Source organism: Microtus pennsylvanicus, chromosome X, assembly GCF_037038515.1.
Source record: "Microtus pennsylvanicus isolate mMicPen1 chromosome X, mMicPen1.hap1, whole genome shotgun sequence".
Lineage (NCBI taxonomy): Eukaryota > Metazoa > Chordata > Mammalia > Rodentia > Cricetidae > Microtus > Microtus pennsylvanicus.
In genome coordinates, this window is record NC_134601.1 from 134,189,185 (window position 1) to 134,261,273 (window position 72,089).

The following is a 72,089-nucleotide window of genomic DNA, read 5'->3' on the forward strand; positions in this document are numbered from 1 at the left end:
TCTTCTGGCCAGCCTCATTTCTTGGCATCGCCTGCCTTTCTCTCCTGACTTTACAACTGAGTTGTTTGCTTGCTCTGGTTGAGCCATTCTCACTTTTATTCTCATTGCACAACTTTAAACATGTTGTTTTCCTTAACAGAGAGGCAACGTACTTTCTTCTGACCCTTTTAACCAAGTATCAAAATCTTGGTGATTTTAAATCACAGAAATTATTGGTTCAGATTTCTAGAGGATAGAGGTCTAGACTCAAGGTGTAAGCAGGGCCGTGTTTGCTCTGAAACAAGCACTTATCCTTCCTTCTTTCTACTTCCTAGAAATTGCTAGCAACCTTGGGTTTGCAGCAGCAGCACTTCAACTGTGCCCATTAGATGCAGTTCTTTTCTTGGGCTTTCCCAGCTATGTCTCGTAAGGACTTCAGGTGTGTTGGATGAAGGTGACTTCTACGTCCAGTATGACCTAAACTTAGCTAATTACATCTATAACTCCATTAAGTTCATGTTTCTGAGGTATTCATGTTTAGGACATCAACCTATCTTGCGGGGAGACACAATTCAATTCAGAGCAACATTTACTTTTAATGGCCTGTTTCTGGCTGCTAATCCTAGTCACTTATCAGATGTCATTATTGCTACCAATTCTACTAGGAAGTCTTTCCTTATCTGTTGACCTGTTTAAAGACCACTCTATTGTATAAACAAGACATTACAGAAGAATTGCTTGATAAACTTTGGTTCTGTAGCTATCAAATGAATAGGATTTTCCTTTGTTGTAAATGTAATTGTGATAAACCCACCAAAGAGCAATTTGATGGTAAGGCCAGTCCTAAAAACATGCTAGACTGAAAGTTAAAACAATTCATGACTTCCTTTCAGTTTCTCATATCTATTTCTCTTTGAACATCAGTAATAATTGTTTTTTCAAGTGCAATAGGAATTTTTTTGTTCCTTATCACTTACAAACTTGGGGCCATGTCATTAAGTCCAAGTTTAGATATCACAGGTCCAGCCAATCTACAGGAATAAGATATTTTTTCTAGATATCTAGTTGGCACAATTGTGGTTGGTGTTAAAATACTGACCAATTGGCCTACCATAGGGTTTTTGTGTTTCAGGCATACATTTAAGGGCATGCTGTCTCCTGAAAGATGGGGTTTAATAAGCTATGATTTGAACCACACCTCAAATGAAATGTTACTCCTTACAAACTGATTATGTAATAGAGTAGCTTTTCCTACTCAATACTAAAAGTATTAATGAGACAAAAGCCTTCAGTCTTATCCACATACTAAGGGAATATGCCTGATGATTTGCCAGGTGCCATACTGAGCTTGGAATCACTGTCCCAATAATGCTTTAAGTAAGAGTTTCTCTCCATTCCTTCTTGATGTATCGTCATAAACTATATAGAAGGAATGCATATGAGTACCATAGAGTCCAAGAAAATAAAGACTAAAATCCCATGATAGACCTTGCATCCACTAGGGACAGGAAATATATCTTGTTTATCTTATTCTTCTTTTGCCTTCTGAAAAAAATAAAACATTCAGGCATCATATGAAAATTTCAATGCATTGCATGAAAATCATTTCCAATAGACCTTATTTTTATTGTAAACAAAGACTTGAGTTATTTGAAAGCAATGGGTAACAAAATGCTTTAAGTTGTTGAATATGAAACAAGTACATTGCAATTACACCAATTATGACACGGTGTATTAGCAGTATAATTTTTATGGTGCTACAGACCGAACTTAGGACATGCAAGAGCACTACCACTAAGCTGTATCACCAGTCTTTAGCATACTGCATATTAAAACAATTATGCATTATCCACTTATAGTATAAATTCTATGAAGAATAGGAGGATCACACTTGCCATATTCCTTTAATTTCCAAAATACCTAGTTTGGTCACACAATTGCATTTGTTGTACCCATTAATACATCCTTCTATCTACACCTTTTGCCTGTAACTTCATAACACTCATTCTAAGTCACTGTCAAGGTGATTTGCTTTGGCTGATGAAATGTTAATGAATATGAAGTGAATTGAAAAGTTCTTGTGTGTTTTAAAAAACCCTTTAAAATAAATTCTCTCGACTAAAACGATGACTTAATTACTTTTTCTGTTTATTTTCATAATAGTCCCTTCCCTCACTTATTTTATGCTACATTTGTTTTGGTTTTGAGCCAGAGTCTTCCACATAGTCTAAGATAGCCTAGAATTTTCTTTGTAGCTCAGGTTGGTCTTGAACTCACAATACACCTGCTTCAGAATCTTGAGTACTGATTTAACAAGCATATAATTCCCAAGATCTTTGGACTGCATTCTTTCTCAGAATTCCCTAGAACTTTTAAGAGTACAGGTCTTAACACTCTGGCTGCTGTCTAAACTTCTTCTTTCATTCTTGCTAATTTCTTAAGTATCTCTTTTTTGCCTTTTTAAGGCTATATGAGTTCCAGACAATAAAGTGCAAAAATAAATAAATAAAGGGCCAGGAATGGTGGCAAATGTCTTTAATTCCAGCACTTGAGAGACAGAGACAGGTGGATCTTGACTCTGTATGAGTTCAAGGCCAGTCAGGGCTAAATGATAGCGCCTCTCTCAAAAAAAATAAATCATCAACATCAACAAAACCTCAAAAATAAAGAAGGAAAAAATTGATAGTGCTACAAATCAAGAATGCATTGCATGCAGAGAAAGAGAGAGCTGTTAAATATATATTATCACCAACTTGTCTTAGTCACTGTTCTATTGCTATGAAGAGACAACATGAACAAAGCAACATTCATAAATGAAAACCTTTAATTGCGAACTTGCTTATAGTTGTGGATGGTTAGTTCACGATCATCTTGACAAGAATAAGACAGGCATGGTGCTGGAGCAGTAGCTGAGAGCTCTATATCCTGATCCACAGGCTGCTAGCAGGAAGAATGGGGGGATGGCTAGGCCTAACATGGGCTTTTGAAACCTCAAACCCACACACAGGGACACGTCTCCTTTAAAAGGCCTTATCTCTCCAACAGCAACATACTTCCTAATACTTCCCACACAGTTTCACTAACTGGGGACCAAGCATTCAAGTCTATGAGTCTATTGGAGCCATTCCCATATAAACCACCACATCCTACTCCCTGGCCCCCATAACTTTATAGCCATATAATAACGCAAAAAGCATTATGGACTAAAAGTCCAACTTCAAAAGTCTCCGTAGTCTTTCAGTTTATGCTTGAAAGGCCAAAGTCTCTTCAGAAGACTCGACAATCTCTTAACTGTGAGGGCACAGCTTCCTTTAGTCCATTTAGCATCAGGCTTTTCTTTAAACTTCTAATCTCCTTGAGCATGAAACTTGGCTTCTGTTGTGGGAGGTCCTTCCGCTCCTCCAGCCTATAGCCACTGAGATACCAGCTCATTGGGGTGTTATCTCTCTCCTTTTAAAAAAGCGGCCACTTCCCTCTCCTTGCTCTCTTCACTTCCTGTTCCCCCGGCGACTAGACTCCCTTCCTGGTTGCACAGAGGGCTGTTGTCTGGGACGGTGATCTGTAAGTTTTTTCCTTTTTAAATAAATACCACCCTATTAATCATAATTCCAAACTGGTGTGGCATTGTTTGTGACTTACGCCTTCAGGCTTCAACTTTATATTTCCTGGTGCTACTTTCCTCCTCAGACTGTAAATTTTGTGTTCCTTTTTGCTGGCTTATGCCTTTTCACTGTAGAGCTACATAAGAGTGAACACCAACAACCAGGTGACATAGTCAATTCTGGATTATTTTGAAAACTCCCCTGCCAATGGCAGACATTAATACAAACCTCTTCAATTTAGCCTCAAGAAAATTTGCGGGGGGGATTGAGAAGGAAAGAGAGCAGCAATTCTTTGCCAAAATATCACAGAAATGGCCTGTAGGCCACTTACTAATATTCTTCCCCTCGGAAACCTCTTAAACCAGGCTTTCATGGTCCAAATTGCACTCAGCACTACTGTCTTCTATGCTCCTATCAGGATGGCCATTAAGCCCTGATTAAAGCATTCAACCACATTTCTAGTACAAAGTCCCTAAGTCTTCCATCCGTATTCTTCCAAAAAACAGTGTGGTCATCAATACCCTGGTCCTAGTCTTATCTGTCGTTCTGTTGCTGGGAGGAGATGTCATGACTAAAGATTATAAATGAAAGCATTTAACTGGGGACTTGCCTACAGTTTTAGAGGGTTAGTCCGTGATCACCACAGCAGGAAGCAGACAGGCATGACATTGGAGCAGTAGGCAGAGAGGCACTGGGCCTTGTGTGGGCTTTTGAAACCTCAAAGCCCATCCCTAATGACACACCTCCTCCAACAAGGCCATACTTATTTCAAATAGACCATAGCTCCTAATCCTTACCAAACAGTTTGGGGGGGGGGCACTTGTTGGTTCCTGAGCACTTAGCCCTGAAATAATCATACAAAACTATATTAATTAAATCACTGCTTGGCCCATTATCCCTAGCTTCTTATTGACTAACTCTTACATATTAATTTAACCCATTCTATTAATCTGTGTATCGCTATGTGGCTGTTGCTTAGCGGCTAAAGTTTCCAGTATTTGTCTCTGGTAGCTCCATGGTGTCTCCCTGACTCCATCCTTCTTTCTCCCAGTATACAGCCTAGCTTTTACTGCCTAGTTCTGTTCTGCCTTTGCCATAGGTTCAAAGCAGTTCTTTATTCATTAACTAATAGAAGGAATACATAGACAGAAGGACCTCCTACACCAACAGTTCTCACTGGGGACCAAGCATTCAAACACATGAACATTGGGAGCCATTCTCATTCAGACCACCACATTATTATCTATATTTGTTATTTTTTATTACTTATGTCTCTCATTTTCTATTAGAAGAGTCAATAGTGAGGAGCTGAAGGGAGGGAGAGTGAGTAGAGCACTAAAGAAAGTCAGGAAAGCAATGAGATCTCTGTAAATAGGAACTTTGATTTTCTATTTATTTGTATCCTGTGGATATACACATTTCTAATTATTATTACTACATGCATATGCATGTATATGTATATGTTTATAATAGATAAATGTGGCTCTAACCCCTCATCAAAAAGGTTCTTTTGTAATAGATGGAGAATATTACAGATATATAATTTGTCAACATGCAAAGAATAAGTTACTGAGGTGTGCTCAACCCCAGCTGATATATCTTGCAACACAACCTCTGTATCTAAAGCTCAGAAGACATCAAGGAAGAGATGTTGCAAAAATTCTTAAGAGCCGATGAACCAGTACATATGCTCCTAGATAGTGCCCTGTACATATAACAGGGAAAATGCAACCATTAAATCACAACAATATGGTTGTCTGATTATGGTTAGCATGATGGCAACCTCAGTTGGTATGCCAGTGTTTATGGGGGAAATTCCACAAGGTTGGACAGTGGCTAATGACAGAGGGAGACTCAGTCTCCACAAGGAATGAGATTTATGTTTCCTACCTACTCTTCTGAGTGGTTTTCTTTGGTTTCTAAACTTTTAAACAACTTCATATAAAAAGAGTCATTGCAATTATCCTTTGATCTAACAAGAAAGAGTGTGATAATGACTATATTTTCTTAATGCCTGGACTTCTAGAAGAAGACTGCCCTGATTTAGTTTCCTTGTGTGTGTGTGTGTTTTTTAAGAAAATAGGTCTGTTTTCTTTTCTTGTAACAAAATCAAAAGAAACTATTTTTGGTGACAGGGTCTTTTTGAAAAACAAATAAGGTCTTTTTGTTTGCTAATCAAAGGAAAGTTCCATTATATAGACTCATTAATTTCACTTTGACTTTTAGAGATTGTCATTCAACTATAAATTTGTGTTGTTAGGCAATTATATAAAAACTTCATACTTTGCAAGTCAAATCCATAAAACAAGGCTTAATTAGAAAAATCAAAATTGATTCAAGTCCTTAGATATTGTGGATTGTTAATAGCTATATGATATGGGGATATATAAATGTGTGTGCATGTTTCTCCATTTAACTCATAATTTTCAAAGTAGTAATTAAAATTAAACTTATTTATTAATTAAAAACACAACTTTAAACAATGACAATATAGAGCAAAACCTACAAAAATTAAGTAGTCAATAATCACTTTTATTGATACTTTTTCTTCGTGTACCTTCAAAGTATATTTAGCAATCTTTCATTTCATCTTAAAGGTATCATCCTAGCATTTCTTATAAGGTAGGTCTACTAGAACTTCGTTCTTTCACGTTGTCCTATCTTTTAATGATTTTATTTCTCCATTTTAGATTTTGGGATTTTTGAGACATGTTTTTATGGGACCCAGGCTGGCCTCAAACTCACTATGGGTGTACTATGAACATTTTTTTTCTTTCATCACCCTGCTTGGGGATTGTTGAGCTGAACAACTGCATGCTTTTTACCAAATTTGGAGAGTCCTTTTTACTATTTACACTATTTCTTCATATATTTTTCTTCTGTGTTCATTACTTTTTATTTTTTAACTTTATTTTATCAGTATAAATCTGTATCACATGTGTGTCTAGTGCCCTAGGAGCCCAGAAGAGGGTATTAGGTCCCCTGCAACTAGAGTGGTAGATGGTTTTGAGTCATCATGTGAGTATTGGAAATCAAATCTGAGTCTTGTGAAAGAGGAACAAGTGTTCTGAACCTCTGAGGAATATCTCCAGCCCCCATCAGTTGCTTTTCTTGGTGTGATAAAAATATTTGACAGAACTGGCTTAAGGAAGAAACAGTTTAGGCGGACTCACACTTGAAACTGAAAGTCATCATGGCAGGAAAGTCATAGCAGAAGGACCTTGTGACAGCAGATCACATTGCAACTACAGTCAGGAAGCAGGGAACAATGCATGCTGATACTCACCTCCCTTTGCCCTTTCTATGCAGTTTACAGTCTCAGCCCATGGAATGATACCACCCACAGTCAGACTTCAACCTCATCCAGAAACTCCCTCCCAGGCATGTTCAGAGGTTCATTTCCTAGGTAATTCTAGATTCTAGCAAATTAACAATGGTCCTCTCCTCATTGCTTCTGTATTTCTCACTTTGTGTGCATTATGGTTTATGGTGTACTACAAACTCTTCATTTTCTTTCTTTTTTCTCACTGTCCCTCAAAGTAAATACTTTGATTAAACATGTATTTTAGTTCACTGGTTGTGTTTTCTGCTTTCCTCAAATCTTCTAGTACATCTTTACTTCAATTAATAGATTTATTGAACCCAAAATTTCTATTTTGTAATAATTTCTGTTTCTTAATTGATACTCTATATTTGTTGAAACATCAGTTTTATGATTGTTATATTTTCCTTTAATTTTTGGTTTATGCTTTCCTTTAATTCTATGAGAATGTTTTAATACTGTTAAGTCAAATATCTGTGATTTCTTGGGGACTTTTTTGTTAATTTGTTTTTTTTCCTGTGAATGGGCAATAGTTTATCTTATCTTTTATGTTTTGTAATTGTCTGTATTAAACTAGATTTTTTAAATTATTTTATTTTATTTTTTTATTAAAAATTTCCACCTCCTCCCCACCTCCCTTTTCCCTCCCCCTCCCCCCACTCCCCATGCTCCCCTCCACTCCCCTCTCCAGTCCAAAGAGCAGTCAGGGTTCCCTGCCCTGTGGGCAGTCCAAGGTCCTCCCCCCTCCATCCAAAACTAGATATTTTTAATACTGTCATGCAGTTACTCAGTTTCTCTCCCCTCTGCAAAAAATTGTGTTTTCCTACTTACTGTCAATAATATTTTTACTAACTTACAAAGCTATTTTGTAAAAGCCATATTCCTTTTTATTATTAAATTCATTTATTTTTCATCTTGACCAATGATTCCCCTCCCTCTTCTCCTCCCAATCCCTCCACTCCCCTCTTCCCCCAGTCCACTCCTCTGTTTCTGTTCAGAAAGGGGCAGGCCTCCCATAGATGTCAACAAAGCATGTCATATCAAGTTGAAATAGGACTAAGTTCCCCCTCACACACCTCCTTGTATTACGGCTGGGCAAGGTGACCAAGTATGAGCAATAGGTCTTGTCCATTGATGCTGTGTGTGCTCTATTTTCATAAAGCTGAGAAGTTATCTGGTCATTTCACAGAAATATGCTTAAATGCCTGGTGTCATTTTTTTTTAAAAAAAGAAGAATGTAAAAGAGAAAAAATAAATAAGAGACAGGACAGAAAGGGAAGAATGGGATGGGAAGGAAAGTGAAGGGAAAGGCAAAGAAAGGAAAACATTTTCTAGGTCCTTGAAGATTGGCTCTGGATCCAGCCAGGGCACTCCTTCAACCCTCAGCTAGGTGATTCCAAATTTGACGCTACCTTTGTTATGGTTAAGGCGATAGCTTCAGTTTCTTCTGTTCCTGACCCAGACGCAGTCTTGGTTCTTCTGCTTCAGATGAGATATGGTGGTAGAGGAAGCAGTAAAGTGTTAGTTAGAATAAGTAAAGAAGCAAGAATATATGTGTGTGTGTGTGTGTGTGTGTGTGTGTATACGCATACATACATACATACATACATATATATGAAATTAATAGGCTGAACCTAGCAGAAAAGCCTTGACCCTAACAGGCATGGGGCTTATATTTCTTTTCTTGTGTTATTCCCTCCTTTTTGCCCTCCTACAGGGTGACTACTTCCAGAAAAAGGGCATACATTTCTCAGAAGAATTTTTTTTTACCAAAAATTCAATCTAAATAGATATATAAGATTCAGTAATGTGCATAAGCATTTAAGTAAAATACAAAACCACTCAGGAAAAGGTTAGCAACATTCTTTTATGTTTTTCTGTTATGGAAGTTGCTGAAGCTAGTGTGAGTTGTTCACTGAGCAAAGAATGGCCCAACACCACCTATTATTGTTTTTATATCCTGTTCCTGGAGCCCTGGAATTACCACCATGACATATTGTTCTGTATGTCCTGTTTTAGGGGGTCCTTTGACTGATCCTTTCCGGAGCTTGCCTCCTACCTAACATCATTTTTCTGCTTGATCTCGGCCTAGAAATCAGTCTGAGGTGAGCTGTTGTGATCTTAGGTCTTTTCTGGACATGAATCCAGTCCCAGACTTATGTGGGGCTTTCTAGATGTTTCTCCTCCACCTAGCTATTAGCTTTGGCTGTCTTAATAAAGTTACATAGACTGGATGACTTCAAAACCTAAAGTTTAGAACTCACAGTGATGAGTTCTGTGAGTTCTAGATCAGAGGACTCCCAGCATTGGTGTCTTTCTTCTTGGTTAGGGATACTACACGGCCAGATGCTATGTACTCACTTAAGCTTTTGGCATGCAAGTGGACTTTTCTCGGGGTTTCTTCCTCTGTGTATCAGGGAACCAGAGGTTGAACTAGGATTCTACACCGTACAACCTTTCTAGTGCTTCAAAACTAAACACTAAAAAGCTTATCAAGAAGCATAATTCTGCCGGGTGGGCCAGATGACTGAGCAACAACTATTCAGGAAGAACAACACTGGTGTACTTAAAAAACAGTTCTAACAATATCTTTGCTGTGTAAATCTCCCATCTGCCCAAGCGCTCAGATTTCCAGTCCCCTGTCTCTGTTTAAGTTGTTCCAAGTGTAGCTGGGACCCAAAAGAGATTTAAGGAAGACAGTGTGTGTGTGTGTGTGTGTGTGTGTGTGTGTTAAATTCATAAGCCCAAGGAGTTTATAAGCTAGGGACATCTACTTAAGGTTGACTGTTATTTGAGAATTAGCTTCAGGAAATAGCTTTTCCTTCCGCTGTAAATGTGCAGAATGATTATTATTTCTATTACACTATAAACACCTACAGAGACTGTCTCAGATAAAACCATCTTTTCCAGGTATGGTATCCCATGCTGGGAATCTCAGCACTCTGAAGGCTGAAACAAAAGAAGCACTGTGAGTTTCAGCCTTGCTTGGCTATAGTCACAAGACTTGGCCTCAAACCAAACCAAACCAAACCAAACCAAACCAAACCAAACCAAACCAAACAACTAAAATCCCTCCGGTTACTGGGAGTCACTGCAGTTTCAGATCTCCCCGCAGGACTGCTGAGTGTTGCTGCATGATAATTCATTTTCTTCGGTGTCACACTCATATTTTCTCATCTTTTCTTTCCTTTTTTACACATTTACCTGCTAGAAATCTCCCTAATAATGTTACATACTAATCTCTACCTTAGCGACTGCTTCCTAGGAACTCTGCTCTCTAAGAATACCTGGGATACCTAAATGTGTAGGCAGAAAAGATCCAAGAATCCAAACATTGTCAGCATATCTCTTTTCAAATCTCCTCATCCCTTCTTTGTTACTAAGTCAGATTTTATTTTTGTTGATATAATTTTCTGTATATGCCTTCTAGGTTTCTAAGTTTAAAAAATTTAAATTCTTTTGAGAATTTCACACAAGTACTGTATTTACATCATTTCCACCTCTTTCCCCAACTCCTTCTATGCCCACTCCTTCTCAGATACATGGACCTCTCATTCTATAATTGTTATTGTTACATACATACATCTATTATAGAAAACCTGCTGAGTCCATTTAGAGTTGCTTGCAGGAATGTGTGTTTGAGGTTGACAACTTGGGATTGGATAATCTATCAAGGTGCTTAATCCCTGAAAAAAGTGATTTTTTCCCCTCCCTCTGCAGCCACCAATTGTTTACAGTGCTTCATCTAGGGGCAGGGCCTTGTGAGATTTCCCTCATTAACAATGGTACACCGATTGGTACTATCCTTATGAGAGTCTTATTTTGGCAACCATATTGTTGAGATTTTATGGGTACAACATCCTTGTCAAGGCACTGTCTAGCAGCAGCAGGCATCCCAGTCTTGTTTCTTGCAATCTTTGTGCCCCTTCTTCCTCTATGTTTCCTGAGTTTTAAGTGTAGAGGTTGCATGGGAGATATGATCTTTGGGACTCACCTTTGACAGTAAGGTTTTGTCAACTCAATAGAAACCGGAGTCATCTGAGTAGAGGGAACCTCAATTGAGGGATTGCTTCCATCAGACTGGCCTGTGACTTGTCTGTGAGACATTTTCTTGACGAATGGCTGATGAACCAGGGCTCAGACCACTCTGAGTAGTGACACCCCTGGGTAGGTGGTTCTGGTGGTTGTATAAGAAAGCAGGTTTAGTAAGCAATGAGGAGCAAGCCAGTAAGCAGCATTCCTTCATGGTCTCTATTTCAGTTCCTGCCTCCAGATTCTTTAAGTTCTGGTGCTGACTTTTTCAATGATGCCATGGGGCCTGGGAGTTGTAAGATACAATAAACCTATGTTACTTTTGGTCCTAGTGTTTCTCACAGGAACAGAAAGCAAACAAAACAGTATCCCACAGTCCCTTATTCTCTAAGCTTTGACCAGTTGTGGATCTCCATAGTAGCCATTGCTGCAAAAAGAAGTTTCTTTGGTGAGGAACAAGATAAACTTCTTTGGTGTGGGTATAAGGGTAAATGATTTGAATACAGTTATAAATTGTACTGGGTCAGGAAAATGGCAGTATTAGGTTCTCCTCTAAGGTCTGTGACTGCCCCAGTCACTAGCAGTTGCCTAGGTTCATTGTACCAGGCATGAATTCCCTCCTAGTGAGTGTGCCTTTAGTCCATTTAGACAGCTATTGGCTACCCCAAAGATTAAAGTGCCACAATTGCCTGGCCAGTCATTGTTGTGGTTTGTAGGTTTTACGTCTGGGTAGGACTCATGACTGCTTTTCTCCCTGGATAGCTTCACAGTACCTTCTGATCTGTGAGAGCTGGTCCTCAGGGAGGAGGCTTCCCGGTCACTTCTAACTCTATTTCTCCATGTCTGGGTAGAATTCTTGTCCAGACTTATGAGCACATGATAGTAGAGACAGACTGTGGTCACGCAAGGCATACATCACTGACAAACAGGAAGAGAAAAACGTTTTAATTTTGTTCCTCTAGAGGATGCAAAAACAATGGTTGGTCTTGTTTATATCAAGAGCCCACACCTAGAACAATCACTGGGTCCAAGGGGACTTCTTGGTAGTAAACCTTAGGCAAAGAATATGGGACCACACCATCCATACTTTCAGATTTAGCTAAACATGACAATTCTGGAAAGCCTAGCAAACCCAAGCTAGCTACAAAAGAAGGGAAGCACACTTTCATCAGGACTAAGAACAAAATTCGTCAGGACATTTGATGTAGGTACATATCTCCCTTTCTATAGCAATTTTCCTTCTTGAATTTGGGGAAAATATAATTTGAAGATTGAGCTATCAAGGCAGAAAACAGAATCACATTCAAGAAGTGAAATCGGGGAATATTCTGAAACTTGGGGCTGCCTCTCTCCTCTGTCTCAAGGGCTTGTGAGTTCGTGCTTAAGTTTTCCACAGTCTCACTGAATGTCAACAGCTCAAGAGACAGTGGCAGCTGAAGGGACTGCGACAAGATGTGCCCTTAGCTAATACTCATTAGGTAATACAGAGGTCTGAGTGTTTTCCCTCTCTGTGTGTAATCAGTACTACACAGCTAATCCCATTGCTCCTTTATCACCCTTTCCACCCGTATTTCCAACACTGCAGTTTTCTTAAAGTCTTCTCAAAAGGGACATTTGTTTCCATGGAAGAAAGGTTTTACTTTTCATTGCAAGTGATCTTCGCCAGCTGTGAAACTGATTGAGGCCCTTAAGACTCATGAAGATGCTACAGACTGTCGTGATTACTTTCATGAGGGGGAAAATCAACAGAAGGAAATGGTTGCTTATCTGTGGCAAAAATGCTTCCTTCTTTGAATATTCTTCTGAACTTGTAGGGGGAAGGAAAAGGAGGGGGAAATAGCCAAGTAGCATGTTTATAAGAAATAGAAAATATTGTTCCTTAGCATGTGAATGTTCACGGCACGCTCACTTTTTCTGCAGTAGGGCACAGGCATCAGAAAGCACATGATAAAACAGTAGGGGAAATGTAAAAATTTAGAACAGGAAAGATGAACCATTAGGCAGGGAAAGAGAAAAGAGGGGAAAGTAACAGAAGAGGAGACCTTGTTGAATTTTTAATAGCTTGAAGGACTGGGAGTCATTCTTATGAAGAAATCTGAGAGTGAAGAAGAGAAAGAGAATTCGTGTTTATGGTGTTTTATTGTTCTTTAGGCATATAAGATTAAATTCTTTAGTTACATGAATAACTACTCAAACTAAACTACTTTGTTTCAAAATCCAATTAAAAAACAGAAACCACAATATTTCAACAGAGGGAGTTTCACACCAGGAAAGTGTTGCATGGGTGATGGAAAAGTGGAGAATCCCAAAAGGGACAAGGGGCAACATAAAAAAGAACAACTACAGGAAGTGGTTACCTCTCAGTTAGAGGAACTGGGAGGAGGTTGTCTAATCTCCCACCCCCGCACAACAGCGGGGGCCATCTGGCAACACGGAGCCCTACAATACTACTGACTAGCAGGTGTTCATGACATTGAAGGGAGGGCAGACTAGGGGAAGCTGGAGGCCCAGTAACAATTCACCAACCCGGTGAATGTCTCTTGAAGCAAAATTCTGCGGTGAGAACCATTGTGGCTTCTCCTCTACTCCAGTTTAGCTAAACCAACCGGAAACCATCAATCTAAGGCTGACAAATGTAGCTCTCGGTGAAATCCAGCAGTTCTTGGAGAGGGTGGGCAAACAGATCATCATATAGCTTGTCAATGTTCTGATTTCCTAACCAGTCTTTGAATTTATCTATTTTGGGAATGAACCCAGGAGGTCATTTTGCCTTTGTTGTGTTATACATGTTCTGATTACCATGGAGAATGTCACAATACCTTTCTTTAAATATCATGCAGTGGGAAAAACATGCTGCTGTGCTAATTGCCACAATCCCAGAGGTTGTGTGTTCTGTAGACAGCAACTGAGAGAGTGTGTACCTCGGTTCTTGTGCTCTTTAGTCGCCTTCCAGTGCTTCAGTTTGTTTCTTGAACTTCTCTATTAGCCGTGCAGCCACCTTGTACTTTGATCACATGGTCAGGTTACCATGCTAATCTGCTTCATGTCTGGAAGGCAGAAGAGTGGCCGGATGTGGTTGTGCTACACCTAGCTTTAGCATCTACCATACACTGACACACCTTTGATCTATGTCTACCAACTTAGCAGAAAATGTCTGCCTGGAAACATGTTTGCCACCTAAATATTTTGGTACTTTTACTACAGTTTCCTTTCCTGTGTGGAGTGATTTAAGGTGGCACTGACAAATTTAAACTTTTTTTTCTGGTACCTTACTTTACAGGTAACATCAGTTGTATGGACTTCAAACGACCGCCTGCATTATTCCTTGGCACTGTAACTGGGTTTAAATAAGTTCACTGCTCTTGGTCTTGATTTTCTCATCTGTAAATGTAATCACAAATTAGAACCTACTTATAGGGATTGAATTATGAGAATCAACTGAGTCGATGTATATGTGGGCACAAGTATTTTTCTGTGTATGCATACATATGTATTAATATGTATGTTTCAAGTCACAAATATATGTACACAATATAGGCCTATATCTACTTTATGATAGAAAACTGAAACATGGTTAGCACTCTATAAACATCATCTATCACTCTTTTTACTTTACCCAGGGAGGATAAATACTGCTATAAGAGTTTGTCAGACAATGGCACTGAGTTTTGATTCTACTGCATGGACTGGTCTTGTGGGAGCCTAGTCTGTTTGGATGCTCACCTTCCTAGACCTGGATGGAGGGGGGAGGACCTTGGACTTCACACAGGGCAGGGAACCCTGACTGCTCCCTAAAGAGGGAGGGGGAGAGGGACTGCTGGGAGTGGGAGGGAAATGGGAGAAGAGGAGGTGGAAATTTTTAATATATAAATTTAAAAAAGGAGAAGAAAAAATAATGCTTAAAGAAAGTCATTTTTAAATTTATATATCTTTTTCGTTTACATGAAAAATATTCTAGTTCCAATAATTATATCTTTTGCAAATCAACTGAATAATTATAATGTTGTATAATCCATTTTTGTACAATCTCATTTCTGTTCAGTTTATTATTTAAACTGGAAAATATTGAAATTTTTATTCCCCTAAAATAAAACTACTCTTCTCAAAATAAAAAAAGAGTTTGTCAAAAGATCTCACATGTGTTCGGTATGTTTTACCCAGCACACACACGTTTTATCCACGGTTAGGCAGACACCTTGAAAATTACAAGTAGAAAACTAGTTAGTTTAAAAAAAACATAAGTCACTGTGTATAATATATTCGTAAACTGCACAAAATCTGATAAATGATAAAGCAAATTTTAAAACTTGACAAATATAGTCTCTCAGTTGTAGCAATTGGTTTCATTTTCCAATGTATTTACTTGTGATTGAATCACAAGATCTATTTTTCTTTCTGTAGTTTTTATGTGGTTTAAAGATTTAAATTTGTTATGGAAACAGGCTTTCAGTTGACCAATGATTAGCTAATTTCTGATAATAGCAAAGGAAACATATTGCCCCAATGCTGTTTTCATTTCCTCATGCAAAGAAGAAGCACAGTAGAGAAGAAAGGCAGACCCAGCACATTCACCCTTTGCTGCCATGGGGAACTGGGCTGTGAATGAGGGACTCTCCATCTTTGTCATTGTAAGTACCAACAAGAGGTAAATTATAATTCTTTAATGTGTTGGGGTTCTCTTGGGAGCTAACATAGAGCAATGGGTTTTCTTACTGTTGTTTGCTTAAGAAATTTACTTACACTGTGAACAAGCATCAATTTGTAAGTAGATTGAGTTAATTCTCCCATTTCAAACTTCTTAATTAAAACTATGCACCAACAGCTCTCATTTCTCCCAGTTTGTTTCTGAGTTACTAAGAATGTGGAATTAGCCAGCATTTAACAGAGAGAATAGAAGATCATACTAAAGATCTCTGAGATATTTTTCTTAGTTACTCGGAGGTAAATTTGTCTACTTTTTATGTTACCTACTTAAAATGCTCAATTAAAACCTTACTGTTTTCTGAATAATATTTATTCTTAAAGATTTCATGAATGGGAAAGGGATCTTTACTTCAGTAATAGAACCAAAACAACCAAAGTTCTCAAATTTCTTTTTAAAATAAGCACATTTTTCCCTAAGAGGTCTGAACTGTAGTCACTTGTGAATTTTGCAACAAATTGAGATGAAAGAATTGAAATAAATTATTTAGACTCATCTATATGTGGTATGTATGTTATATGTATTTATGTGCATATAAAGTATGTATATAATATTGAATTATATATGAACTATTAATCTTGAGAAATAATTTTGGAAATAAGGCTGTGGCTAATTTTCAATTACACATTGATTTCTGGTTTATACTTTTAAGTTAGTGTTCTCAGCAAAGCAATTATGGATGAATTGAATTGGAAGAAATGTAGTATCTATTCTTGCCAAATAGCTAATGAAGCACGATATCAAAATCACTTACGAAAGGAAGTTTTGTAAAAATTCACCACGTAATACATGGAGTGTTTGAGTTCTAGAGATGTAAATAAAATGAATAAAATTAAAACAACAAATATTTGATTGAAAGTCAGTTCATGCTAAACCAATATTCCAATGCAACATAGAAACATCAGGATTTAAAACTGGAGTCCTGACTCCTTACTGCCATTTTAAGAGCAGATTATTCACTTAAGAAACAAGTTGAAATAGAATTTTCATTCTAATTACAGTTTCCCCAGGAAGTAATCTTTTAAGTTGTGTATGCATATATTTGAAAATAAAGACATGGTTTAGAAATTTAGAGTTGGGGAGAGTGACAGGGCAAGAGAGGAAGTTTCTGTAGCGCCTTCTGTGTAAAGAGAGACTGTTATGAAACATTTATGGGTATTTAATAGCTAGTATTAATAATAGCTAGTAATTTCATATTGAAAGAAAATCACGTTGGAGCTGAAGGTAGAAGACTGGGTAGTATCAGCCCTTGATAAGGTTGTTGCTAGCATCAAATGCCAACTTAAAATCTAAAAAGTTTATTGTTTAAATTCCATGACCTTGACTCCTTTGCTCATGTTCAATATGCCCTCCTTTAAAAATGAAGGAAAACTTACCAAATAGAATGGTAAGCTGTATGTGCTGCAAGTAGGTGACGGGCATCTGGGAGAGGACAGTTCAATTTCCTACAGGTCGAGCAACAATACGTGTTCCATGTGTTCTCACTTTACTTTGTCAACCATTGTTACCTCTCTGATCTTAAGATGAAAAGAGACAAGGCAGGCTGATACTAACTTCGCATGCTGACCAAGTAGTGAAGCAATCATGCAAAACAACAAAGGCAGATCAAGCCAGTGACTGAAGAGTTGGGTGGCGCGGGGATAGGAAAGAGCTGCCTCGAAGCTGATTGTGCTCAGCTTTATGACCCCCTTTGTCAAAGTCTGAACGTGGGGGAAGTCCTGTCCTTCATTTGACTCCACTATTATAGGGAATCTACTTATTTAGGCTTATAAACCTCATCCGACTTTTTCTGTTTGTGCAGCTGGTGTGGTTGGGGTTGAATGTCTTCCTCTTTGTCAACTACTACAAGGTTTATGATGATGGACCTAAGTACTATTATACTCGAAAACTCCTCGGGGTAAGTGAACTTCCACCTCATGTAATATCAGCCAGCTCACACTTCTAGGCAGATGTGCTCGTATTTATTTATTCCTTTTAAGATTTAGAATGAATATTCTGACCAACCAAGACAACATCACCAGCTTTACTCCCCAGTTGCAAATTCTTTAGCAAGAATCACTTAAGACCTGACAGTGTAACAAAGTGAAGTGTGGTAGAGGGTCCTACCTGCATCCCTCTCTACCAATATGTGCCAAGCTTAACATAGGAATCTCTAGAATGGAAAGCCTACTGGTTTGACACTCATACAGGTTTGACACTGGTTTGACAATTGAAATTTTCTATATTTTTTCTAAGTTAAATGGTTCATATCATATTTTTGGCATGGAGAAGTCCTCCTCCTAATGACATGTGAAATGATCTTGAAAAAATCGACTTCAAGCTATTATCTGGAGACTTGCAGGAACTTGTTTGTGTACTACATCACTTCAGTAGGCCAGCCGAGCAGAGGTCCTTAAATTTCCTTGAGTCCCTAAGCAATCTGTTTCCTTGAACTGTCAGGTCTCTTCATCACAAATGAAAATAATTAGAACTACAGCCGCTCCCAGAGCACATCATTTGTTATATAATGCTTACATTAATAATGTTATAATCATATGTGTAAGTATTGCTAAACAATCATTTCACATTATTAAAATTGTCTCTACTGTATTCATGATGATCTGTTCTTGTATCATAGGCAACTTCTTTAGACATTGCTAAACCAGTTTCGCCCAAGTATTACACCATACCAGCTTAAGTTACTGTTAAGGTCTAAATGCTAAGGGGACTTTGTTTAAAATCAAAGATCTAGTTTTGATACTGACCTCTTGTTAATGGTATACATGCTCAAAGATTTAGGAGGAAGTAAACTGATGCATGCAACTTACTTTAAAATGTATCAACTGTATGGGAGGGGTGTCAAGGGATAGGAGTTCCTGCTGCACAAGCATGAGGCCAAGAGTTCAGTTCCCCAGTTCCCATGTAAAAAGCCAAGTGTGGTCACAGGCACCTATAATGCCACCACTGGAAGGGCAAGGGAGTAGTAGAGATAGTAGGATCCCTAGAGCTTGCTGAACACCAGACTAGACAAAAGACAGTGAGATCCTGGTTCAATCTGAGACCTTGTCTCACAGGAATAAAGCAGAGCACCATAGAAATACAGGAGGACACCTGATACTCTCCTCTGATGGAGGAAGGGGTGTAAAGCTAGGTAGGTGATAAAGCACACACACGAAAATTTAAAAAGTTTAGTCCGGCAGGTGGATAAAAAAAAAAAACTCAGTAAATTTCTTTCCACTTCTCTTCAGGTTTGAAAGTTTAAAATGTTCAGTTGGAGTAAACAGGCAGCTTCAGGTTAGAGTAAAGCATATCAGTGGACCCCAAGAAAACTCCTCCGCTGTGAAGGGAATTCCATTCCAGATGTCTTAAGGGAGCTTTTTGGGGTTCCATGATGGGACCCCAGGGAAGAGGAGAATGGGTATTCTGCTCACCAAAGTCTCTCTGCTCACAATCCTCTCTCTTCTAGTCAGCACTGGCTCTGGCCAGGGCACCTGCAGCCTGCCTGAATTTCAACTGCATGCTGATCCTGTTACCAGTGTGTCGAAATCTGCTCTCCTTCCTCAGGGGTTCCAGCGCGGTAAGAGCAAGCTTTCTACTGAGTGCCTCAAATTCTCAATCCGTCATGCCAAATGCTCTTTCTAAGGCAGAACAAAGTAATGCTTTGTGAAGCTTATCTTGTGTAGAATATTCATGAGCTGCACCATGTCCTATGCTGTAATATATATCATATATCTACACACACACACACACACACACACACACACACACACATATATATATATATATATATATCCCTGGAACAGTCATTTAATTTGAAAAATTTAAGAAGCAGCTAAACAAACTATACATCAACAACAGTACTGAAGTAAACATACATGTGTTAAGAGTATATGAGCCAGACATGTGATATTTAGGAACTAACTGTTCAAGACTATTTTTAAAATTTTATCATAGAAAACACATTTTCTGTGGAACATCTCAAGCAAATTAAATCAATGCGCAGAAAAACCCACTATATGAAAATAGGAGGAGAAATAGTTGATTCCTAGGGTGCCACATGTCTATAATCCCAGCAATGAGGAGCCCGAGACAGACAGTTCTTAAGTTTGAGCCTATTCCAGGCTACATAGGGAGCTCTAGGCCAGCCTTAGCTACACAGTGAAATTAAAAAAAAAACAAAAATAAAGAAAAGCAAAATAAACATTTATAGTCCCATGGGATTGGAAGTTTCGGGGCTTTCTACATGCCCAGAGCCCCCTTTGCCTTTACATTAATGTTTCAATGAGCACCTTGATATATATATATATATATATATATATATATATATATATATATATATATATATATATATAAACTGGTAACATTATATGAAGATAAAAATTAAATCATTGATATTTTTAAATTTAATACATGTTCAAATAACATTGTACAGAACAAAATATGGTAGATCCCATATAAAACATTAAAATAAAGAGCCATAGAGGATCAGATATGACAGATCAAATAAGACAGAAATGACATTAGATGGGGCAGGGAATGCCAGGAAGGTTGCAGAGGAAAAGTAGCCTGAATAGTGAGGATAAATCAACATTTAGAATTTGTTGATGAAACAGAAAAGTGTTCTATGTGGGCAAGAGATGGCATGGGCAAAAGCACAGAGCATGGTGAGACATCTTATTATCAAACAATGAGAAATACTATAATACTTTCTGTATCACCCTTTATTGTGTTCTATTTAAATGTGGTTTGTTGGGCAGATGGTGCAGCTCACTGGTACAGTGATTGCCAACCATGCATGAGGCTATGGCAACAATCATCAGTACCAAAAGAAACACAAAGGATAATATTTACCCAATGTATGAGTTGATGGCTAGATTGTTTTCCTTCTATGAACATTTGTGTACTTGGAGAATGAAGATGAATACAGTCAGGTTCTGTCTGGCTTGGGAGAAAGAGAGGTAGTGTATTCTTCCCATAAGAAGAAATATAGAACAGTGCACAGAATTGGGCAGGTTGAACATGTCAAGTCAAGGACAGGCAGCATCCTGAGCTTGATTTGATTTGGGTATATTTTCATGTAACTGCCTTTAAAATCTAATTATCAGCAAGACATTGCTTCACTTTGGATTTTTTTTCTATTCCTGGCCACACTGAAAAAAATTCCTGAGAAGTTTTAGGTGTTAGTGCCCTCCTGGGACCTTGAGTTTTGATGAACAGCCAGCCTTGCAGAATTGGTGCACTCCAGATTCAGTGAGAGATTTTGCCTCAAAACTAAGGTGGAAAGTAGAGGGAGACACTTGACATCGACCTCTGACTACCACACAGATGTCTACCCCTCCCCCATCTCTCTCCTAAAATCTTAAAATATTTAAGTTAAAATCAATTTTGAAGGACAATGGTAAGCAAACTCTGCTTCTGGGAGTACAGTAATTGTGGTGGGTAACTGTCTAGAGCAATGGTTCTGTTCTCAATCTTCCTGATGCTGCAACTAAAGTTCCTCATGTTGTGGGGAACATAAAATTATTTTTTTTGCTATTTCAGAGCTGTAATTTTGCTACTTCTGTCAATCACAATGTAAACATCCAAATTTTTCAGCCCCTTGTGAAAGAGATTTGCTCCATCCCCCAAAGGGTCATGCCCCACAGGTTGAGAACCACTGCTCTAAGATAAGACTGGGAAAGAAAGCAGGGATTTTACTGCGAAACTAGGAGCTTAAATATATAGCTAAAGAGTTAACGCTTGATCCAACAATTACTGAATATATGAACTAGATGGTGAGTTACAGGTACAGTTTGTGTTTCACTTTGCCTCCCTTTTCCTAGTCATACAACATTCCTATTAGTCTAAGAAGAGTTTCTATCTAGAAACATACAGCCCTCAATTTGCTAAAATGGCATGAGCAGACAATTAAACTTTGATACTCCCCACCTCTTTACAAAATACCATTTCATCTTAAACATACTCCCTAAATTCCACCCTCGGAGCTCTAGTTTTACACGAAGAGTCAGGAAACGGGGGTAACTCGGTAGTACAGCATTAACCTAGCACGCAGGACCCAAGTCGTGCCTCCAGTACTGCAAAGCCATATGTAGTTGAGCAAAATCTTAGACTCATTTTTGCTCATCAGCAAAACAACAAATTGGACAGGCAGAAATAAAAGAAGAATGTTGACAAATCATTTGAGGTTCTCTGAAAAGGGTCAGGTCCTTCATCTGGAAAATTCTGTGACAATGCTCCTTTATCCAAGTCATTATTTCAATGTATCACAATTTGATCTTGCAGACTGAGCAAAACCAGGGCAAAACCGAACAAGAGCACCTGCTGTTAGACATCAACCATGAGGCTTTCCAAATAATCTCCCAAGACTCCACGGAGATGCAATCTCACTGCATTGAAAGACAGATAGCCAAGCTACCCACCTATCTTGTACAGGAGCCACATGAAACCTTGCTAGATGAAACCATTGCACATTAACTTGTTTTGTTTTTATGGAGACATGATTCGGTTGCCTTTAAAAGAAATTCCCCCTGTCCCCATTTGAATACTTTCTATTTAGAGGAAGTAAAGCCTGAGAAACAGGCAGTGTTTTCACCAAGGTGGTCAGTTAAGAAATCCTGATTACCTCACAACCCGAAGTTGCATTGCCTTGAGGGCCCATGTCCCATGAGCAGCACATATAAAATGTCATCTTAGGGGCAACTTGTGGCCCACAGGTGAAGACCCTCATGAGAACCTTTAATAGCAGTGATTAAATTGGAGAAAAGCCCAATTCTATAACCAAATAGATTTTCACACAAAAGAACAATTTCCCCCACTTATTTATGTATTTATTTAAATTAGCAGACAAACTAAGGGTTCTCCTTCTGGTATTTTCATATATACTTGAATATTGTTGATCAGCTGCTCCACTACTTCCTTTTCCCATCTCTCTGCTCTCCATTTCTATGCTTCCTCCCCTAGAATTGTTCTTTGTGCTTTCATACCATCTATTCTGTTATCCCTGCCTACTTCCCCTCCCTCAAAGCAATGGTCTCTGACAGGTATGGCATGCCCTTCATTCTGGGCTTAACAAGCTGAAGTGTGAACTTTGAAAACTGCAGCTGCTCTCTGTTCGCGGTTTAAATGCACGAGTATGCTGTGGCTGATGTTGGAAGTGGGAGCGGCCACAGCTCACTGAAGCTCTGTAGAACTCATGTCGAGGGAGCGAGGTGGGAGCACGATTAACTGGGAGGAATCAGAGCCAGGAAATTGTGCTCCCAGAGCCTGTTCGCTTTTGTATGTGTCAACTAAACATCTTGAACTCTCCCTGTGGCTCTGTTTAATATGAGTATTTGAGCCTGCTAAATGACCTACTCTAGAAATGATAAGGATATAATAATTTCAAAAACTTGTTCCATTAACACCGTACTAACTAAACAGACACAGAATTTCTGTTCAGTTTTAGAGGTCCGAATCATTCAGACTTTGGTTTTGAATTCTTCTGGTTACCCAGAGGGGAAAAAGCCCTCTGGCTGTGTATCCTTAGGCCCCTCCCAAAAGGATAGAGGTAAAGGCTCTCAGCTAGCTTTGTGGAGAGAGATGGAAAAAGGATAGGCCTAAGCATACAGAAGTCTTTGATGAACTTCCATGTGTAGAAACAAATTTCTAACTTGTGACCATCCTAATCTTCAGGTCAGACTGAAACAGGAAGGTTAAAAGGTAAGGCTGTTTGCCTTATATAGTCTCAGAATCAGAAGGCCTCATCATGGCTCTGCCTCAAACCATGTGTCCTCCTAGAGGGAGCCCCTTTGTGCTTTTCATCTCAGGGATGATGTTAGCAGGGAAGCAGGTCAAATAATGCAAATTTAAACATAAATATGCCTTTCTAGGAAGGACTGTAGCTTAGTGGTAAAGAACACACCAAGTATAAAAGGCTCTATTTTCCATTTCCAGTGTTGAAAAAAAGAAGAAAAATGAACGAATATACTTTTAGTAAAAATATACTGATTATTTAAGTTTGTTGATTATTAAGTTGTCACCCTAGTAGAGGGCTTTCTATATATTAATAACTGGAGATACAAAGTGATTAAAGGCAGAAAGCCACAAGCTTTAGGAGCTTAGAGTCCTGTGGAAGAGATTTAGAATTAACATGGGATTTCAAAATTATAAAGAGGTCCATAAAAAAGTGTTATCCTTCATTTTTTCACATAGTTTTACTGCCACCATGTGTGGACATTACTGTCAGAGTCTTTACCTGAGTTCTGTCAGGAGATGTAAGGATAGCTCTTGACATTTTACCTAAAATGTTCATAAATATGTAATACAAATACAATCAGACCAAGTATACATAAAATAGAGCTTAAAAGCTTAAAATAACCCTATCAAATGAGTACTTCATTTTAGTTCCACTTTTCATTATTTTGAAATTCAGTTTCAATAGAGCATAGCAAATTGCCAGGATGTCCCAACAATTGCCCTTGCACTATAATGATAGTTTGTTGAAATTGGGCAAGGCTCTTTGTGACAGTAACAGAGAAACTTCCTTTTAGAAGTTAGTGGACAAAGGCAAAGAGGTAGTTCCATGAGGAAGCTGTAAGGCATGATGACAGCTTGGCTATTTGGGAGATGGCTGGTAATAATTTAGAGGTGAGCCGAAGCACAGAAATGGTATCTTTTATAGTAAGGAGGAACAGAAAGGACCCAAGCAATCAAAGATAAAGCCCGTCTTTCAAACTTTACAAACTGATCATCCCGCCTCATTTTCAGGAAGTGGTGAGGAGATCATTTTCTTGAAAGTTCAGCATCAGCATGACTTGTGGCTTCTCTTTAGGGTTGTTTACTATTGCTGACTACACTGAAGACAGTGGTTAGGAAAAATGAAGGCTTGCTGTCTTGGTAGGACCTGTTCCATTGACTCACTAGTTTTTTCTTTGAATCAAATGTTCTTTGCATTAATGCATGTTAAGATAAAATGGTTATCTCTGAATGGACTCTGTATTACCTAATCCTATCTCTCCATTGTTATGATACTGCATTTAGTTTTTCTATGGCTTCGTGTCAAAGTTAGCAAGGGCATCAACATCTATTATTTCACAAATTTTATCACTGCTAATGATAGCGATAAAGATGGGCCTATGCAGAGGATATAGGGGGCCCAACAAAGCCATACTATTTCTCTTCAAATTTGTTATAATTCAGAAGTTAGTAATTTTCCCCCTCAATCCCTCCTTCAAGAAACTGGAAAAGAAGCTGTAACAAATGTAGATAGGTTTAATGATCTTATTTTCAAGGCATGACCAAACAATTATTAAAGAACAATTTTACAAGTACATAGCATGTTGATCTCTGTACAGGATGCTTGCCCTCTAGCTGGAGACTCAAGGTACATTAGATGCGGAGTTAGTTACACAATGTCGCAAAATAACATCAGATTCTAATGAAACATCTCTCAATGACTACATGTCTCCTAGGGAAGAACTTTAATTATCATCAATTATCTATCATACAGGGGAGAAAATTAGTTTACAGCTAAGTAGTAGGTCTGTGACTCACAATAGATACATATGAAGACAAAATTTCCTTTCAAAAATAATTCATGGCTGCTCTCAACTATATTAATTCTCATCATGTGATTCTTTATCTGGTTTTGGTTTTTAGAGACAGGGTTTCTCTGTAGTTTTGGAGCCTGTCCTGGAACTCGCTCTGTTGAACAGGCTGGTCTCAAACTCACAGAGATCCACTTGTCTCTGCTTCCTGAGTGCTGAGATTATTGGTGTGCATCACCACCATCCAGACCATCCTGTGATTCTTAAGAGTCCAATCCAGTTTGCCACTCCAGGAAGGATGCTATTAGTTATCTACTCCTGTGCAACAGATTGTCCCAAATGCAATTGTTTTGAATAACCCTCATTTATAAGCTGGAAGTTGTATAAAGCAGAGGTTCAGCACCCTGTTTGACTTTTCTATTCAGCGTTCTGTGAAAGTAAGATTAAGAACATGTTTGCTGGGCTGAGAGCAAATGAGTGTACCTAGAAACTTGCTTAAAATATTCTTCTGAAAGTCTGGGCTTAGAGATAGAGTATGTTTCTAGCATGCACAGAGCCTTGGGTTCCACCTCAGCTCTCTAAAACAAAATAGAAAAACAACAAACCAAAAACCCCTTTCCAAGCTCCTTCCTAGCAAAATTCCATTCATTATAGTTTCAGGTCCCTGTCTCCTTGCTAGTAATCATCCCATGGTCACTTTTGGAGCCTACATGCCCCGCCACTTCAGCAACAGTACCTTAAATCCTTCTTGTATTTTTAATCTCTGACTTGACTTCCTCCACTTGGAACTTCTAGACCTAGATTTCAAGAGTTTATGTGATAGTGTTGGGTACCTGAGGGAAAAAAATCTCTCTCTTTAAGACAATTTTGGACTTTACATCTGCAGAATCCATTTTATCATTATCGTCTAACAAAATCACACACCCTAGTCACAGGTCTCATCCAAAGTCAAGGGAGAAGATTGCACAAGGTCATTACAAGTCTTCCAGAATTATGCCTATCAGAAGGACTCTTAAAAACTGAAGGACTGTGGCAGTTAAGAAACGGGAGGCTATTTTCTTAAAACTATAAAGGAGTTGCCTCATCTCAATGACCCCACTGTTAAAGCACAGTGGTAGCCCTTTAATATGCGCTTTGTGGGTTTCTTTCCATTCTAGTCTTTGTTCTCCTACCCTCACTTTCTTTGACCACTTTCCACTAAGGATCCCAAAACTTAAATTTAAGTCATATTTTTGAGGCACTTAGAATAATAATGATGGTGTCCTTGCATCTGATTTGATGGAAAGGGATGTGAACTTTAGAAAGCCAAAGTGAAATTTTAATTTCTTTGTCTGTAATGGAGATGAGAATACTTGCATTATTGCATTGAGTGATTAGTAAATAAGTAAATTACCTGGGTCCCACAAGATACTTGATTAAGCTTTTCTTCTTTATTTGGAAGCCTTATCATCTTCCTTACTAGTATTTTTGTGATTCAAAGAGTCACCTTTCATGTAACCTTCCTTCCTTTTAGGTGTGATGAACTGAGAAACAGTACAGCAGGTACAATTGTCCACCAATCATATCTTTCTACAAAGTCAGAATATTTTATTAAAAATAAGTAACCTCCTTATTTAAATTATATACAAAATTTACATCCATGTATTGACAATACCTAAGATTGTTTTAGAAGGTCACTGTCCTCTTTAAAGAACCTTAACTTTTTATGACAGTACTTTTAAACTGTGGTGCAAAGCAGCTAGAACAAGCCAATAGCCAGATTTTGTGAGGATAAGTGTCTATTTCAACCACCAACAAGATTTTGCTTTCTCTGCTTTGAGCACTGACTTGACTCCAGATTCAAATCCATGCATTCTAACATATGGATATGGGCCAAATGCCCTGGACAACTTTCTATTTTGAGTGTCAGGAGATGATATAAATTACTGCAATATTGATACAAAAATCTCTCTGATGATCTGGATTTAATCTCATCTCTGTCCGTTATGGACTATATCACATAAGGCAGGATAATCAATCACCTTTGTTTCCTCAGCTGTTAGGTAGGTAATGGTCTCTCCTTAATAAAACTGACATAAGAGTAAGAATTAAGTAAGCCAATACGTGTAAAAGGCTTAAAGAGTTCTTCCACAAGCTCTCAGTAACTGCTAGTTATCGTTGTCGCCATCAACATCATCATCATTATTTTTATTATTATTATGTGATGACAGTGATTTTCCTTGTAATGTCTGTGACCTAGATGACCTCCTTCTATAGTGTATATTAGCAATTGGGTTAAAGACCTACTCACTTGTTCTAGAACTGCTCACTCATTTTTGTCCCCACTGGACTCTTAGGAAACAAACAATAAGCCAACTCTTTATGAAATCGTAGGCCCCCTTTAAATAAATTTATCATAACTAGGAATATATTGTGTCAAAATTTAAAACTTTATACAATGAGAAAGGTATTTGAGAGAGGGCTTCATGTCACTATGAGAACAGGAACTATATTACTTAAGCTTGCTGTTTGAACAGGGAGAGATGACTTACTAACTCCATCAGTTTTCTTATCAACCAAGTGGATGGAAATATGTCCTCGTAGAGCAGTTATGAGAATTACATGAGCTGATGCATGTAAAGCAACTGGGACATAGAAGGCTTTGACATGAACAATTTTCACCATTCTCTTTTCTCTTCATCCAAAGTGTTGCTCAACAAGAATTCGAAGACAACTGGATCGGAACCTCACTTTCCATAAAATGGTGGCATGGATGATAGCGCTTCACACTGGTAAGATTGAAAAGACGTTTGAATTGCACACCAATTGTAACAGAGGAGCCCTCTATTCTTGGATACACACGTGTATCTGACTCTACAAGTCCATTATGTCCATCATATGGTGGTCAGATTAGTTCAGTTCAAATGCATTCAAACTCTATTTTCTGATGTTAGGATTTACACTTACAGTGTTTTTTTGAAAACCATACGATCTTCTTATATATATATAAAATAACAATATGCCATAAAGTCTGCCCTTGTATTCTCACCATTTTCCATGATCTTAGTATGAAAAATGTTTGTTAGTGGACACATAAAAATTTTTATTAATTCTACCGAATTACATTGCTACAAATGTAGGCTTTGTGGATTTTTGCAGTAAATCTACAGAAATATGAGCTATAAATTGAAAACATCTTAAGGAACCCCTTATTACCTACATACCTTAGTGATTATTACTATTATCACATATATGTATGCATACAATATGTTTTTATATGTAATGTATTGTATTATCACTGTTGTGGTAGGGGATGTGCCTAGAACTGTTAATATAGTCTCCATGAATTCACTTAAATATTTTATATGCCAGAAAATAGACACAAATAGTAATAAACAAAAAAGGCTTTAGTCTGCCTGTGAGGAATCTCTCTTACCTGATGAAAATGAGCTTACCTTAAAGGTGTTTAACTGGGTTTCTCTTCTATAAGATTGTGCAGGACGTTGAGTTGTGCTAAATGAAATGCTTCAAGAGAAATTAATGGTAATATTCTGTTAGAAAACAGTGTGCTATACCAGTAAGAATGCAGACACGGGTGCCACATAGCTTGGATTTGATCCTCAATTCAGCTGCTTTTTGGCTAGGTGACCTTGGGCAAGGTTTTAAAGCAGTCTATGCCCCGTTTCCCTCATCTTTTAGGTGACCTGATATTAAATGTACTTAGCTCATTGGTTTCATATAAGGATTGAGTAATTGTAAAGCCCTTCTAACAGTAGTAGTCCCTAGGAAGTTCTAGGCAAATGATAATGAGATAATGAATGCAGTTTTCTTTGTAACTTATTTTAAGACATTTATGCTGTTGACCATCAGCTCGTATTAATTCAATTATGTTTGTCACTGTACTCTGGAGGTGATTTATCAGACATCACATGATTTGTTTTCTCACTTGAGCACAGATACATTAGGGAAAAAGAGAAGATGTGACTATATCAAATGTCTATTTTAGAAATTGGTTGAATCTTCAGAACTGTTAGTTCAACATTCATTTTACAAATGAGGGAAGTAATACCAGAGAGACTGCACAATTTTCCCACAGTCACACAGGTGAAAAGAAGCTGGACTATTAGAACTGTCTTGCTTCAGTGGTTATTGGGACCCAGTTTTTGTTTACAGCATTCTGGACCGCATCCCTTTGTTTCACTTTGGAGTCAGAGGCTGTGGCCAGAAACCTTGACTCCAATAATGTTTGCATCCCTCTCCTTTTCTTTGTTTCTCTTCTCTGCCCTCTTCAGCGATCCATACCATTGCACATCTGTTCAATGTGGAGTGGTGTGTGAATGCCAGAGTCAACAATTCTGACCCATATTCAGTAGCACTCTCTCAAATTGGTGACAAGGACAATGAAGAGTATCTCAATTTTGCTAGAGAAAAAATCAAGGTAAGCCTCCTCTTTTCTGATTCAAATGTTTTCTGGGCTATTAAAACTGAGAACAATGAAAATCTATAATTTGTCTTTTAAAGTCAACAATGAAAGTTTGCCAATGGCTTAGAATGTAAGCCCTCTTGGTGGCATGTGCACAGACTACTCAGGTATTTCCTGAATCCCTGGACTCTCCTGGAGAAATTTTGTATGCAGATCCTGTAGGAACTCACACTCACCCATGACTGTGCACACAATAAAATAAAGAAGAGATTCATGTGCAATCAAAATTGGCTTTACTATTTGCCACAATGAAAGAGATTTCATGCCTTAAAGATGTCCAAGTGAATACCTGCAGAGGATGTTATAAGGGACTTGCTAGGCCACTTAGGCTTATATTAGATGATTTGAGGGAAGGCTTAAGAAAGCCAGTATTTGCTGGAAACAGAGGCAGAGACCCGCATCAGAGCACTGAACTGAGCTCCTAAAGTCCAGTTAGAGAGTGGGAGGAGTGAGAAAATGAACAAAGAGGTCAAGACCATGATGGATTCACCCACTGAAACAGTTTACCTGAGCTAATAGAAACTCACCAACTTCAGCCAGACTGGGAAGAAACAAGCATAGGATGAAACTAGTCCCTCTGAATGTGGTTGACAGTTGCTTGGCTAGGGCAGACTGAGGGGCCACTGGCAATGGCACCAGCATTTATCCCTACTGCGTGTACTGGCTTTTTGGTGCCTATTATCTTTGAATGAATACCTTGCTCAGCCTGGATATAGTAGGGAGGGCTTTGAACCTTCTCTAAAGCAGTGTGTCTTACTCTCTCCAAGGAGTGGATGGAGGTGGGGGGGTAAGTGGAGAGAATGGGAGGAGGGGAGAGAATGGGAACTTGGATTGATATGTATAATGAAGAAAAGATAGTTTCCTTTTTAGAAAATAAAAATAAAATAAAATAAAAATAAAGCCAGTATTTGTATGAATCATATATGATCCAAAATTGGGGGTATCTCTGGAACTACTTACTGTCTTACTTATTTTTCTGGGAGGCAGAAAGAAAAGAACAGGGCTATCTGAAATAAGTAAAGAACCCATGTTTTGTCTAAACTCAAGCATGATTTCAGAAAGGTATTGTCTTTTAAGATTTATTTAATTACTTTTGTTTTTGTGGGCACCTGTGAACGCCCATGGTATCTATGGATTCTCATCCCATGAGTTTCTGATGCTTCTTCCACTTAGAAAGGAGCTCCGGCCATTTTTATGAACCATGTGGTTTAGATAGTTAAGTTCCCCACTAAATTTTGAACACATTTTCTGAGGTTAGACAAACATCTACAAGACAAAAAAACTTTAATTTTTCCAAAATGTTTACATTCAAACTGACATAAGAAAAACTGGAATGATTCATAAATGCTTTTTTGTGATACCGTGGGTAATTTTTCTTTCCATTGTGCATTGTGATGTATAAGGATGACAATTTTTTAAAATTTTTATTCATTTTACATACCAACCACAGCCACAGTCCCCCTCCCCTGCCCTTCCTCCCACTCCCTCTTCCCCACCGAACCCACCCCCATCCACTCCTCAGAAAGGATTAAGGCCTCCCATGGGGAGTCAACAAAGCCTGGCACATGAAGTTGATGCAAGACCAAGCTCCTCTCCCCTGCTTCAAGACTGAACAAGGCAACCTATCATAGGGAATGGGCTCCAAAAAGTCAACCCATGTACCAGGGATAGATCCTAGTCCCACTGCCAGGGACCCCTCAAACAGACAAAGCTACACAACTGTCACTCACATGCAGAGGACTTAGTTCATGTCCCATGCAGGTCCCCAGCTGAGAGTCTAGAGTCCATGAACTCCCACTAGTTCGGGTAAGCTATCTCTGTAGATTTCCCCATCATGATCTTGTCTGTCTCCCACCTTTGCCCATATAATACTCCTCACTCTCTTTGATTGAACTCCCCAAGCTCAGCCTGGTACTTGGCTGTGGATCTCTGCATCTGCTTCCATTAATTACTGGATGAAGACTCTGGGATGTCAGAGTATTCGCCAATCTGATTGCAGGAAAAGGTCACTTAAGGCACACTCTCCACTATTGCTGGGAGTCTTAGCTAGGGTCATCCTTGTGGATTCCTGGGAATTTCCCTAGCGCCTGGTTTCTCCCTAACCCCATAAAAGTTCCCTCTATCAAGATGTCTCTTTCATTGCTCTCCCACTCCACCTCTCCCCGAACTCTACCGTCCTGTTCCCACATGTTCCTCCATCCTCTTCCCTCTACTGCCCCCCCAGTTTACCCAGGAGATCTTATCTATTTCCCCTTCCCAGGGTGATCTATGTGTCCCTCTTAGGGTTCTCCTTGTTACCTAGCTTCTCTGGAACTGTGGATTGTAATCTGGTTAAGGGATGACAATTTGACCATATTAGTTGAACTGACATTGTCATACTCTGTCCCAGTTTCCTTGGGTCACTTTTATTGGGTCTGAACTTCCCCCCATAGTATTTGCCTTCTCAATTCTTTCGCCTGTCTTCTCTTCTAAGGACTGCCTTGAGGCCCCCGTGTCTCTGCTTAAGGATGAGATCTGAAAGGATCTGCTTAGTTACTTCTCCCTGAGATGCCTTTGGCAAATAACTGATGAATGCAGGCCTTGAAGTATAGCTTCTTTCCCTTTAGTCAGTCCAAACTCTGAGGTATAGTTCACTCTCAGAGTGGTTTGTGCATGCCTGAGGGTACGACATTCTCTCAGCCTTATTAAATAGAATTCTCTGAGATGGGAGACAAAAACAACAACAACAAAGCAAAGCAAACAAACAAAATAGGGTCAGTCTCACAAGGGATAGCCTCAGCCTGACCCTGTGTATCTCTGTGTATCACGGCCTGCTTTTGCCAACTGCTAAGAGATCTGAGCATTTTACCATTTTATTTTCAGTTTCCTGAAATAGACAGAATGAGAGAACATCTCTAAGGTCAAGTTAAAGCTAGCCCTATGAGATGTTGTCCGTGAGTTGCCCCTTGCCTGGCTTTCTCCTTTTCTCTGAGCTGTGCCTTTGCTGAGCGGCTTCTCTTGGAACACCTTGTTTCTAAGTCACTTGCCCATGAACTGTCATCTCAGGATCCAGCATGGTGAAGCCCAGCCTCAGATGGCATCTATTCTAAATTCATTAGCCAACTAAGCACTGTGACCTTTTCAAATCAAAGAGATAGAGAACATAAGACACTTTGGGGACAACTTTTACTAGGCCAGTTCTTTATAGTTGAACTCCTTTAGAATCATAGAATGTAATTGTAATAGTTCTTATTTATCCATGACACCTCAACAATGTTAACAGTTTAAATTTGGAAGCCTCAACACCATATCTCTCTGAGCGCTATGATGAGGATAGCCAAAGGGACAGGAAATAAATTATACAACAGCTTTAATAGTGACACTCCTGCAATTATGAGCCTGCATGTTTCTATTTTCTAGAACCCTGAAGGAGGCCTCTACGTGGCCGTGACTCGGTTGGCTGGCATCACCGGCGTTGTTATCACACTGTGTCTCATATTAATTATCACATCCTCTACGAAAACCATCCGGAGGTCTTACTTTGAAGTATTCTGGTATACACACCATCTCTTTGTGATCTTCTTCATTGGCCTTGCCATCCATGGAGCTGAGTGAGTTTTCTACCTCCATTGCCAAAGGCTTTGGGTTCACTGTCTAGATGTATTATTGCCCAGTGACAGGCACAGTGACTTCCTTGCTTTTGTATGATCATCCTTTCTGCTGAGGGGATGTAATAGGACAGCAGAGGTCAGTCAAAAGAAACAACAACATCTTTGCTTTCTTGTTGTACCCATCTAATTTATAATGCAGCTACTTAAAATAAGCTTGAAACATATACCCAATATATAAAATAAACTGTCTATGTTTAGTTTCAAGGCTACTGTGTATGATTGTATAGATTGTCCACTACAAATTCCTACCTAAAGAGAAGCAAGGTAGTCTGTACTATGCTGGCCATACGTTATTGAAAGCATCGGTAGGTTCTTGACTGTCCACCACAGTGTTTCCTATGGGTAAATCACAAGTAGGTTAAGCAAAATCCCAAAGTAAAAGAGTTAGTGATTAATCAGTTGAAGAGGTTTTCTGTTGTCCAACTGGTTTTGATTTAAGCAAAAATCATTACTGGTTGCCTTCTGAGTATGAGGATCTATCTGCAGAACTGTGGAGGAATGCCTGCTAGAAAAACACGTGGGCATTGCCTTTCAACTTTTGAATATGACAAAAGTAATAACTTCTACCAAGCTCTATGTCAAGTGCTAAGAACTTGACATTCGATGTTTCTTTTAACTCCTCTAATGTATAGATTTGGAACCCCAAAGTAAAAATGGTAAAAATACATGTGCTGAACCACTCCCAAGTGGTGTGTAGCCTACAGAACAGGTGTTCTAGAGTGGGCTGTGGTGAGCACTCCCATAAAGATACACGGTGCTAGACTGTATGCTTGGGAAAATCTGCTTTAATATCAGGTTTCATTTTTCTACTCTTTTATACCACCTGCACAGAAGAGCCAAGCCCAGGGAAGTTCCATGATGGGTATAGAGTTCCAGGAACATAAGGGTGGGGGAAAGTCAATATGCAAAACTCAAGCCAAGTCAGCTAGGGGTGAGCAAGTCTTGAGAGTGAAAAGAGGAAGGATGAGAAGCAGCAACTGGGGCCACCTTCTATGTGCATTCTTAGCCTACTTCCCGATTTGAAACCCTCATAAACTCTTTCTAAGCACTGAGAAATCTGTGGGATGAACAATCTCCTGAGTCCCCTAAAGTAACAGGTGTTAAGGTGAAACTCACTCACAATCCAGCTATCTCAGAGAATCCTACAAAAGTGAGGCATTACTTCCTCTCCCTCCTTTACCAATCCCACCACTTCCTGTTTGGAGAGTGGCACAGAGAGCTGTCTTCCTTTGGATTAGACATAGATGTATTTGCTTAGTCTCTATCTAAGTCACAGTTGCTATTTACACTGGTTAAGTGGTTGCTCGGGATCTCATGGCTAGGTAACGATTGAACTGGATTTGAAATTCTGATTTGCAGACTTTTGCTCCTATTATTTAGAGCACAAGGAGAAAAATCGTATTTTTCTATTATTTATTCCCCATAGGAACTAGAGAATAAAGATCTTTTGTAATTACTATTCCTCAGACTCCTGCTTTTCCCATGCCATGTCCATTGGTCACTAAATCCAATCTTTAAGGAGGAAATGTAAGGGTATACAGCTCGTTGTTAGAGTGCTTGCCTAGCATATATGAGGCCCTGAATTCCAAGCGTCTAAAACACTCAAACAGCTTACTGTCTCATTAGTAAGTGATGAAGACTTACTTTTTTTTTAATTCATCAGACGAATTGTACGTGGACAGACCACAGATAGTTTGAATGAGCATGATATAAAATTCTGTGAAGACAAAATCTCAGAATGGGGAAGAATAAAGCAGTGCCCAGTACCCAAGTTCTCTGGAAACCCTCCTATGGTATGTATTTTTATTATTTCTTTTAAAGCGCTATTACTGGTAGGTTTAAGAAACAGGTACAAATATTGTTATAGATACTTTACTATGTGAATTGGCTAGAACTTTTTCTTGAAAAACAAACTTTACATTCATTGATCTGTTGTCAATGTCCTAGAATGAAGTTGAAAAGCAATGATTTTAAATTGCTCTTTGGGCTTAAGAGCCACCACTACCACCAACACCATCTCCTCCTCTTCTTCTGGCTATGAAGATCACAATAATATCAGTTAATGATTTTCAGAGGTGCACTTAGGGATTCTATCCTGATATGAATTGTATGGCTCAAATGATCCACCTATAAGGAGCTGTGGATCTCTTTGGATACCGGGAAGTCTATATGGCATTCTATATGGCTTCAGAACTGTTAAGAAAACGGATGAATTAGCACATTGGGCTGCCTTTATTCATCAGAGGATCCTATCTATCAGGATGACAAAGGTTCCACAGCCAAAATCATACAAACACCAAAGGCAGTCACCTTGTGAAAGAGGAGAGCCAAGGCAAGGGCAAACGGGGAAACAAGGTGAAACTCTTGCTTTCTCCCGTAGAGAGTTCTTCTGAACTCCACTCTGGGTGGTCTTCGATATCTCTGCCCCATAAAGCAAGCTTTATAATCTTCATGTTATCTTTCTTTCCATTGGTAGACATTATAATCTGTTGGTTGCTGTGATAGCCACTGTTGTAAAATGAAACAAAAGTCAACATTTGTCTCGGGCTTCTGACTAGTGCTCTAACTCTTTTGTATAACTAGTATTATAACTCTCCTGCATTGTATAACATAAAGACAAATCTATCCCATTTTCTCCTGTTGGCATGGGAATATTCTTTTACTATGCCCATCACTCTGAAGCAGCTTAATGTTTTTGAGTATCCTTGTTCATAAATGTAATCAAGCTGACTCAGCAGTGACTTGCCCCTACTATATTCATCCATTAATAGAAAGCGTACAAAACAAACCTTATTTTTAGTTAGTTTATGGGCTATGGAAGGCACAGTTCCTTGATGACAGCTAGAGTGAGTTCTACTATCTTTGCAGGCAGCAATCACAAAATTACTTCTAGGTTTCTGAGGCTATCAAAGGAAATGTCCAAGTATAGTGCCATTAAATGTAACTCTATGGTATCAACCAGGAAATAGATGGGAGACTTTTAAATATCCATCTTATAAAGATGAGGTAGACCAAAAGAATACTCCATATCTCTGTTACAGATATTCTTCACTTTTGAATAGTGGTGTGAAGAATCTGAGTACTTTTAATTTTTCCAACAATATAATGTCAAAAATATAGTTTATTTCAGCTTATAACTCTCAGGTCACACTCCATCACTGAAGGAAGTTAAGGCAAGAACACAAGGCAGGAACTAATTAATGCAGAGGCCATGGAAGGGTACTGCTTACTGGCTTGCTTTTACTGGCTTGCTTCTCCTGGCTTGCTCGGTCTGCTTTCTTACAGAGACCAGGACCACCAGCCCAAGTGTTACACTGCCCACAATGAGCTGGGCCCTCTCTCATCAATCAGCAATCAAGAAAATGCCCTACAGACTTGGAAATCTGGATGGAAGCATTTTCTCAATTGAGATTCCTCTCCCAAGATAACTCTAGCTTGTGTCAAGTTGACAAGAAAAACAATAACAAAACCAACCAGAATACATGAAGAACATGGCTCTTATTTTCTACTTCAGATTCCATTCTAGAAAATTAAATTTTAGATATTTCTAATTTTTTGGTACTTCAAATATTAGATTAGAAATCCAACTGGTAGAACTGTTGGGCCTAAATGTTGATTTGGAGCCTAAAAATCTATGAAGCAATTTCCATATTCTAATCAGAGACTTAGATAGAAGCTTTAGAATCTTCATGTGTGTCCCTTCAGCAAAAGCACTGCATAGCTCCTAGAGTTTACCATAATGCTGAGGAAGACAGCTGAAGTCTTGCGCAAAATTTGTCATCTTGAAAAGGATTAATTGGAGACTCAGTGGCTGGGAGAAAACAATTGCAACGTTGCATTAAAAAAATTCTTGTGTTGCTGAAAAGAGTCAGGTTCACTCTGGGACCATCTGTCCTCTGTTGTAGGCTAGTCCAACTTTGGTTGTAACACTGAGAGGAAATCTCATTCTTGTAGGAAATTCTTCTTTGGAAAGCCTCACACCACAGCTACAGATCATACAACATATAACCCCAAACGTCTGTTTTACTGACTTTACACTTTATCTTAACATTTGATAGTTTAATATATTATGTTTTATTTTTTTAAAAAAAACTGCTCATCAGTAGTAAATACTTAAACAAGCTTACAGAGGTTAGTCTGGCTTGTAAAATGATTTCTTCTTCTTAATATTTAACTAGCTGTCACCACTCCCCTTAACACATCTCATTTTGTATTTGATGCAATTACAGACTTGGAAATGGATAGTGGGTCCCATGTTCCTGTATCTCTGTGAGAGGCTGGTCCGGTTTTGGCGATCACAACAGAAGGTGGTCATCACCAAGGTATTCACTCATGTCGGAATTCTTAGTAGCTAAGTATCACATGGGCATGTCTCCTCATATTCTCTACATTGATGTTCAAAAAGATCTCTTTGCCATGTTATTTTTATTAAACTGAAAACAGAAACCCTACAGTTTATTTGAATGAATTTAACTTAATGATGAAATGAATTGGCCTTTAAGTGGGGACACTATAACGTATCACTTTTTATGATACCTGCCTCCACACACACATGTATTAGTGAGACAAAAACTTTCAGGTACTAAAAACAGCAAGAAGCATATAAAGGAGGTTGAAAGACCTTTCTAGTTCCTTTTTCTATTCTTTATAAGTAATTACAGTGTATGAATGCTGCAGTGTTCAATATATCAAGTGGATTAAGACATAATTTTTACCTTGCACTTGGTCTCCAGGCTCCAAGTCTGGAGTGCTTTTTCTCTGTTTTCCTATGTTTTGTTTTTCCTTATGAAATAAAGAGATAAACAATTAGATAGACTCTATCAGATAGATAGATGATAGATAGATAGAAGATAGATGATAGATAGATAGATAAATAGATAGATAGATAGAAGATAGATAGGAAAGTTCCTTGTTACGTAAATACCCAACAAGATTGTTTTGTCAAATAAAATTTAATTATGATCAATTCATTTCAAAAAGGATTTACAAAAAACCTATTATAGGTCATGTTTTGAAAGACACAAAAATTCCTTCTGTCTTCCTTCTAACTTATTTCAGTTGATACCTATGGAGAGTCATAGTAGAGCTAGTCCTGCTTGCATTGAGAGTTTTGCAATGTAGGAACATGCAACGGCTCTCCTTTTATGTTATGTATATTGTAATATTTTTAAAAGTCTAGCAATTGACAAAGATGCCTGCCACAATTTTTTCCATTCATAAATAAGAAATGACCAAACCAGACAAATATTTCTCCTTAATGTGTTTCTAGGGTAAATTTGTTATCTTGTGAAGAAAATAAACGTTCACTTTCTTCTCATGAAATACAAGAAACAGGGGTTATCTAAAAATACTCCAATGAGAATGCTGTCTACTAAAATGTCTTTTGTTAAAGTCTCCTTGTGCGTATAGTAATAAAACTGCAACATGAAAGAACTGTTTATACTACACAAAATTACAACATGGTAAACAATTTTCAACATAATTTTCTCTATTCAAAATGATGCTTTGCAATTCTGTATTTCAGAGCAGAGGAAGTTGTTTGCAGCCTTGTCGTATGAGATACTCTTAAATCCCAAGTTTTGAAAATGTTTTACAATGTTTTGGTGGTTCTACGGGTTAAACTCAGGCATCACATATGCTAAGCATGTACTTTGGCACTTGGCTGCAGCCTTAATAGTAACTTTTATTAGTAGCAGTCCCCACATTTCTGAAGTTTCTCATGGACAGAAAAGCTCAGCAATATCAGTGAGCTTGGAAAAGCTGTTTCCATTCTCTAGAACTTTCCCTCCTTTGATGTCCTTTGGATTGTCTGGACTTGTATCTCTGAAATTCTTCTAGGTATGGTAGGTGTCTTCGAGCAGTACATTACCTTTCCATTTGGTTTTAAGTTTGACTTCAATTTCAGTTAGCTCATAATTGTATATCTTTATAAGCTACAATGTAGTGTTCCCCTGTGCTATACCTGTGTAGCCAAGTAAAGCAGTAGCACAGCTTTCAAGTCAAACATACATGATTTCACTGTTTAAAAAAAATGCCCAGTCTCCCAGAAGTCTTGACATATGGAACCTACCATTCAGCACCAGAACACCACAACCTAGTCATTCTACCTGACTGCAAGTCAGTACCTATGAACTCCCATGCCTCCTGGCGCCCTGCTCCCCTTATCCTTTGCCGCCCACCCTCTTAGGCTCAGTTTCTATGCACTGAACTCTCTCGCATTCATCATATCAGTGAGTTTATGCTGCATTCGTGTCTGGCTTATTTCACTTACGTCATTCAGGTTCGTGTTGTACATGGCCAGATGCCACCCTTTTAAAGCTTTTAATAGCCATCTACTGTGAAAATGCGGCATATTTTCTTTATCCAGTCATTGTTGCCACAGTTAGGTTGATTCCAGAGCATTGCTGTAGTGCTGAAATAGACCTGGAAGTGACAATATCCTTTTGACAAGAAAGAGGATCTACTTTCTGTTTCCCTTATTCTGTTCTGTTTTAGAGTTAGCTATCTGTTGAATTAGGAGTGGCGGGCTGCATCCCCGGCACCTGGCTGCCCGCACGGCTAGCTTTACCCGAAATAATTACACGGAAACTGTATTCTTTTAAACATGGCTTGGCCCATTATATCTAGCCTTTTCTCGGCTAACTCTTGAACCTGGACTAGCCCATTTCTTATAATCTGTGTAGCCCATGAGCTGGCTTACCAGGAATGATCTTAACCTGCGTCTGCCTGGAGTGGGAGAATCATGGCGACTCCTGACTCAGCTTCTTTCTCCCAGCATTCTGTTCTGTTTACTCCTCCCACCTATGTTTTAACCTATGAGGGCCAAGCAGTTTCTTTATTGCTTAACCAGTGAAATCAACAGATTGATATATGATACTCCCACATCAGCTATCTATTTACTAGATTTGGATAATTCAGATAGACCTTAAATGGACTGTTGTGTATATGGAGAATAAATATAGTGCCTGACTTGGGGAGAGATGGATGGCGTTCTTTCTGGGAGGAGAAGTGCAGAAGCAGGATACGTTAAGATGTGATTCAGTACAAGAACAGACAGTATGGTTAACTTCATTTGGGAGCTGTTGTAATATATCTAGTTAGTGAAATCTCTACGTTCTGTCTATCTGCCAACACCCTCTCTCATGACCAGGGAAGACAGAAAGAATGAACTAGAAACTTTTCTTTCTATTTTTTTGTGTCTTTTTTAGCATCTGAGAGAGAGAGAAATCACAGCAGACAGATAGTTTTCATTTCCTGCTAGAGACTGTGAAACAGAAATGTACGTAAAAGACTTATTAGGAGTGTGTTCTCAGGGGCTATATTCATAATGAAAGTTAAACCAGATGTGGTAGCACGTTCACATGATCCCAGTAATCAGGAAGTTGAAGAATGAGAGCCTGAACTCAAGGGCAGTTTGGGCTACATCACGAGTTACAAGCTACCCTGGGCTACATACAGAAACCATATCTCAAAACAAACAAGAGAAAAACAGTTAAAACATTTAGAAAGGTAAAATGAGGAAGAGAGAGGAGCTGACCTGGTGCCCACTGTGGTTACAGCTGCAATGTCAGGTGATCCTACAAGGGAGAGCTGGAGCTGTCTCAGACTGAAGAGAGAAAACTAGGACTTTGTGCCCATCCTTCAGTCCATCCTTAGCCAAAGGCTATAATTGAGGACAAATCCCAAATGACAGATATAGCTGCTTCTGTGTTGGTCTTTTAAAAAGAAGCACAGGTAGGGCATCTTAATTATTTTATCCATGTGAATCCTAAAAGTGCAAATGTTTTGGTGACACGTAATTTTCGGGGTCATGTTTTATTCCATAGGTGGTCACTCACCCTTTCAAAACCATTGAGCTTCAGATGAAGAAGAAAGGATTCAAGATGGAGGTGGGACAGTACATTTTTGTCAAGTGTCCTAAGGTGTCCAAGCTGGAATGGCACCCATTCACCCTGACCTCTGCGCCTGAGGAAGACTTTTTTAGCATTCATATCCGTATTGTGGGAGACTGGACAGAAGGGCTGTTCAATGCTTGTGGCTGTGATAAGCAAGAGTTCCAAGATGCCTGGAAACTACCTAAGTGAGTACAGAACACGTATGGAAAACGTGCATGAGTTTAGGAGAAATGGTGCTAAATGGTTGTGATTCTCCATCTCACCACCTGATCTTCTGAGTGACAAAGCACATTGGTTCAAAGAATATAGTTTATGTCTGTTTACCATTGCATGTGGGATGTTTATGCGTATGTTTAGATATCTTAGGTAAACTAGAAAGCATTGATATCAAGTATTAGTAATAACCTCAACTTTCTTTAAATATGTAAGGGTCAAGGCCAAGTTATGTTAACTTTTTCTGACAAACAAAAATTATATCAGAGATACTCTTAAATTTTAAATGATGTCATTTGTTTGAAAGTATTATTTGTTTTGCATCCTTCTCTCCACTTGTCTCACACAGTACTAGGGACACTGTAGACACTAAAGAAAGGCTTTTCAAGTTATTTCGTGAATAAACAAATGGAAAGTGATCCTATCAACTCAACACTATGTTATTATGTAAAACATTCTTATCTTAATATGTAATGCAATTAGGAATTTCAAATGTGGATTGCCCTGCCAGGCATGGGGCCCATGCCTATAATTCCAGTACTTGGGAAGTGGAAGCAGGGGGATCAGGAGTTCAAGGTCCTCCCTGATAACACAGAAACTTTTGAGGCCAGCCTGGGCTGCTTGAGATTGGTTTTAAAAAACAAAACAAAACAAACAAACAAATGAACAAGCAAAAAACCCAAGGGGCTTCCCATATGGCTTGATGAGTAATAGAGCTTGCTGTGCAGACCAGATGTCCTGAGTCCATTCCCTGTCCTCCTGGATTACATGGTTGAAGAAGAGAAACTCCTGAAAGTTTCTCATGTGCACTTTGGCAAATGTGCACACACACACACACACACACACACACACACACACACACACACACACACACATCATCATCATCATCATCATCATCATCATCATAGCAAAAATCAGATATACTTCTCCATACCAAGAGACAAAGGTGAGCTGGAGAGATGGCTCAGCCATTAAGAGTACTGGCTGTGCTTCCAGAAGACCTGGGTTTGATTCTAAGCACTCACAACTATTTAACTTCAGTTACAGGGGACTCACTATCACTTTCCTTTTTCTAGCCTCTATGAGTACCAGTTATGCACCTGGTTCACAGACATACATGCAGGCAAACATCCATACACAATGAAAATAAATCTAAAGGTAGGGGTGTGTGTGTGTGTGTGTGTGTGTGTGTGTGTGTGTGTGTGTGTGTGTTGGGTGGAGAGAGAAAGAAGAGAAAAAGTGGGAAAAAGCTCATGGTAAGCTAGTAAAGGTTTTCAGTTAGATAATCATTTATAGTCTTCCTTTCAGCCCCAGTGGTGGCATTAAATGACTTACAGGAAAGCCATTTTATAGAGACTCCCCATAGATACACTATCTCAGCAGATTCAGCATAGCACACATGTCCAACAACAGCATGTATTCTACTTCCTGTGCAGATTAAGGAACACCTACAACTATCCCTTTCCCTTTCCGTTCAGGATAGCAGTTGATGGGCCCTTTGGCACAGCCAGTGAAGATGTGTTCAGCTATGAAGTGGTGATGCTAGTGGGAGCGGGGATCGGAGTCACGCCTTTTGCCTCCATTCTCAAGTCTGTCTGGTACAAATATTGCAATAATGCCACAAATCTGAGGCTCAAAAAGGTAAGTTCCTCTTATTCTCTGGAGGGCCTAGATTAGATCCCATGCTGAAATGCAAGGCTTTCAGAGATCAGGGCAAGTGGGGGAAGGTTTGAGTGACTGCAGAGAGGCAGACTTCTCCTCAGAGGATTGTCAGATAAATTCATGTGCTTGCATATAAACAGACCAGTTAACAAAAGTAACATGCTGTATTTGTTTAGCAGTATTACAAATTCAACAAACTTGAGAAAACATTTTTTTCTGTTTTCAATTTTTTCTATTTAATGACTGAGCCATATCTCTAGCCCCATCCTACCTTATATAATGATATTAGATTATATAATGATACTGACTCTATTTTCAGCTTTTCAATACTGCTGTTTAGCAGAATAAGGTGGGAGTCGTGGAACTTTTTACTTGCCTGTGGATGTCTCTTGGGGATAAATTCCTAGGGGATTGTTCCATGTCAATTACTTGATGAAAGACGTCTTGGTAAATCTCAGATTATTCTAGTAACTGTTAAGATTGGTTCTAGTAGGGACATTGAGGTTAGCTTCATATTTCATTCTTTTATCTTATTTTTTTTCTATGTGACAAAGGTATGAGTAAAACTAATTTTCCCCCTAGGAACTTGGTGGGGGGTTTGGCAGTCCCAGGCAGGGAAGTCCTATAGTAGCCACTGTGTTGATTTCTTTGGTCATTTTCAGAGCAGATACATAGGAAGCCAGGAACTCTGGGAGAGAAGTAGCATCTGACACAGGGAAGCTAGAGAACCACAAGATGGGGATTAGCTATGTATTAACTAAACCATCAATTTATTGATTTACTTTTAAATATTTTAATTTATGTGTGTGCTCATCTGTGTGTGTACATGCGTGCGCACACACACTCATGCGTGTGTGTGCCAGATATATAGAGGTGCTGCTAGAGGCTAGAAGAGTGCAGATGCCCTTGAGAAGCAGTACCAGGCAGTTGTGAGCCACTTGACATGGGTGCTGGGAACAGAATTCCATCCCCTGGAAGAGCAGAAAGCACTCTTACCCACTGAACCAACTCTCCAGTAGTTTCCAAATGCTACTTCCTGACCTTTGTGCTTGAAGGACAAAGAAGGTTTATGTAATAAGTCCACAGTGTGGTAATACACATCTGTAACCCCAGCACTTGAGAGGCAGAAACAGGAGGATGCCGAGTTTGGAACCAGCTCTATATTAAAGAGCCTGTCTTGAAACAATGGCAAATACCATCAGATTTCTGAAACCCTGTTTCTAGGCCTTGTGGGCATCATGAAAAGGTTGAGAGCATTAGAAACCCATTCTTTGAAGGTGATAAAGACTACCCCTTATATAATCCGATCTGTGTCCCCTCCTTCTCCAGATCTACTTCTACTGGCTGTGCAGGGACACACATGCCTTTGAGTGGTTTGCAGACCTGCTGCAGCTGCTGGAGACCCAAATGCAGGAAAGGAATAACGCCGACTTCCTCAGCTACAACATCTACCTTACCGGCTGGGATGATGCTCAGGTGAGGACAAGGAGACAGCTCTCAGGCTTTCTTAGCATGCCCAGAGCTTGCTGGCTTCCTTTTACCTATTGGTATGTTCTGTGCACAGCATTTTTCCCCCAGGGACAGCTAATGGATTCAAGTGACCCAGCTTGCTCACAGTCACTCAGTAGCGCCGTCACAATATTTAAACCATTGAGACTTGATTCCAAACTAAGGGGCCTGTGCTGACATTAGAACACTGTTCCCACCAAGGAGCAGGAATCTCAAAACACAAAATGGAAATGAGAAGAAAAGTCTATCCTTGTCTTGTACATTAATTTATGTTATACATGTTTTATGCTATATTCAATAAATTTATATGCAGTCAGCTCTCCGTCTATCTGAGGTTCTGCTCTGTATATTTCATTAACCTAATCAAAATGTTTGGGATAAAAGTAATCATACTGAACATATACTGTCTTTTTCTTGTAATTGCTCTCAAGTACAGTATAAGAACTAGTTACATAGGATTTACGTCGTCACAAGTGTCATGAGTATCTAGATATGATTTAAAGTATGTAAGAGACGAGAACATTTATGGATTTCGGGTCATACAACTAATGCTTTGCAGAGTCTGAATTCTGTTCCAGGCATTTGTTGTTGCTGTTGTTGTTGTTGTTTTGTTTGTTTGTTTGTTTTTGAGACAGGGTTTTTTTCTGCCTAACAGTCCTTGCTGTCCTGGAACTCACTTCGTAGACCAAACTGCCTCAAACTCACAGAGATCTGCTTGCCTCTGTCTCCAGAATGCTGGGACTAAGGGTGTCTGCCCCCACCGTCCAGTCCCCAGTTTTTAGTGCTTGTGTGGATTGTCTAATTTTATTTGTCAAATTTATTGTCTCATTAGAGTCAAAAGCTTAGAACTGAGTAGGTTATTTGCTTAAAGGCATCCAACAAGTAAATGGCTGCCTGACTGCTCCGGAACCTGCAGTCAGCAACTCTCAGCAATTTGTTGTTATTAATAATAAATAAAACTACCTATATAATGGAGAACAATTTGGATATATATTATATATGGATGTGTGATGAAAAATATTTGGAGACTACTAAAATAAAATAAGTTAGTTGTCTTCAACTGAATGCAATATATCCTCCCTCACAGAACACTTAGCAATATAAACATCTTATAGTTGACAATGTTAAGAAATTCTGTATGAAGCCTCAATAGGGCTTATAATGATTAGTTTTAAATGTCAACCTGGGAGGAGATCAAATTGGCCTAGGAGCATATCTGTGGGGGATTGTCTTAGTTGCTAATTGATGTGGAAAGATGCGGGCCATTGCCAGTGGCACCATTCCCTGGGCAGAAAGTCCTGAACTGTACAGGACAGGAGAAAACTGCATAGAAGCAGAAAGCAAGCATCTTGCGTGTATGTATTTCTTTCTGCTCTTGACTGTAATATGACTAGCTGTTTCCAGTTCCTTCCACCTTGCCTTCTCCACAATGGTGAACTGTAATCTGGAATTGTGAACCAAATAAACCCTTTCTCTCCTAAGTAGATTTTATCAAACTTTATGACGTCAACATGAAAGGAAACTAGGTCAGGTTCCCTGGAGTATACAGTTTGCTTTTCTTAGAAGGCAATACAATCCTTGAAGGCAAAAACAGAACTTTTGAGTCAATCAAGGAGGAAATAGATAACTTTAGTATTATTTGGTTTAACCTTGCAACCAGCTAAAATTTGCTCTATGTGACCTTGAGGTCAGGGTGTGTCTAAGACTGGAAGGAATAAGTTTACCTCTTAGCTTTGTTAGCTTAGGGCCAGGACGGAAAGGTTCACTGTGTTCCTGTCATTGGTGTCCCTTTGGCTCCATAGCCGTTCAGAGTCCCGGCCCTTGGTTCATCTTGAGCCCTGCCATGACTCACAAGCAGCTGCAGCTCTAGATCACTTACTGAAAGACTGGGGCTGATTTCTTTTTGACTCAACAATGGGAGATCAGCACTTGAAAATGAATTACAAGCAGCTGGGAGATTTCCTGTCATAGCATTTAAAATTCATCTCTTTTCAACTTTTCTACTCCCCGCCTACACTAACTGGGCCAGCAGTGAAGGTCTGTAGGCACCTGGGCCACGTTTCATCTGGGGCACAGTTATTCTTCTCATTATGTTATATCATCTTTATATTCTATTTCCTTTCTCGTTTACCTTCAAGTTTAGGTTGGCCTTATTTGGATTGCAAAAGAGGATTTTTCACTTTAATGCAGGGGGTGTTTTGCTTCAAATGTTGTCTCTTTTACACCCGAACTTACAAAGCTTTTTACAAAGGCACCTTCTGTAAAAGGAGTTACTGACCATTGATTATACCATTGTCTCATAAAGCACTGACTTATTGATATCCATAAGTCTAGCATTGAATCTTGATTGCAGATGGGTAGAGAGGACCCTTTCATTCCCTTTCTTCAGGAATAGATATCACCCCTTATCATCATAACCTGTTTGTGTGTGTGTGTGTGTGTGTGCGCGCGCGTGCATGTTTGTGTATGTGATGAGTGGTAAGAGCTTGTTTTGTAAAATGTGTGTTATACCATATTTTTCTGTTTTTTTCTGAATATATGTCCTTTGTAACAGGCTAATCACTTTGCTGTACACCACGATGAGGAGAAAGATGTAATCACAGGCCTAAAACAAAAGACTCAGTATGGACGACCCAACTGGGATAATGAATTCAAGACAATTGCAAGTCAACACCCTAAGTAAGCAGTGTGGTCTTGAAACTTGTGGTCTGCCAGAAAGCAGCAGCTCTGAGCACTGACTGTCCTTTATAGTCTAAAAGTTAGCATTAACATTTCCATAATACTGTAATGGGGTTGAGTTCTTCTCCAACAGATGTCTGATATCTCCAACTTTAAGAAACAATCTTTAAATCATAGCAAAATTATGTGGAGAGTAATCCTCTCAACGTCCTAATCCAAGCTGCATCATAGAATTTCTCTAGTTTAGTTGCCCAAATTTCCCTAGTGTATATGTTTAAGAAGTGAGGACTGCTTATGCTTATTATTAAGAATATTATACCTTCACTTTCAGTTCAAGTGTCTGAGTCAAATCAGAAGTTGACAGATGACACAAGTTTCTTTCTGGTGTCACTACAGTTTTATCCATCATGAAACCTTGAGGAAATTCCCTTGTCTCCTAGAACATGTGAAAAACTCATGAGCTTGCCATAAATATATCTTTTTAAATAGATGTGGCAAACACTTTGACTTGCCATGGCAACATCATCTACAAATGTGTTGTGCTGCATGCACAGCTGTTTTGATACACATGTGGCCCATTGGCCCCAGGTTTGGTACAGCTGCTTTATTTGGACCATGCTTTCCGCTCTTTGAATGGCACATATATATCTTGCTATGTTTTTACATACAGGCTCTGATTTATTAGGTGTGAAATGGGCCTAGGAACCTGCATTATTAAAAAAAACATGGTGATTTTAAAAAAAATGGCGTGAGGCCACATTTTGAAAAGCAAGGATTTCAACTATAAAACTTAAAGGGATGAAGCTGCTGTCAGAGTTGGGGTACCCAATGAGGGTTTGTTACTGATTTTAGTATACTAGAAAGATTTGGGTGGGGGACTAGAGTCCTCTAGAAAAGTACATTGTTGCTTCACATATTAGCCCTGATATTCTTGTGGTAGAAATTTCCAAAATCTCTATTTGGATTTCATTTTCTGGGGGTATCAACCACTTTTGAGTTTTCCAGCTGAGCCTACACTCAGAATTAAGCCTCCTCCTTGTGATCAATGTGAACATTTTTTTTTCTCATTTGTAGAAAACATAGGACTAGAAGGGGCTCTACTTCATAGAAAATTTACCTGCATACTTTGTTGTTCAACTCATGCCAAAGCCTGAAACTTTCTTTTCTTTCTCAAAAGCACCAGAATAGGAGTTTTCCTTTGTGGTCCTGAAGCCTTGGCTAAAACCCTCAACAAACAAAGCATCTCCAACTCCGAGTCCGGCCCTCGTGGGGTGCATTTTATTTTCAACAAGGAAAACTTCTAACTCGGCTCTTTCATGACGAAATAAGTGTATGCTGCCAAATGCCCCAATATTGCTGGTTGACTAGATGAGCCCCATTCTCTGAAGAAAGGAGGAGGAAAGGAAACGATGATGACATAGCCACCCCCTTATAAGAATTGCAAAGATTGCTTGCTAGGTCACATTTGCATGGAGCTTCACGGCCTTCACAGCACTTTTACAAACATTATTATGTTGCTTTATGTCACATTTCCCTCTGCCATGCCAGAAGAGGGTTAGTCAAGAATTATCTGGGACTCATTTTTGGATAAACAATAGAAGCTCAAATAATTTCAGCGCCTTCCTTCACATTCAGAAGCTGAAACCCGATCTATGCCACTTGACTCCATGTGTGGTAATCTTTTCGTATTTAATACCAGGTTGTCTCAGCAATCAATTTTTCTGCCCTCTCCTACGAGAGAGTACTACAAAGAGTAGTTTATCAATCCTCATTTTTGTTTCATCTTTAACATTAGTTAGCATTATGCAAAAGGAGAGTGATTTTTATGGAAGAAATAATGATGCTGGCAGTGACTTAATACTTTCTAGTGACAGTATTGACATGGAAGTGCTTTCCAGTTTACCAGCACAACAGCTTAACTGTGTCAGAGATTATTCCTACAAAGGAACATTAGACTGGCTGGAGTTAAGGTAGCAGTCTGCATTTAGCAAGGTGCTTGGCAGAGTGGGGTTCAAGGTCAGTTTATTGAATGAATGAGTGAGTAAACAAACAAATGGAAACATTTAGAACTACACAATGTCACAGGGGAATTAACTTAAGATCAGAGACAAAATTATCCTTCTGTTACTTTTACAGATCAGAGGATTCTGATTCCCCTGGGGGAAGAAAACAGAATATGAACCAGTGGGATAGCCTGGTTTAGTGTATTTACCCTGCTGTTATCTGGAGGCAGGGGAGATGAAGTCAGAGACCTAAACTCCTATGATGCTGCTGGCTAACACTTCTAGTCCTAGTCCATAAGACTGAAAGAAAAACACATCTGTTTATTGCCAGAAATGGTCTGTTCTAGCTAACCCTTGTGAAATTTGAACTGAATTCTAGCAAATGTGTATCTGATAATACGTATCCTGCTTAGAATCCATTTATTCTTTTTGATTTAATGCCTACACAAATAAATCTCATGTGTGTATATAATAAGTTGTTTTTACTACAGTATTTTCATCACCACTATTACCAGCGACACCATTTTCCAGAAATATAAATCATAGAAACTGTAACCCTCAAATAGTGAAATCACACCCAATATTTGATGGGTAGTCAGAAGCACAAAACAGAGTCTAAATCACTGCTAGAATAGTCACAAGTTCTTTAAAAATAGTTATGATTGCCCCACCACCGAGGACACAAATATTTATAGCTATACAGCTTTGGCAATGAGGAATAAAGAGCAGAGGAAAGGGCAGAGGTCTTAGTGCAGAGAAGGGGAAGTGTGGAAACAACAGAAGAGAAAATACAGTACACTCAAAAGGAAGAGGCAGGGGGAAGGGGTCTCACAGTGGTCATGTTTCAGCCTCCATTTCTGTGGTGTATATATTGCATGTAATTGAAAGAGGCATTCAGAGTCATCTTGTTTTGACTTCATATAGTGTTGAATCTTTTCAATTCTGGTCCAAATTTTGATGTTATGCGGGCATTTTGAAGGGACTAGATGAAGTGAGAGCTCCGATGTCCCTTATATTACTTTTCTGCCTGTGTTCTGCTAACATCCTTAGAACACTGAAGGTTGGATTCAGCAAATAAGATCTTCCTAGATGTGCACATGGCACCACAATAAATGTTCCTCCTTAGAAAGGTTCATCCCCTTCATGTTGTACCCTAGACATTAGTTCAATCATTGAACATATATTCTCTTTGTATAATTAAAATGAGTAAGATACTGTGTGCATAGTTTTAATTATTTGGAGCGAAGTTTGAGGTAGAGGGAGACATCAGTTACATGGAATTTGAACATATGTCCCCAAATGCTATTAAATAATGTCTCTCTGTTTGTTACTCCAAGAATGTCTCTCCAGTTTTCTAAAGACACACACATAGTTCCCAAAATAGAGATCCACCCTGTGTTATTCTGGTTATGAGATGGAAAATGAGTGCAATGTGCTTCTTGTTTGAGAACTTCCTTCTTTTTTCCTCCCAAGCCCCCAGCTCCCAGCTGCCAGCTGCCAGCATAGCTCTTTCAGCATTTATTTCTTGGAATTTAGTAACAGATATTGAGATTTGTATTTAGTAACAAGTATCAAATGAGAAAATAAGGCTATACATGCTTTTCTTAGTTTTTCTTGTTTTTGCAATATTGTGTTTATGAAATTTGAATACTTGTAGCCATTGTATATGAATAGTTTGGGGGAGAAGATGTTCTGGGAATAACTTTTAAAAACAGCTATTAAAGCTTGCTTAGGTGTTAAATCCAGTATGGTTTCCTTGTGTCTGTGTTATTGAACTCAAGGGTGAATCTGGCTAGCAGACATCCTGTCTTTTTGCAAGAGAGTTATTCTAATGAGTCCATCAGTTACAGCTGTCACTGTCTAGGTAATGCATGGAGCTGTGAACACATGTTTTCTGATGTTATCATGGATGAAAAGAATAGTACCTAAGGCAAATGGTAATAATAGAAATAGCAAGCATTTATTGAGCTACTACTATACCAAACATTTTTTGCATACCTCAGGTACTCCCTCAGCAACGTCACAATGTAGACATTTTAATCTTAATCTTGTTGATAAGAAAACTATCCAAGGAAAGATAATTGATAAGCAAGGGTCCTACAGTTAATGGATATGTATGTCAGTGATAAATTCACATTTTCTAGCAATAGGGTACATGTCCACTAGCATATTAAACAAGGTTCGTGGAACCAAAATATGCACTGAGAATGGTTGGATCATGGCAGCAGTAAAGACCAGTATCTTGGTATGTCAATGAAAAAATTTGGATCCATCTTGATTTTCACTTTTAAATTAAAATAAAATAGGATGCTGGAGGGAAGAAAAGGGGCATAGAAGTGATGTAATTTTATTTAAAATATGGAAAAATATATTTTAAAAAAGAAGTGAAGATCCAGGTGTTCTGATGCACACATGTAATTCGAACACTCAGGAGGCTGAGTCAGAATTAGAAATTCAAAGCCAGTTTGGCCTATATATCCAGACCCTGTTTTAACCTTACAAAGAAAAAAGAAAGCTTTAGTGACTCAATTTAAATTTACTTTTTATATATTTTTATGTCTTTCATAAAATAGCCATCCATTGTTTGAAGGGTGTGTGTGTGTGTGTGTGTGTGTGTGTGTGCTTGTGCACATGCATGCACATGTAATAAGTTTTCATGAGGGAGAAGTGAAATTAAAAATGACATGATTTCTCAACTTTAAGTGCTGTTCTGCAGAACAAAAAAAAATTCTGGCAGTAACTGGGCAATCTGACCACTGGTAATTTCTAAAATGTGGAAAAATGATCAACCAATAGTCCATCTTAGAATATTGAAAATAGATTAATAACTAAGAAAACATAATATTTTAAATTGTACAACAAAGAACTCAACCCCCAAGTAACTGTTTTGTGGCTAAAGGGAAGTACTAGGAATAGCAATGTATGAGAAGAAACCACTGGGAGTTAATTTTTGGGATTTTACCCTGAGAACTATTAGTTGTGCTTGTCTAATTTTGGGGAAATGCCCCAAACATTATATTCTGAAACTTTATCCTTCAGAGAAGATTACACAAACCTTATTTATATGAAAAAAATCAAGTTCAAAACATCTTCACAAATCCTATAATCACATTAGATTTAATAATCTACAGGATTTTTCCATTCTGTTAGATCACTTGATTGCTAAGCATCACTTCCCCCTTTCAGTTACACAATTCCCACTTGAGTAACAATACAATTGCTAGCAAAAAAACATCTAAACATTACTCCTCAGAGTCATAGGCGTACAAGCCAAGATACAAGAATAAATCATCCATTTTTTTCTAAAGATTGTAGGCCAAATTTCAGCTTGTGCTTGTGTAGATTTATAAGGAAAAATATCATCTGAACATCTCTCACTGTGAATTGTGTATCTATTGGTTGAAAACCACCATGGTACTCTATTGACATAGAAGTTAATCCATACCTGGTGTGTAAAGGTCAGCGGAGCTAGCTGATCCTTCTGTGTTTCAGTGGCAAGATCGGCATCAGTTATGGCCAAAACATCACACTCAGACATCTGTGTTGTCAACTACCTGACACATTTATTACTAGCTGCTCCATTCTGCTGAACATCTGGTAACTTTCTGAGATCAAAGGCAACAGCAAGCTTAACCATAAGCAAATTACAAAGGAAGTCAGCTTTAAAGCCTTTTGGAAATTAAGTATGTTTTCCCTTTATAAAAAATAATCAGCAAACTTTACTATTTGGAACATATGAGATGCATTAAAAAACACCTCTACTTTCTACTTAAGGCTATCATATATCAAAGGCTAGGAGATGGGGGTAAAAAGAAAAGTGAAACAGATGTATCATCATTAATTAGAGAGAAAAGTGGAATATAAATAGATCATTTTATTGGCTCTTAAAGAGGTGAATAATGCTTAGATTAATTACAATTTATCCCCACATATACATTTCTCTCTATATTCACATCATCTGTCTGCAATGTAACTTTGTATCTCTTTCCATTAATAGAAATATATCCTTTAAGTAGTATATTTAATACATTGGCTCTGTAGATCTATACCTTTCCATTAATAGAAGAAGTATTCCTTAAAGTAGTGCATTTAGTACATTGGATCTTTAGATCTATAATGACTAAAACATTCAACTCAGCTCAAAGTGAGAAAAGTCATAAGAATGTAAATGTTGATATTCTAAATTTACAATTAATAGGCAAATCACAGAAGACCTAACCATAAATAAAATGAAATACAAAGTTATTAATTGTGACACCATATAACTAAAGGCATAATAGAGGAGGTGGGGTATTGGCAAAAGTTAAGGGAGAAAAATGGTAGACACAGGGGCTGAAGATACAGTTCAGTTATAAGATGCTTATTGCTCTATCAGAGGACATGGTTTCAGTTCCCAGCACAATATAAGATAGCTCAAAGTCTGATGCCCTCTGACCTCTGAAAAATTGGCAAGTCAGTGGTGCACATAACTTCATGTAGGCACATGCATACACATAAATTGTAAAATATCTTTTAAAGTGATATATGTGGGGGGCTGAAAAGATGGCTCAGTGGTTAAGAAAACTGACTGCTGTTACAGAGAACCTGGGTTTGATTCCTAGCACCTACATGGTGGCTCACAACTGTCTGTAACTTTAGTTCTGGGAGATCTAATGCCCTCATCTAGCCTTTGAAGGCACCAGACATGCATGTGGTACATAGACACACACGTAGGCAAAACATCCATACACATAAAATACAACTGTAAAATTTGTCACTGTTGTAGGGAGAGGTCTCACTTGTTCTTTTCGGCCACCCGGCTAGATTAGCCCCAAAATAACCACACAGAAAGTATATTAACTAAATTACTGATTGGACCATTATATCTAGCCTCTTATTGCCTTACTCTCACATCTTGATTTTTATTAATCTGTATATCCTCATGTGGCAGTGGCTTACTGGGAAAGATTCAGCATGTCTGTCTGGCAGCTCCATGGCATCTCTCTGACTCTGCTTTCTTCCTCCTAGAATTCAGTTTTGTCTTCTCTGCCTACCTAAATTCTACCCTATCAGGCCAAGGCAGTTTCTTTATTCATTAACCAATACAAGCAACACACAGAGGGGACTCCCACATCACTTCCCCCTTTCTGTTTAAATAAAAAAGAAGGTTTTAACTTTAACATAGTAAAATTACATAGAACTGGTATCAAGCAAGAATGACAGTTACAATATTTTTATTTACTATCTTTTATCATAACTAAGGAAAGCTATAACTATAGCTATCTATTTATTCTTTAACTCCATCAAAGCCTCCAGAAGGATATAATATTACCTAAGTAAACAGGAAGTACATTGTAAGCAACTCCCAAAATCTAGAATTGACAGAGACGTCTTGCTGCCTGGACAGTCACCCAAAGTTTTTTTGTACATTGGGGCATCCATCTTTGGCCTTCAGGCCCATAGTAAACAGCAGAATTTTTCATGGAGCAGAAGATTTCAAAGTTCAGTCACTTTCTTCTGTATCCTGCAGAATGTCTTGCAGAGTCTTTTATGAAGCAGGAACCCTGAAGGATCATCTCACCTTTAGTCAAGTTTAGTAGTCATTTTTTTTGCAGGTCCTGCATGTCCAGTTTAGCAATTCAGGCAAGAATAGTTTCTTGCCCAAATGGCTAAGGAGTCTCTTCAATGCCCATCTTCCTTTCAAAGTAATTGGTGCTGCCAGAAGCAGATGTGTCTCATTGTCATGAAAAGTCCTAAATTTTTAAAATATTTAAATGCCATATTTTGAAGGTCTCTGAAAGATATGAAGAATAGCTAACTAACTGAAATATATCTCTATACATCTAGAAACCTAACTGACATGACTACAATCTTGACTACTACAGATGATTATCTATTAACGTATATTTCTTAATTATACATTTTTAAATGAACTACACAATCACAATATTTTAATCAAGAGCAGAAATATACATATAACAAAATTGACCTTAAATTTGTATCAATAAAACAAGATCCATACAAATGCAAATCTTTATAGCATATCCCCCTTTAAATGTAAACAAATAATTATAAATAATATTTGGGAATATGGGAGTAGTTTTGTCCATATTGCTTCCTGCTGTTTGGGGGCGTTGTTAATCACGTCTTTCATGGTTTATCCTGTGTGCTAGGTTCATCTCAGTGATCAGTTGGGTAAAGCACTTTTTTGAGGGTGTTCACGGTGACCTTTCAGGGAGGATGATCTATCATACCATATTACTCTGGAAGTATTTCATTGGTTCTCATCTTTTGTGGAAACAAAAGAACCTCTTTTCCAAAGCATCATAGCCTTAGACTCAAATTTTGAAATCAAGATACCTTTATAATATACATTCAGGTTTAGCTTAGCAGCCCATACAATTAAATGTCTCTCTGCACTTAGCTCCTTTACAGTCAAAACTCTAAAGAAACACAATAATATACATAATCCAGACTCTCTGTGAATTTTCCATCTTTACATGGTTTATTTTTTTTACTCTTTTTAATCTCTGACTGTCTGTACTTTGTCTCTTTAAAGACTCTCCCTTTTTTAAAGCAGTAACTTTATTTTATGACTCTCTATACTCTTTTTCTTCTCTCTCCCAAGTCTATGTACATTTATCCAACACTGTGACCCATTTAGAGATCTTTTATGTCAGAATCTGTCCTCTTGTGAATTTGTAATTTTTTTACTATCCAGGAGCACTTTTTTTTTTTTGCTTTTTGAGACAGGGTTTCTCTGTGGCTTTGGTTCCTGTCCTGGCAACTAGCTCTTGTAGACCAGGCTGGCCTCAAACTCACAGAGATCCACCTGCCTCTGCCTCCTGAGTGCTGGGATTAAAGGCGTGTGCTACCACCGCCCGGCCAGGAGCACTTCTTAAAATGTTAAGCGCTTCTTAAAAATTTAAGTTGTGCCATTAGTAGGGGTAATATGGTACCACCTGTTTGCCTGCCTAGTCTTTAGCTTTAGCTTAAGCTGTGCTCTTACTATGATAAATATGGTAGGCCTGTTTGGCGCTCTACACAGTTCAGCATGGCAGAGCCGCTTTTGCCTCTGAGCCGCTTGTGCCTGTGAGCTGCTTGTGCCTCTGAGACACATGCATTGCCCTACTTCTGGGCACACACGAATCCATGTTTCCATCAAGCAAGCCGTAGTAGCACTTTACTCACAAACCCCCATCCAAATGTTCTCTCTCCAGTAAGAGACAGAGGTTGCAATAGCAGCATAGCCCAGAAAGCTGGCATTTTAAAACTTACACTTTATGTTGCAGCTGCTGAGTCAGGAAAATCTCTCCTAAAGGAGCTGTGACATGCCTCCAGCAAACAGCAAAAATCTGTTAAACTCTCTATATAATTTTTTTTGTTTGGAATTTCTTTTAAAACCCTTTCAAGTTTTATGTGGAGTTAGTTGACCATGTTGGAGCGCCAATTGTTGTAGGGAGAGAGCCTACTTGTTCTTCCCGGCCAACCAGCTATCTTAGACTTCCTTTCTGTCCTTCTGGCCCTGTGAATTCAACCCACCTCATGCTTTGTTTTATTTGAGATAGGGTTCCAATTCCTAGGAATTGAATATATGCCTCTTGAAGAGGCCAATCTGGATGCCAAGATTCTGGAGTAATGACAGTCACATCCATACACGAGTCTAGTAGTCTCAATTACAATGTTATTTATATGCACTCTTAGCTTTGGTCTTTGAACATTTGTAGAAGTCTGCCAAAATATATGTTTCCTATTTCCTCCTGGAGTTTTTGACTCATCCTCCAGGTCTATTCAATCATGCAGAACAGTATGGTTTTTTTACAGTAGGCACTGGATTGTTTAATTTTCATGGTGAGACATGTTCTCCACAACGACTTGAAATGACTGGGCCTTGTTTGACATCGGGGCCTGTGAGAGGCCCCCCAAGGAGTTTCCTGGTGGTATCGGGTTGCCTTGTCTGTCTGTTGTTGGCCTACATTCATTAGTTCAATGTCAACTTTTGCTACACCTCCTACATATATGAGAAGAATGAATCTTCCTATTCTTGCCATTCCTAGAGAAAACATTATTCCTAGGAATTCCTTCTCTACAGTCCCTTCTTAGTTGTCCTATTCTTCCAAAATTAAAACATTTGGCATTTTGGTGTCTCCTCATACCATTGGAAATTGCTTCTCCTACCCAAGCTTCAGTACTATAGCCAAATGTTTCAATATTCATTGTTTGCAAGATCCATTCATCTATGGATGCTGATCTGACCTTTAGAGACCCAAGGATCTTCTTACATTCTAAGTTGGCATTTTCAAAAGCCAAGGATTCAATTAGTACACATCTAGCTTCAGGGTCTGTCAATCCTAGTTTCACAACCTTAATTAATCTTTGTAAGAAGTCAGTAAAGGGTTCTCTCTAGCCTAATTTAATCCTAATATATGACTCAGCCCTCTTTCCTAGTTTCTGAATCCTGTCCTAACCCTTAAAAATGGAATAGATAGATACAGATAGATAGAAAGATAGATAGATGATAGATAGATATATTTGTGTGTGTGTGTGTGTGTGTGTGTGTGTGTGTGTGTGTGTAGTACCTGTGTATAGAGAGACAAGAATGGAAAGCAATTTCTACTTCTTGTATCAGTTTCTATTTTAGTTATGATCTACTTGTGCCACAGGAAGTTAACTAACCACATTCTGGCAGAGGGTCCTGTATTGAAGTGTTTATGGGCAGGAGAAATAGAACTTGATGGATTAAAAAAAAAAGGATAAAGTTGGGTAGATAGGGAAGTAGGGTAGGTATATGAAATTCTCAAAGCATAAGAATATTTTTTAAGTCTCAATAAATTGAAGCAAAAGAAGTTATTTTATGGCCATATTTCATGACCATTGCATATTGCCTGGGTATAAGGGACTTGTTGAAGCCCTTATGGACCTAGAGTCCCATCTTCCAGCTGCTACTATTATCTAAGAACTTTATATATTCCATCTAATTGATTTTTCAGAGCAGCTGTTATCTCTGCTTTCTAGGCCAGGATGTTGCAGCATTGAAATATGAAGCACCTTTTCTGCTCTCACACACATAGATCACATTAAGATTAAAATACAGTGTGTTTTCCCACAAACTTACCTTATGGCATCACAGAAAACTGATGAAGGTTAAATGTAAATGAATTGAAAGGTTGGCATTTGTGGGAAAAGGTGGCTAGGAGTTGATCTCCAAAACTGACCTTAGGAAATACTGCTAATTTAAAGCTATAATTTTACTTAGTAATGGCATATAAAAGCAAAATTAGGTCACGATGTTAAATAAATTGAAAACTAAATGAGAATAACACACCTCTAATTTAGTAAATCAATTTGACAAAATGCTTAAAGCATTATCTTTAAATACAGTGCAGTGTGTGTTGCTTCCAGGTCAAGGGCCACTGTAGATCCTGGTTGGGGAGGAAATAGGAAGCATTCCAGCTGTGCAGAAGCTGGGTAGAGATGAGCCTCCTGCAAGTCATGTCCATGAAAGAACAGACCCCTGACAACTTACAAAGAAAAGGAAAAAAAAAGCTTTTTCTTTTTGAGCCCCTGATAACTGAGGACTGTTTATCATCACAACATAACCTAGATCAGGAGACTGATTAGTATGTTTGCTTTTAGGGCTAGGTCTTCTCGTCCAGCATAGTTTCTGAGATAAGAAGGTCCAACACACGACTCATTGGGATAAATTCAAGTTCTCAGCAGAACGAGGTACCTGTGTGAAAATCTTCATCCTTTCCTTTCCCAGCTTTTAAAAGTCTATCACCTTCCTATTCTACCATCAACCTCAATTTTCTTTGTAAGACAACATATTTTCAGTGTTCAGAACTTTCTCCTCTCTATCCTTTTAGGTTCATTGGTCAGGGATACAGTCCATTGTGTCAGGGAAGGTATGGTAACAAGACTCAACTGTTTAAATTCAGGAAGCATAGAATTATGAATACCTCCTCCTTTGCTCTCTCAACCCCTAAAGCGATGGCTACATTGCTGTCCCCCAAACATAGTGATTGATTTCACTTCTATGTCTTTACATTTACAATCCCTCTGCCTGAACTAATTTTTTTCACATATTTCTGTGGTTTTCTCTCACTCCTTCAGGTTTCAGCTGGACTAGAATTTTTATTAGAGAGGTCTGCTTTGACCAGTTCATTTAAAATAGTAGCCCTGCTACTACCTATTCCTTCAATCACTTAACTTTCTTCCACCCAGTCATTTCTCTCCATCACATGTTAGCATCTTGTTATATTGGTCTATTGTCCACTCCACAGGAATGCTAACAAGTAAGTAGTTTTGTTTGACTTCATTTTCTCAGAGTTTAGAATGGTATCTTATAGTGGTATATTATTTATGTTTTAATAAAAAAAGCTTGCCTAAAGGTCAGTGCAAAACAGCCACACTAGTCAGTCATACAGGCCTGGCAGTGCTGGCACACACCTTTAATCCCAGCAGCTACACTAGTTAGCCATAGAGGCTGGGAGGCAGTGGTGCAGCCTTTAATCCCAGAACTAGAGAGGAATGTAAGATGGGAGACCAAAGGTCTCCGTCTCATTGTCAGGATTTGTGGAGGCAGGATCACCATTTTGGTCTGAGATAGAGGTAAGAGCCAGTGACTGGCTGCTTTGCTGTTCTTATCTTCAGGTTGAACACCAATATCTGTCCCTGGGTTTTTATTACTTGTGCTACATCTGGAACCCAATGTTTGAGGTGTGAATTCATGAAAAAGCTGTTTGCCTGTGGCTTCACCACCACCAGCATAGGTTGGAGCTATACGCAGCTGGAGTCACTGCTCTACCAGCTAGGTTTTTCTTTTTTCTCTCCCAGTGGGCTCTCCCTCAACCCCCTTCTCAGGCTGCTCCCAAAATAGATAGTTGCTTTGAAATTCAGTCAGGCTTTTACTGTTCTACGCAGCAGAAATAAGTATTACATCTTAACATTGGTGGCAGATTTGGTGAGAAAATTAGGAATTCTTAAGAGAAGAATTAGTTAAAAGAGAGAGTTTTTTTTCCCCTTTGAAAAGTGGGAAACACTATTACAATGGAGGGATTTGAACCTCTGTATGATAATATACTGGACAGTTTGAAAATGGAGCATTAAATGAGAGGATATCTAATTTAGACAGTATTTATGTCATGTCAATTGTAAACATTATCAGCATTATTATTTTTGTTTTGTCACCAAAAAGGTGACTAATCTGAGTGCTAAGATACAGGTCTTAGAACATCCTAATAAAACAGATCACAGAGATATTCAAATCCAGACAGAGGAATTTAATGAACAGCCAATTTCAGCATTGCATATAAGAATAGAGAGGAAGAGCCTAAGCTTTTCAGATAATTAACCTTAATATATCCAGCAACCTTACAATAATTGCCAAATGGCAGAGGCTCTGTTACAGCTAACTGGACTCCTGTGCCGATGTTAGATGTAAAGAGAATCAAGGAAACAATATTCTCATATGGCAGGCATTCACCGTTTGTGAAGCAAATGTTAAACTCGTGGTCAGTTTGTAATATAATTATCCCTAAAGACTGACTGCTTTGTTTTTCTGATCTTCAGCTTGAACCCCAATATCTGTCTCTGGGTTTTTATTATTTGTGGTTTTTATTATTTGTGCTACAATATCTAGTACACAGTGAACACCTATTTAAGTGCTGCTTGTAGAAGGAGACCAGGGAAGGTCTGTGGAAGGGGTGTTGGAAAAGGCCTCTGAAGCAAGATTACAGCTGAGAGGCTTCTAAGGAAAGCATCAGGATTCTGGTTGTTTCTCTGAGAGAACTGTGACAAACCAAAGCAGGCTGTTGTTTTAGTACATGTATTGAGGCCTGTGAAAAGGGGCTCCAGCCTGAGTTTAGAGTTTGACATAGTCTAACTACTTCAACAGAGCGCTATTCTATAGGAAAAACTGGGCATCTATGAATATCCATTGTAGGTAAGGGGGCAGAGAGGAGAAAGCTGTCATTTTGAATCACATAGAGACTAAATTTCAAGTTTATGCTTCAGTGCACAATCAATGGCACTCTTCTGTCCCCTGGTGGTAGCAATACGAAACTACATGAGGAGATAAACTAATGATGTGTATGTAAGCAAATATTTATTTCAAAGCAAGTTTCACCCATACATGTGCAGTGTGTGTGTGTGTGTGTATGTGTGTGTGTGTGTGTGTGTGTGTGTTCTTGGAACTCTTGAGATAAAAATCTCCAAAATAACCCTAACAATTTTTCCTTACTTTTCCAAGCTCAACATCAAAGGAGCCAGTTAAACAGAGGGTATGCTTGAGTATAATAATCCAGCTTTTAGTCTGGGCAATCTTCTCTCCTAGCCTTCTGCTAAGGGTTTGTGGAAAGAATTTCTGCTGTGGCTAGAGTACTGGCAGAGCATAAGTAGCCTCAAAGTGCTCTCCAAGTCTAGGACCTACCACATATGATGAACCATTTTCGGGATTCCCAAGGAAGATGTCTACACCTGGACAATCTGGCAAAGGAGAAAATCAGAACACAAAAGAGTAGATTCTGTTCCCAAGAGAGAAGCAGAAGAGAACCTTTACAACTCTATGAAGGAAGTGAAAGAATATTGGAAAGGGAAAGAATCAAAGGTGTAACAGAGAGAAGCAATCAGAATGCAGCCTCTGTTGCAGTTCCCTGGAGGTAGGTCAGATGAGGACTAGTAGTCAGATCAAAGTCCAGTTCTGTTTGAGCACATCAGTACAGAGTCTGGGTATTTTCACATTAGTTGCCCCCCTTAAGTTGATCTGCAAACTACCAGTGCTATGGTTTGGCTATGGCATGCCCTCCACAACCCCTCACGTGGCGAATACTGTATACCCTCTACTGGTGGGACTGTTTGTGGAGGCTGTGAAAAGTTTAGGAGGAATCAGTTCACAGTGGTCACTCTTTGGAATAGTCCATCTGGTCCCTCTCCTGTACTCTGCTTCCTGTCCACCGTGCTAAGAGACTGACTGCTCTACTGAACTTGGGCTCTCAGGATGTTCTAGTCTTGCCTGAGGCCCATCAATAGAGCATAGGCTGCTGAACTTGGGCTCTCAGGATGTTCTAGTCTTGCCTGAGGCCCATCAATAGAGCATAGGACCATGCACTAAAATAGTGAAACCATGAGCTAAAATAAACCTTTCCTTCTCCAGTCTTTCTCGTGGGTATTTTTTAAAATAATATGAATAATATTATTTTTTTAACAATGAGTGGCTTATACACTTAGGAACCACCAGCCAAAGTAGTAGCATTAACAGAAGAAAATTCTGAAGTCCCACTTCTGACTCTTCCCTGAACCCTCCAAGATGAAGAATTAAGTATTTGGATTTATTTCTTTGTTTTTTAACATTAAAGTTTTAAAAGACCTACCCTGCCCTCTTCATTTTCTAAGTGAATTAAGTGCAGCTTAGAAAGGTGAAACGCTGATTTCCCCATCACATAAGCAATTGCAGGTAGAGTCACAGCTGCAATGTGGGCCTTCTTATGTCCATCAAGAGCTACCACTGGCACCGAAGAAGCAACATTAAGGAAATAAATGAAGCAGATCCCAGTGAACAGTGCTCACCATGTTTACAAGTGTTTCATAAAACTTTATTCAAATCAACAAACGAGGAAAAGATCCTATAGCATCCTTAGTGATGCTGTTGCAAGTTTTGGGACAAGCATGATCTCTCTCTCTCCTCTCTCTCTCTCTCTCTCTCTCTCTCTCTCTCTCTCTCTCTCTCTCTCTGTCTGTCTGTCTTTCACACACACACACACACACACACACCATATAATTATATATTAAGAGAAAGACAGATATGATATCCCAAGCATGCTCCCCACAAAATCAGGCCCATTTTTGTGACTTTTGTACTTTTTGGAGAGTTCGTTTGAACTGCAAAGAATTTCACTCGAGATTGATAGCTTCCAGAGCTGGCACACATATGTGCTATGTAGTTGAAGTTGGATTACTTTTCCTATTATTGTGATAAATGACCTGATGTGAAGAACTATAAGAAGAGGTTTGGTTTTGGTTGATAGTTGTAGAAGTTTCAGCCCATCACTGTGAGAAGGGTGTGGCAGAGTAGAGTAGTTCATTGACATCATGGTGGCCTGAGAGCAGTGACAGACAACACCTGTGCTAGTATTCTCTGGTTCTCTCTCTTTCTATTTAGGGCCTCAGAGTTGGACTACTGTTGCCCACACTCAGGGCATATCTTTACCCCTTTGTGAATTTCTCTCAGGAAATACACATGTGTATTTCATCAATCCGGTACACTTGCCAATGCAACCAGCTTGATAAAACTTAATCATCACATGGGGCCGAAGAGAGGCTCAGCAGTTAACAGCATGTACTGTTCTTGCAGAGGACACAAATTCCCAGCATTGGGCAGCTCACAACTGCCTATAATTCCAGTTCCAGGGACATCCACATACATAATTTAAAGCAATAATCAAAAGAAATCTTTAAAAACAATCACAAGGGCAACTTGTTACTTTTACATGTCTTAAATGTTTTCTCAAATATCAAAACAAGTTATTGTTTTAAAATTACAAAATAAAACAGTTCCTATGTAAAAAGACAACTTTATGACCATCCAATAATTCTTCTTTTAGAGAAGACTCTCTACATGAAAACCAGGGGATTTGGCCAAGATTTTCACGGGCAGATATTTTGTAAGAGTGGAACATAGGATACTACCTAAGAGTTCAAAGTGAATAAACTATAAGCTAAGATCAACAAGGAGACTATACACACTGACAGGGAAAAATTCATAAGTATGACATAAAAAGGAAATCTTGGGTAGGGGGGATGGCTCAGCAGGTAAAGACCCTTGCTGCCAAGCCTAATGACCCAAGTTTGATCTCAGGAGCCCCACATGGTGGAAGAAAATAACCAACTTACACAAGTTGTCCTCAGGCCTCCCTCCAAACATGCAATGGCACAATGAGCCCCCACCCTGCCCAATGTAACATTTCAAATTTCTTATCTTATCCTATTTTAAGATTTACTTGTTTGTATTTTACATATGTGGGTGTTTTGTGTACATGTGTGTATGTGCACCATGCATGTGCTGGTATCCATCCAGGCCAGAAGGGGGCGCTGGATATCTGGAACTGGAGCTACATACAGTTGTGAGCTGCCTGCCAGGTGGGTGCTGGGAGTTGAAACAGAGTCCTCTGGAAGAGCAGCTAGTGCTCTTAATCACTGAGCCATCTCTCTAGACTTACATTTAACAAACTTTAAAAGGAGCAACGTGCAGTTATATATCTCATATAGCTGTAAAAATAATATATTCATCTACTCATATCAATGCAAACCAGTAGCCTGAATCATGTACAACAAAATACCAGTTTTTTACCCTCTGGGAGTAGATTCAGATGTGGAAGACAAAGAGGAGGCAAGATGGAAGTCACATAATTTGTTAGACCATTATGGCACTAAAGTATACTGTTTTACATAAAAATATAATCACGAATTCTATTTAAATTCATTTAAAAGTTAATAGTTGTTTAACTACTTGAACTTGGGTAATTTGCTTTATGCAAAAAGTATGAATTTCCCATTTGTTCTCCATAATTTATCCCTTTTCCTCTTGGTGAACACTCTGGCTTTCTTTTTCTGTCTGCTTTGGAAAGCCTTGTTATATAGCTCAGACTGACTTACAACACACCGTGTAGCTAGGAAGTTCTCAAAGTTGCTATCCTACTGCTTCAACGTCCTCTGTAGAACACCAATCCTGGCCTTATTTTTATTTTTAACTCGTTTTAGGAATAATATCAAAGAGAAGAACCTTATTTGCCCTTTCCTTTTCTGAGCCATGCTATTAGTTCTGTGGTGCTGAGCTAAAGAACTATTCATATGATAGAAGCACAAAAGAATTGACAGATGTCACGAAGCTGCCTCCAGAAAAAAAAACCTACTAATGAAAAAAACCCTACTAATGATTTATAGGCCCCTAATTCTGTTAGATATCTGGTCCCTATTAGCATGGTGACAACTCTGACAGATGCATCCACTGTTGACTTGTTACTGAGCCCACACTGTAGCTGATTTCACTCCCTGCTCTTTGCCCATTGACTATTGGTAGAAGAGGCATGTGTGAACAGATTATACAAATAACGGAGGTCCCAGGATGGTGCTGGAGAGGGGAGTAGAAGGCTAGAGCTACTAGAAACTGTAAAATTGAGCCAATCCAGTCAAGAGTTAAGGGATCAGCTTAATCCCCATTTATGGTGCTTTTTCCTTGTTGTTTTCTATGCACAGAATTCCTGTAGCATTCTTGAATTTCTCTACTCCTTCATGCCTGCATTCTTTGGGAGGTGGAGGGGCTTTGTCTCCACTTCTTTTTTGTACGTGGTTTCCCAGAAACATCATGTTCCTACCTTCATCTGAGTGAGGATTCTCATACTGGAATTTAACACGAGAAAAGACCAGTTGGCTCAGGAAAGTCCTAGTATAGAACTGAAATATAATATTTTTCTATTATTCTATCATTCTCATCTCCTAAGTGATTTGCAATTAATGGAGGGGTCTGGACATGGTTAAGCACACCTGAAATGCCAACACTTGACAGTCAGAGGCAGGACGGTTGGATGGCCTGGACCACATAATAAGAGCCTGTCTCAGAAAGAAATGAAAAGGGGAGAAAAGGGATGTAGGAAGGGATAGAAGAAGGAGAGTGGAAACTATAGGGAGTAAGAAGAACACTATTGGGCTTGCTTAAGCCAAAAGCCAATATTTAAATGTTTTTAAATTCAAAATTTAGTGAGATTTTTTTCATATCATAATCATCACGTGATTTTTTTTTAAGGCTGAGAGAGTATGCACACCTGAGCCTTCATGCCTTAACAGTACCAGATGATGGAGCTGAAGCGCAACTTCCTGTGAACTAGAGCATGTTCAGGCCAGTTATCATTGTTCTACCTAGTCTGGAATTTCCTGGTGCTCACGTTGAGAGTCCACTGGCACTAGGAATCATGCGCTGAGAAGAGTGTTAATGGAGAAACACTCCCTGGAAGATGCTCACATCCTTCATTTGAACCCTGTGGGTCTGTTTATGGTAAAAGGAACTATGCAGGTGTGGTTAAAGATTTTGTAGTTGGAATAAATTATTGAGTGTAGCTGACGGATTCACAGGATTTTTAATAGGACAAGATCAGGCAGAAAGGAAAAAAAAACCCTAAACCTCAGAGGTCAGAGATGAGATCTGATGCTCCTTTACTGGCTTTGAAGATGGACGCTGGAATCCATCACAAAGTGCAATTAGCCCCCAGAAACAAGAAAGATGACTAGAGCTTACAAAAAGAGAGCCTGTCTCAAAAGAAACCGTGAAAACAGGGACTGGAGAGACGGCTCTGCCTCTAAGAGCACTGGTTGCTCTTGTAGAGGATCAAGATCTGATAGCATGCACATCTGCGGTGGCTCTCAACTGTTTCTAACTCCAGTTTCAAGAGATCTGACCCCCCCTTTGGGCCTCCACAGGCACCATCAACCATGCAAGAAGTGCACAGACATGTTTGTAGACAAAACAACCATGTACATAAATCAATAAGTAAACCCTTTTTTTAAAAAAAAAAGTGAAACCAGGCCAAGAACAGTGGTAGAACGCATTCCAAAATGAGCACAGAGCTTCATAAGAATAAATACATCTTTTTGTTTGTTTGTTTGTTTGTTTGTGTTTTTTTGAGACAGGGTTTCTCAGTGTAACCTTGGCTGTAGCTCTGGAATTTACTCTGTAGACCAAGCTGACCTCACACTCATAAAGAACCACCTGTCTCTGCCTCTCAAGTGCTGGGATTAAAGGTATGTGCCACCACCACCTGGCTAATACATCTTATATTGGATGAATGTTCAAAAGTATTGCATAGAATACATGGAACATGAAAGAAGGAGGAAGGCCTATCAGAAGAGGAAGGGAACCAGCAAGGGAACAGGGAAAGGGGGATGGCAATGGGAGAATCAGACATAAAAGAACGGGTGTGACACATATTATGAAAATGCCATAATGAAACACAGTACTTCTTATGCTAAACTAAAACATTCACCATATAAGGTAGAAAGTTAACAGAACAATTTAACAATGGACATAGGATTTTTAGCCATAAACACAGTTCCACCTTTTGAATCATAAAACAATTTCACCTTGGACAGATTCCAGCACATGAGGAAAGTAATTTCAGTTCATCTTAAACTTTGCTTTGATATGTGCCATAAAAGAGACTTAATCACTTCTCCCAAAATAGTCATATATTTCCTGATCCTTTCTTAATAACTGTTACCAAGAATATAATAGCAGGACTTTTACAGTGCAACCCTAAGATCGCTATAAAATGAATGATGAATGCAGGCGGAGAAACCCACCCAATGACTCATCATTAACACCCAGCTTGGGAAGAAGGACGGAAAAGTGCTCTTTAATGAGATGTTGCCATTATTTAGGCAGTCAATTAGGACTTTGCAAACAGAAAATTACAGCTTTGCAGAACATTGCAGTTAGTGCTTACACTAACTGAATTACATGGATACTAGAGTATTACATGCAAATACCCTAATTTTACTTAAAATCCCTAATATTTTTAAAGACACAACAGCTTATTTTCATTTTGACAAAGAAGACAAAATTATTTTCTAAGAAGAATCATTAAAAATGGTTATACTATGTTTTACACTAACTTTAAAGAGAAACTTTGTGTTAAAAATTACAAATAATTTTTAAAATGTATAATTATAAGAAGCATGAACTAGAAGCTACGGTTGTATTGTAATGGTCAAGACTCGATTTGCGTGGCAATATTTTTGAGACGCAGTTTTGCTAGGTAGCCAAGTCTGGCCTCCTAGTGTTGATCCCCTGCTCAGACCCATGTGTATATTAATGTATTTACTTTTGCAATGTATTTCTATGACCCCACATTTGTTTCCCTCCTCCATTCATCCTGCTTGGAAGTTATTAAAGTAAAGGCAATGAGTTATGAAGCAGAGCCAAATGTTAAGCACAGTAAGATAGTCTTTATTATAATTGAACTAGAAACAGCAGAGAGCAAGCTCACGAGGTATGATTTATTTTAAAATGAGGTTTCAACAACAAGAGTCAAAAATCAGTCTTAACTGCACAGTTTGGTCACTAGTATAATCTCCAGAGGTACAAGAGCCAGCACATAAAGTAACATACAGGCAATAACAAAGAATTTCTGAGGTGCCAAAGTCACAGGTCACTGCTTGAAACCCTATCTTTGCATTCTTGTCATTACAGTTACTTGGCAAAATGCCAAGCATGCGTGTAGTACTCATCTAAGAATCCTGTTTTAATATTGTTGCCATTAATACTAAGCTTTTCTTTACCCTAAAAATTCAATGACTCAGGATTTCAATCCTTACATGGATTGGGTGCCAGTGGTGACATGTAAAATTGATTTCATTTTCAAGATTAAATGGCAGACATGTGGTGGCCAGTTGTGTACCCTAGATTTTAGCATTGATTTTCTTAATAAATTTAGCTATATTTCATAAGCCCTGAGAAATTAGATAACCCACAACTAATGATTGTTCACTTTTAATGTATATTCTACTCCACTCAATCCTAACTCCACATAAGTATTTAAATTATGCACACATAGCTATACCTAATGCAATGATAAAATTTATGACTTGTATAACTAAGACTACTAATAAGGCTTTTAAGTAAGAGTTGCATATTTTATGTGTTTATTTTATCAGAAGCAACCCTTAAAAATTTTATGTATAATTCTGCCACCAATTAGTGCTTTCCTTTTGGCTAGTTCTCCATGGAGGTCCAGAGACTTTTCCTTTCTTTTTCAACCCTTCCTCAGAGATACCAGTTTTCCAACTGAAACCAATAGAAACTTAACACTTGAACACCCTGTTGAGAGTTGCCATGCCTGGCAGAGAAACACGCACAACAGGTATTCGGTAGATAATGTTTCTCATGGAATGAGTGGATTGTAAGGCAGGTGTCTGAGTCAGATACTGTTGATCATATACTTAATTAATTTTGCTTAAGCAGGAAACCTGGTGATTATTTAATTCCACCTCAAGTGTAAATGTAAGAAATTGATATTAGAAAGATGGCTTTGCCAGGTTCTCAGGAAAATGAAACAGGTTAGTCATAGCTGCTACTATAACATTAGATACAGGTGGTGGGGGGGTGTCAAAATTACTTTCCATGAACTATTATATATAATCCAATGAAGGGAAGAAATTAAAATAAATAAGAAAGGTATTAGCCAATTCATGTAATTTTCTCTGTGCTGATCATTGCAGCATTTTTGTTCACATATTTATTTATCCCTGTTAAGTTTTCTAGTATAAAGATATTGTCAGCATCTAAGTAGATTATCCCATCTCTGCGGGTGCAGGATGCTAGTGGAAGGCTTGTATAAATAGAACATCCTAATCTTATGTTAGTCAATATTTCTGCATTAATTTTTGGCTAACATTTGTGTCTTTAAATGAAACTGTGAGATAATCTGCTAAGATCTTATTTATTAGACTTTTCCTTATAATATTCAGTTTTTTGTTGATAGCTTTGAAGCATATTGCACACTTGTCATCTAGCACATTAATAGGTAATTATTACTCTTTTTAGAAAGGATACACTCACGAACTTAAGGTAATGGCTTGAACCCATATTTACTGGGTTACAGGACAATTGCAATTGCAAAGACATTAACAATACAGTTCATAGTACGGTTCTCCCATCTTACAGTACAGGTTCCTGAAAACATAGAAGAAGAGGACATTTACACATCAGTAAAACATCAAAACTACCAGGCACTAAGTAATTAATACACACACACACACACATTTATACACAGCAGACAAACACAACCACACATAGCTTTTAGTAATATTTCCTCTAATATGTTCTATCTTCACATTTCATACTGACTTGAAACCCTACTTGTGAGTGCACTCGAAGCAATTCTATTGATATGGTGTTTTTCAGACTTCAAGTAGAGCTACATAATAAGTCCAGACTGACTTTGCTGGAACTTTGATTCTGGGCAAATTAATTTATGGTCTCTTACCATCAGATGTAGTATCCCAAAAGCATGAGCTGGCTGTATGAAATCCATAGGCACTCCTCTGGGCCACAGCACAGGTCACTGCAAAGAAAGTCATAGCGTGACAGTAAAAGGGGGAAAGAATCAAGGTGGAAATATTTGTATTAGAACTCTAAACGCTGAAAAATAAGTAACAAAATAATTCAGCTAGTAGGTTAAAATAGTCTCTTGAAATTAACCACGATGAACTTATTTTCAGGAGACTCAGCCATTTCCTGAACCATTACTATAACCGCCAACAACTGTACCGCAGACAACGTCTGGATCCAACTGCGCTCTGTGCCACTACCAGATTCCAGAGAGAAAGGCGGGGACAATTTCACTTTGTACTTGGTGTGTGGATTTTCACAGGCCTCTACAGAGGCGTGGAAGGCTGAGAGGACGACAGCCCTGAAGGGTCTCAGTGGGCAAAGAGAACTGCTGCTATCAAGGGAAGGCAGTGTAAACTGGTTTAGACTGCAAGCCCTCCAGTTTCACGCTGCATCATGTATTACATTCAAAGGGACAAGTCAGAAGTGCTGCCTACAGTAGTGTTCAACTACAGTGCCTGTTGTTAGGATCCATGCTCCGACTTCAGAGAAAACCAGAAGGATAAAGGCATGGCAACTGGTGAGGAAGGACCCCACATCAACACTTACCAATGTACTTATAAGCTTTGCCCATTTTAACCAAATGTGCTAGGGATTGCTCCACTATGCTTGCAGTCCATTGGTTGATGTTGTTATGATTGTAGTCCTCGCCTCCCAACACTGCATCAATACACTAGGAGAGAGGACAGCTCCATTAAACCAAATGAACTCAAATTTACATATACTGCAAGAGAAAGTCAAGGCACAGCAGAAAACATGCATCCACTAAATGTTTGGTGTGCACTGCCTCTGGCTGCTTACGAGTTTTCAAAGCATTCCCATAAGTCTTATCTCATTCTATGAAGTATTAAAGGTCACATAAAGATAAATTTGCCAATGCCTCTGTGGTAGCAGAAACTCTAATAAAAAAAACCTCTAATATTTATAACACAGGAAACACAGAGCATAAACAGCAAGTGATAAAAACGACTTCAGGATTAAGAAAACATAGTATTAACTGTTTAAAAATGGCTTTGAAACATAGGATTAAAACTAGGGTTCATGTGCTGAAAACCAAGGATAGGACTAATTTAAAAACATAGTTCTATGGATAGTAATTATAATCTCATTTGTGCTATGTAATTGATTAGCTACAAAACAACCAAAACAACTGCCAGTGAAAGTAAATAAAGATAGTCTAGGAAAAGAAAGTCAAATCATATCGTACAGTGCTTACTTGTATCCACTTTTGACACCTGACTAAGAGCAATGGTAAGATCAAGACCAGCCTGGTCTACAGAGTGAGTTGCAGGACAGGCAGGGCTGTTACAGAGAAACCCTGTCTCAAAAAAAAAAAAAAACCCAAAACACCAAAAACAAACAAACATCAAAACCCAGAAAACAGCAATGGCTTTAGTACTGCAGTTTAGGGCTGGAAGGCCAGACCCATACCTGTCTGCTCTGGAACCTTTATCAAATGACATACCACATTTAATCATCTCGGACTTGGGTTTTCATTTCTCCTTCCATCTCCACCCAGACCAGAGACACATTATTCTGTATTTCTCCCTGCTGACTCAAACTTTCCCTTGTGTGCTCGCAAAGCTGGTATTGCAAGATCAGAAGCACTGGGGCTAGTAAAACATGTCCAGTCACCAACCTAGTTTTATCTACAGCAAAGGTGGGGTTGTATTCTTTCAAGTGAACACTTTTGTCTTTCCATATGGTTCAAAACTTGGGTAAGGAAAATATATTAAAGTG

The 72,089-nt window shown here is 38.7% G+C and overlaps 2 protein-coding genes and 1 long non-coding RNA gene across 3 annotated transcripts in view; 1 reads left to right on the top strand and 2 right to left on the bottom strand.

Moving 5' to 3' along the window:
* Window positions 1-15,465: 15,465 nt before the first annotated feature.
* On the top strand, window positions 15,466-50,958 carry Cybb (cytochrome b-245 beta chain). Its single transcript, XM_075958341.1, has 13 exons — window positions 15,466-15,563; window positions 17,439-17,534; window positions 19,083-19,193; window positions 27,827-27,911; window positions 29,412-29,557; window positions 33,002-33,192; window positions 34,916-35,045; window positions 37,482-37,574; window positions 41,079-41,332; window positions 42,839-43,001; window positions 44,352-44,498; window positions 47,086-47,210; window positions 48,388-50,958. Exons 1-13 carry the CDS (start codon window positions 15,519-15,521, stop codon window positions 48,512-48,514), a joined length of 1,713 nt encoding a protein of 570 aa, XP_075814456.1. The 5' UTR covers window positions 15,466-15,518; the 3' UTR covers window positions 48,515-50,958.
* On the bottom strand, window positions 28,575-38,035 carry LOC142841468 (uncharacterized). The gene is made up of 3 exons (XR_012909077.1): window positions 37,968-38,035; window positions 35,563-35,760; window positions 28,575-28,644 (listed from the first exon to the last, which is right to left on the bottom strand). It is a non-coding gene; the product is annotated as an uncharacterized LOC142841468 (long non-coding RNA).
* Window positions 50,959-68,222: 17,264 nt separating the features above from the next.
* Window positions 68,223-72,089, bottom strand: part of Dynlt3 (dynein light chain Tctex-type 3) — a 7,734-nt gene continuing 3,867 nt past the window's right edge. The window contains exons 3-5 of the mRNA XM_075958345.1: window positions 70,899-71,022; window positions 70,225-70,302; window positions 68,223-69,911 (exon numbers count right to left, since the gene is read on the bottom strand). Coding sequence (XP_075814460.1) covers window positions 69,835-69,911; window positions 70,225-70,302; window positions 70,899-71,022 — 279 coding nt within the window. The 3' untranslated portion in view covers window positions 68,223-69,834. The remainder of the gene's footprint in view (window positions 69,912-70,224; window positions 70,303-70,898; window positions 71,023-72,089) is intronic.

Excerpts from the sequence above, each read along its gene's own strand:
- Cybb (XM_075958341.1), top strand. The coding sequence starts at position 15,519 with ATGGGGAACTGGGCTGTGAATGAGGGACTCTCCATCTTTGTCATT. Across the intron at positions 19,194-27,826 it reads TCCTCAGGGGTTCCAGCGCG|TGTTGCTCAACAAGAATTCG; the intron begins GTAAGAGCAAGC and ends CTTCATCCAAAG. Across the intron at positions 29,558-33,001 it reads TTGCTAGAGAAAAAATCAAG|AACCCTGAAGGAGGCCTCTA; the intron begins GTAAGCCTCCTC and ends TCTATTTTCTAG.